The sequence below is a fragment of the Labrus bergylta genome, chromosome 2, assembly GCF_963930695.1.
Source record: "Labrus bergylta chromosome 2, fLabBer1.1, whole genome shotgun sequence".
Classification (NCBI taxonomy): domain Eukaryota; kingdom Metazoa; phylum Chordata; class Actinopteri; order Labriformes; family Labridae; genus Labrus; species Labrus bergylta.
The window spans coordinates 28,075,860-28,135,703 of NC_089196.1; the positions used below are offsets into that span (position 1 = coordinate 28,075,860).

At 39.7% G+C, this 59,844-nt stretch overlaps 2 protein-coding genes across 8 annotated transcripts; both read right to left on the reverse strand.

Moving 5' to 3' along the window:
- Positions 1 to 3,715: 3,715 nt before the first annotated feature.
- Positions 3,716 to 14,468, reverse strand: LOC110004507 (GTPase IMAP family member 8-like). Its single transcript, XM_065950782.1, is given in 9 exon segments — positions 3,716 to 5,680; positions 5,683 to 5,834; positions 5,836 to 6,598; positions 6,743 to 7,924; positions 8,705 to 8,752; positions 8,850 to 9,470; positions 9,629 to 9,682; positions 10,362 to 10,417; positions 14,329 to 14,468. Coding segments are annotated over 8 exon segments (3,300 nt in total). The 5' UTR covers positions 10,381 to 10,417; positions 14,329 to 14,468; the 3' UTR covers positions 3,716 to 5,219.
- Positions 14,469 to 21,535: 7,067 nt separating this feature from the next.
- Positions 21,536 to 52,144, reverse strand: LOC109990976 (GTPase IMAP family member 8-like). 7 transcript variants are annotated; one of them, XM_065950708.1, is made up of 10 exons: positions 52,021 to 52,140; positions 51,795 to 51,846; positions 51,466 to 51,513; positions 49,743 to 49,810; positions 47,843 to 47,896; positions 47,060 to 47,671; positions 46,924 to 46,962; positions 45,047 to 45,809; positions 24,022 to 24,449; positions 21,536 to 23,882 (listed from the first exon to the last, which is right to left on the reverse strand). In XM_065950708.1, the coding sequence occupies exons 4-10, from the start codon at positions 49,774 to 49,776 to the stop codon at positions 22,315 to 22,317; spliced, it is 3,498 nt and encodes a 1,165-aa protein (XP_065806780.1). In that variant the 5' UTR covers positions 49,777 to 49,810; positions 51,466 to 51,513; positions 51,795 to 51,846; positions 52,021 to 52,140; the 3' UTR covers positions 21,536 to 22,314. The 7 variants fall into 7 exon arrangements, with proteins under 7 accessions (XP_065806780.1, XP_065806767.1, XP_065806775.1 ...); XM_065950695.1 differs by lacking the exons at positions 45,047 to 45,809; positions 46,924 to 46,962; positions 47,060 to 47,671; positions 47,843 to 47,896 and adding exons at positions 26,604 to 26,645; positions 26,743 to 27,363; positions 27,511 to 27,564 and having other exon boundaries at positions 24,022 to 25,212; positions 52,021 to 52,144; XM_065950703.1 differs by lacking the exon at positions 51,466 to 51,513.
- Positions 52,145 to 59,844: the final 7,700 nt, after the last annotated feature.

Consider the following 59,844-nt stretch of genomic DNA (forward strand, 5'->3'; position numbering starts at 1 on the left):
GGGGGGGGTTTGTGGCCACCTCAGCACTGGTCAGAATTGGCACCTCTCCAGCTACCAGACTGATTTCCAGGTTTGGTCCTCACCGGGACATAAACTGGCGATCCTGTGGTTCCCATCCCAAGTCCCGACTGAGCTTCTGCCGCCCCCACTTTCTAAGAATTTTAAGATTTGAGGAGACCAGTTTCAGTCATTTTTAAAGGGGACTGTTTTACCATTCTTGCTTGATGCATGATTTCGGCTGTTCAGGGTCTCATTAAGTCCTATTTTACATTTCATAGTGCAGCAAGCATTTTCAACAGGTGACAAGACAGGACTGCAGGAAGGCCAGTTTATTACCTGATGATGGCGATATCATCTATAGACATGTCTCTGCTTCCACTCTTAAAGCCCTAGACTCAGTTTATCTCTCTGCTCTTAGATTCATAACTGGAGAACCCTGAAACACTCATCATTGTATTTTGTACAAATATATATGTTGGTCCTCTCTGGCACAGAAACATGATAAACACATCCATATCTATAAATCCTTTACTGGACGTACACCATCTTTTATAACCTCTCTGCTGGACTGGACCACCGGACCCTACCAAACTCCCTCTATTGGCTATTCCTTCAAGTCCTGCAGGTTTCCTCTTAACTTTTTTGTGTATCTCTATATCATAGAGAAACATCAATGATTTTCGAGGCTTAAAGTAAGTCTTTGAATGAAATGAAACTTCGTAGCCATGCTGTTGTAGCATGTGTATAATGTTAGCTTTGTCCCGATGAAAGAAGCGACCTGAAAAAGAAGCACTGCTGGGAAGAAATTCAGAATTGTCATATATATTTCCAAAAACAAGAACATTTCTTTCAACAAGGAGAAGTTCTGGAGCAGCATGGTCAATTCACAAATCTTCAAAGAATGTGCGTCTTTTTGATCCAGTAGATGTCAGTCAGTATGAGACCAAAGCAAACTGCTCTTTGGTGACACCTCCGCCTTACAGAAGCCTCCGCTCTCCTCCAGAGACACACCTCCAACCGCCCTTCACTCGAGTTCGCAGGGAGTAGTTTAACGCAAGCAGCGGACAAAATTATCCTTAGCTCGAGCTGCGATTTCCTGTGTCCTGCATTGTTGTGTTAGCATGCTAATGTTAGCGCTCTTTAGATAGCTTGTAGCTTCACATTGCATGTAAACTGACACAGAATGAGTGTGATCTAAAAACTCTTACTAACATCCAAATAATCAGTGAGTCATGTTCTTCTTCTCTCTAGTTCTTGACTAAAACAGCTTTTATACACAAGGGGAGGAGCGGGCCGTCCCGTCCATGTAAACACGGCTCTGACAACAACACAGCCAGCGGGACTCGAGCTTCTCACTCATTGTAGACAGTCATGACTCAGAGAGACATTTACACAGGATAGACTGGATTACTGATATATTTATGTATAAAATGTTGTACATTCTTCATTTTAATATGGTGCAAACTCACCGGCGTTTCGACACAGCAGGTGTCTTACTCAGAATTGATCTGCTGAATTGATCGTGTACTCCAGAAGTTTTCTGTGATTATCTGACCCTGTTCTGAAACACTGAAGCACGGAGTCCCCTTCTTTGTATGACAACATTTGCTATGATGAATTTTTGCTTTCAAATTCTGTTTTTTTTTGCATCTTACACAATGTCACAACTTTTCTTTAAAAACTAGGGTGCGTTTTTAATATCATTTCATAAACCTGACGTTTGTAGTCACTTTATGTTTAAAATAAACATGCTAATTTATATGAGATGAAACTGGAAAATAACTTATTTTATTTTATATTTTATATAACAATTTGACCAGTAAATAATACTACTGCTAAAATGTTAATGCATCAGAAATACATGAAAAAAGTAATAGGATTATATGACATAGTCCTCATTTGCCATCCATACATCCATTATCTATACCTTTTGCCGATCAGGGTCGCGGGGGGCTGGAGCCGATCCCATCTGTCATTAGGCGAGAGGCGCAGTTACACCCTGGACAGTTCACCAGTCAATCACAAGGCTAACATATAGAGACAGGAAACCAGCCACACTCACATTCAGAGAGTCACCAGTTAACCTAGCGAGCATGTCTTTGGACTGTGGGAGGAAGCCCGGAGTACCCGGAGAGAACCCACACATGCACGGGGAGAACATGCAAACTCCACACAGAGAGGCTCCTGTCAGACGGGGATTCAAACCAGGAACCTCCTCGCTGTGAGGGGACAGAGCCAAGCACTGCACCACCGTGCAGCCCCCAACTCCTCATTGTATAACGTTTAATATTTGATCAACAGTTCTGTAATTTTATTTCAACAATAAAAATGACAGAACCTTAATGCTCTTGTTTTCCATTTGTTGTCCCACTGCAGAATACTGAGGTTCAAGATTTGACTTGAGTAAAGTCAGAGCACCAGTTTGCTCTGGCATGCTGGTTCAGAGCCCTGACCTGTGATCATCGCCCTGAAGCCAGGCAGCGCCGACATTTCCCACATTCCCCGGCCGGTTCAGGCCTGTTCAGGGAGCCGGAGGAGTGTCAGTCTGCCACGCCACACCTTCACACAGAGACTGATTAACATGCCAAACACAATGACCAAAAAAGGTGTGAGTGCAGGAGAAACTTCCTGACAGGATGGGAATCCTCGAAAAATCAAACCACTTCTTTTTCTTTTTATATGAAAATCAACGTGCAGAGACTTGAAACCTGCAGCAGAGAGAGAATCCAACATGTCTGCCTCTGTCTGTGTCTGAGTACAGTTTATAGTTTTATGGTCATTTAAAGGAGAATCTCTCTCACAGAGAAGGGAGACATGCTGACAGACTGATTGAAAGCAGATCTCTACAATTTTCATGGTAATGAGCAGAAACTAAAGGCTGCACAGAAAGAGGGAGTGACTTACTCAGAAATGTAAAACATAATTGTAAATGTCGTGTCTCTAAATAACAGCTTTAGGTTTCTCAGAGTCTTGTTTACAACTTTGCTACCATCGACTGTTATATTTAACTGGACATAAAGAGTAAAACTCAGTATTAAACTTTAGAAACTAAATCATGAAAGGTAGCAGCTGCTGATCTGTTGTGTAATCACTCTGTAGATTAGATAACAATCATGTATCTATTGGTCCATTAAATGTCACAAAACCTTTAACAGCTCAGTAAATACAGAACTGAAGTAAGTATCATCGGTTCAAAGGCATGCATGCGTTGTATTACGACGTTATGCACAAGAGGTAATCATGCTTTTGCACTTGGATTTAACCCAAGCCAAGAAGCAAGACATGTAGGTGTTTTATATGACTAACCCTAAAGTGAGGCCAGGTCAGACTACAGTAACACTCTCCTTTAAGGCCCGACAAAGAAAACAATAAATCAGCTGCAAATCATTCAAAATGCAGACCAGAAGGAGAGCGCACATGACGCTGATTCTAAAATCTTAACACTGGCTGCCTGTTCTTGTTGATTTTACAATTATTGTATTAGTTATAAAGTAATACATGGCCTTGCAGCAGACTACATCTCACAGATGATTGAAGTTAATGAACCATGACGGCCCCTCAGATCCTCTGGCTCTTCTCTTTTACTTTATGAACCAGGACGGTCCTGGAATTGCATTTGATTTGTATTAAAGGTGCTGAGCATATATAAAGCTTGATTGATTGAAATGTCAGATCATATGTAAGAGTCTTACCGTACTTCCCCATGATAAAGGTGATGTCTGAAACTTCTTTTTTGTTGAGATTATTTTTTAATTATCACAGACATAGAACAAAGAAAAACAAAACAAGTTTTACCTCAGGGAATGAAACATTTGTGTTCATAAAATGTAGTAAACTTGAAAAAAATACCAAAATATCTCTGAGAATCCTTGATGATCCTTGATCCTCCATTTTCTCAATGGATTAAATAACTTGAATGAGTACAATCAACTATAGCAAACGTAAAACACAATAAAACAAAACAATATTTGGAGCAATGGCGACCTTGTGTTTGATTTACATATAAACTGAATTGAGAGACAATTCAGTTTATATTGTTTTATACACAGGGCGCCCTCTTGTGGCAGAATCTCTCTTAAAATGTTCTACAGTATATAAAACAGCAAAAGATGACACCATTATAGTTATATTAAATGTCACTAACTGATCTGATCAGTTTTGGTGGCTGATTTCTCGCAGTCAGAACACATCATCAGCACTGTGGCACTCCGACATTTTCCTCAGTGCAGGGACGTCATGGTGCCAGTGTTTGGTTGACCACACAGGTATCATGTGTTTGTTTTATATGACATCACATCCATGAATCTTAGCAAAAATCAAGTTACTACTGGAAGTCTCTTTGTGGCCGTCTTGGACACTGTTGGGCATGTTTCTTTGCAAATTGATGTTTATCAACCCTATGTGGTCCAGCAAAAACATAAAAAAAAACTGTGTTCAATCGGTTAACGTCATAATCCAGAGTTGATGGAACCATCAGAAGATGATACATATAGTACTCAACTGAAAAACAACAACCAAACAAATCAATTAGCACCCGCATGGTGGACCCGGTAAATATCGACATGACAATGTTGCTCACTGAAATGCATAAGGGGACCAAGAACTTCTCCTGAGAAATAAAAGACGTTTTTACAGAAGTTGAGAAAATCCAGAATGAAATCTGAAAACTAAATTTATGCAGAGCTTGGGAAAAGTGCAGGAAAAATCCTAGCATGGCACATCAAAAAGACTGAGGAGGACAGAATAATACATCGTATTAATGGCCCTTATGGAAGCATTACAATGGATCCTCTAGTAATACTACTTTCAGATCATTCTATTAAGAGCTTTACAGGTCTGAAAATACTAGTTCTATAGAAAATATACACTCCTTTTTTAAGAATTCAGATTTTCCTACAATAGCAGAAACAGATAAAATAGAGTTAGATATTTTCGGAAGCTACTGACCAGTTACAAAATGGGAGGTCTCCTGGAAATGATTGTTTGCCCATTGAGTTCTACAGATGCTTTATATCAAAGATTCTGAATCCATTTATGAACATGATTAGGTCTTGTCTTGTCGATTTGGTTCTGTTTGTATGAGAGCATTGCACACACAGAACCACACGAATGGCACTGATCCTCGCTCTACAGACAGGAGACGGACAGAGGGCATGGTCCTCTGTTATCTGTGGTAGAGAGAATACTTTGCAAAACCAGGGAGGATGGAAGGCTCTGTATCACAGCGTGTTGTGTCTAATGCACAATGTAAAAAAAACAAAAAACAAAAATAGATTTCTTTCTCTGCTTTCTGAGAGGTTTTGTAAAAGATTGTACTCTTTGTCACGTCTCTCTTCTGCCTCGTGCAGTTGTCTTTCTTGTCTTTGCTTCAACTCACACATTTCCTCCATGTGTTTCTCTATCAGTGCATTGAAGTCCTTCATGTATTTCTGTCTGAAATCATTGAGTTCTTCAGCTTGTTTTCTGGCCTCCACTTCATACTTATTCTTCATTTCCTTCATGTGTTTCTCATACTTTTCTTCCAATTCTCTTCTCTCCTTCTCCTCCTGTTCTCTTCTGTATTTGTCCTCTTCCTTTCTTTTCTTTTCATTAATCTCTCTTTCTTTTTCATATTCATCTTGGCGCTTTTTGAGTTTTCTTTGTTCGTCCTGTTGTCTCCGTTCATCCTCTTGTGTCCGTTTTTCTCCAAAGCTGAGAGTTTCTGTTCCCATGACTGTTTCTTAATTTCTTCCTCTCGCTCTCTTTTCCTGTTTTCTTCTTCTCTCTTTTGCTGTTCTTTCTTTCTCTCCTCACACTCCTTGTTGATAAGCTCCTGCTTTTCTTGGAGTTGTTTTTCTCAGTTCTCGCTCCATTTCAATTTCTATCCTCTGTTCTTCTATTCTTCTTTCCTTTTCCTTCATTTCTTCCTCGTGTTTCTTTTGAAGCTCCTCCATCTCTCTCTTCATCTCTTCTTCCTTCTCCTTCAAGAGTCTCTCCATTTCTTTTTCTTGCAGCACCTCATTAGTGTAGCAGCTGCCTCCATTAGTGCTCACCATTTCTTCAATCTTGGTTATCAGCTCACTGATTTGAGTTTTGTTTTTGTCATCAAGGTTATCAAACATGTGGTATCTTCCTCCACAGTCAGCAATCAGTTTCTTAAAGGAATCATCACATTTCTTATCAATATATTCTTCAATGGACCTCTTAGCACGCTTTAATGAATCTCCTCCAGTTAGAAGAACGATGGTGAACTTGTCAGCATTCATCCCAAAGCCTTCCTTGATGTGTTGTAATGTCTCCTTGTCCTTTGATGTAAATCGGCCAATGCGTAACACCAACAGGAAGACATGTGGTCCTGGAGCCAGAAGACTGATGCATTTACTCATCTCTTCTTGAACCTCTTCATGAGACAAGCTATTGTCAAACAGACCAGGAGTGTCGACCACAGTGACAGGACGACCATTCACATCACTTTGTGCTTTCTCACAACATTTTGTGACTGATTTTTGGCTTGGTTCGGCTTCAAACTCTTTACATCCTAGAATGGTGTTTCCTGAAGAGCTCTTCCCATTGCCAGTCTGCCCTATCAGCACAATCCTGAGACTTAGCTTCTCATCAACTGTGAAAAAAGAGGGCCTAGAATTACATTCAATGCTGAAAATTGTATAGTACAGTATATATACAGACTTTTAGGTATGATTAACAATGGGTTATTAATTTAAGGTTAGAATAATTTATACATATCAAAATAAATAGTACTTACAGATGATTGGGTCTTTTGTTTTCAGGTTCTTCAGCTCAGCCTGTAGAGTTGTGATCTTTTCTATTTGGGCTTGTGCAAATGTTTGTGTTGTGAAGATGAATGATTTGGATTTATCTTCGTGCATCTTTTCCACAATGTCCAGCAGCTCTGGGATCTGCTGCTTGTCCTTGATGTTTAGAACCAAAGATCTTCCTCCACAGCTCCGAAGAAGCTCCTGGATGGAATTGGTTTTATTTAGAAAGTTAACAACAGTTGGATCTGAGGGATCTGACTCAACAGTGAACAGCAACACAGTGATGTCATTGAATCGACTCCCAAATGTGTTCTTCATGGTCTCTAACTCTCCTTTGTCTTCATCAGTGAGTGGACCCACAGGTAAGACCAGGATGAAGGCATGGACACCCTCAGGATCACTGAGAGAGATACACCTGAATGATTCCTTCATCACCTCCTCCTGAGGTTTTCCATACAAGGCAGGAAGCTCCACCAGGGAAACCCGACGTCCACACACCTCACCCTGATGTTTAACACACTCTGATGAGCTGGAGACTGAATGAAGATCTGTCTGACCTAAAATGGCCTCAGCTGCTGAAGTCTTCCCTGCTCCTCTCCTTCCACACAGAACCAGGCTCAAAGCTGTTTTCATAAGACCAGACTTTGGGGTGACTGAATCCTCAATGACGGTGAGAAAGGTTCCTTTGTTTTCATGAAGAGTTTTCTCAATCTTTTGCATTAATACATCACGGTTGTTGTCAGCCATACTGTAGTGTCGTTCTCCACAGTCTTTAATGAGACTTCTAAAAGAGACATCTGTTTTATCCTCCTTATGTGTGCTGATGACCATTGAGTGTTTGAAAGCATCTTGACCAAACAAACTCAGGATGAACTTCAGTGTTTGTCTGTTCTCTTCAGTGAAATCAGAAGGTTTCACTAACAGCAGCACAACATTTGGTCCAGGAGGACAGAGACTCTTCATGTCTTTTCTCAGCTTCTCCACAGAAACACTGAAAACATCTGGAGTTTTCACAACTGTTAGAGACTTTCCTCTCCATTCTCCACTCTGCACCACTTGTTTGCCTGTAAAAGTATTTTTTAAGACACTTGAGATGTGTTGTTCTTTTCTGGTGATAAAGTCTCCAAGTTTTGTTGTTTTGTCGTCTGTCCCCAGCAGCAGAATTCTGACTGTAATAGAAAAATGAAATAAATGTGTAGAGAGACATTAAGTCATGCCACATGGTTAAACTAAAGCTTACACTCTGTTTTCTATATTTAGCTTTCAGTTGTTTAATGGAAGAGAAAAACTCATAATCTTCATGTTGGCTTCTAACTAGCTTAATCAAGACAGTAGCAGGAAAATGAACTACGAACATTTAATCTATGTCTGTGTGTGTCTGTTTACCTTTATAGTTATGTATAAATATTTATATTACTTAACCTGTTTTCAAGCTGTTAAACCATCATATTAAAACAGGAAGTATACATTACGTGTATACTTTCCCATTGTAAAACTGTTGTTAAGCAGTTTACACATACTATCTTGACACCAACTTTTATATCTACAAATACACCTAGGTTTTTAACTTCTGCTCGACAGTGCTGGATACTGTTAAGATTGAACGTTGCTAACTTCAAACTTCAATTTTTTTTAGGTAATTTTGTAAATTAGCATTAGACCCCCAGCCCTTTGACAAAACTTTAATAACTTTTATTCTCTAAGGTATCTACAGTATAAAGAACTTTGTACTGCCCTCAGATCATATAGCCAAGTCTCTATTGGATTGCTGTTTTGCATTTTTGGATACAATATATATAAAATTATTCGCTGAAGCAGAAAAACTGCTATTCTAACATTAGTTATTATAGTTTATCAACTTTTCTCCAAAGAGTGATGAGTTTAAATAGGCGCCAATATGGTACTGGTCAGTAATAATAAAATGTGTCTATTTATGAAAGTTTACTTACTTTCCCCTGAGGGAGGGGGTGTCACCCTGTTATCATTGGTAAGAAGACCTGTTAAAAGATGACATCATTGACTATCAGCTTCATGTTCTTATAAGATCAATTATGATTGTGAGTTTAAACATTTTGATTACAACAGATCTCTTACCAGCAGAAGTAACAGCATCGCATGTTTTCTTTTTTGGTATTCTTTGTTTTTCACCACTGGCATCCATGAACCCTTCACAGATGACATGCTCTCCATTGTGTTCCTTCACGATTTGAGCCAGACGTGTCAACAGCTCTGGAAGTTCAACGTTTGCCAGCTCCAAATATCTGTATCTACATTCTCTGATCATGTCTTTTAAGGGTTGATTTTGCAAATGTATTTTTACACCACTTGAGCCCTGCTCTCTGGGTGTTGATATCAGTATTAGTGAATTTTCAAATGACTGATCACTGAAGCGTTTAAGAACTCTACAGAATCTCTGTTTGTGTTCCTCTGTGAAGTCATCAGGCTGGAGAACCAACAGGAACACATGAGGTCCAGGATCAGAGAGTCTCACACAGTCTGTCACATGTTCTGTCAGTTTGTCTGCAGAGATGGTGGGATGCAGCAGATCTGGAGTGTTGATAAGAACTATGTCTTTCTCCTTTATATGTCCTCTGACTTTCAAACAGCTGTTTGGTTCTTCCTCAGTGTTGAACATCGTCTTTCCCAGTACGAGGTTCCCCACTGAACTCCTCTCAGACCAGCTGTTCCCCAGAAGAACAACCCTCAACTCAGACACTGTGAAAAACAAAGGTTTAAAAAGATCAACTCACACATACATTAAGGAAGAGTTATATATTTTTTATTTCAGGAGTTTGAATACCTACTTACAGATGTTACCCAAAAATAATGTAAATCCAGGTATTGATGTACAGCTGGATAAAAGTTTCACTTACTGTCAGGTGGCAACCATTGAAAGCTCTTATTGCGCCTCAGAGGATGCAGATCATCTGTGATTTGAAGGACACAGATGAATGTTGTCATGGGTGATCATAGACTTTAATTGCAAATATTAGTGAAGTTACTGACATGAATATAACCGCACTGTGAGACTAAAATGAATAGCCCAGGCTTTGATTTACTTCGTCCATGAAATTGCCGTGCCTTTATTAGAGTCCGTTGTCATTAAAAAAAGGCCTTTAAATATTTTCAATCAAACTTGTTCTCAGCAAAGATGGGAGAGTCTATAAATTTGTAAATGCACCCATATAGAATATAAAGCTTTGTACAAAATGATGATGTCAAGAAATGTTTGAATTACAACTCACTAATGTTAATGATGCAGGACACTCTGAGAAGCATCGTTCACATTTAGTGTAGGCATACACCCATATCTCCACCTAATCTACTAACCTGCTACACATACAAGTTTATTCTGTCTTTCTTGGATAGATGTTGGGCTTTTAATTTAAGATTAACGGTACATCAGACACCTCAGTATTTAGAATGATGAATTAAACATAGTGCTGCACATAATTAGTCTGCTTTCTGATAAAAAACTGTTTATTGACTTCAGATGTTCTAGGCTTTAATCCAAGACTCATTGAACTGTTTGAACAGCTGAGTACAAAACTTTTTTTGTTGCTGACAATGGGTACAAAGTTGTATGGACTAATAAATTCAACTCACCTGCCGCTGCAGTCGCCATGATGTCACTCTTCTGGAAAAACCAGGGACGAATTCGACTGGAAAAGAACAGCTTTGATTGAGAAACTTGAAACACAGTTTTTGTTTACTTTTGTTTAGAAAGGTTTTCAGAGTAGCATGTAGCCTAGTCTGGTTACTGAGAACAAAAGACCTTAATTGGGTGTATGTTTACATTTGTGCAGGACTATAGTTTAGTGTATCACCTTCAATAACTGATGGAGCTCGTCCCCTTAAACATACAGTATGTAAACTCCGCCGCGAGGAGGCTCTCAATCAAACAATAACAAAAAGATGACTTCAAGGCTGGCGGGGAATCATGGGAGATCTCTCCGCTACCCCTCCCCACCCCCATCCCCGATGAAGCTCAGAATGAACCGTAGTCAAGACGACCGGGCGAAACCGACCTGAGGAGGAGAATATGTTTACAGATAAGCTAATGTATCCGAGTGTAATCTACATGACGTTTTTATCACAGCAGCTCATGCAGCAACAGTACGGCAGCTTTCAGGAGCAGCTCACGTTTCTTTATGCAGCGGGCTTTGATGAAACATCCGGTGTTTCAATGACAATGATAAACATGTCGTGTTTTGTCATGGCAGCCCGGTACAACTAATAAAATGAGGATTTCTCTGGCTTTGATAACTGTTGGAAATATTTGAGGTAATGTAAGTACTCAACAAAAAATGTATAACATGGTTTTAGTCAATTTTTAATCAATTTAGAAATTTGAATGTAAACATTGTTATAAAATTCTACATATTATACCTTAAAGTGACACGTTTTCTTCTATTTCTTCTTATTTCAACTTTTCTCCCTCACTCATTTGGGGAGGCAGGGCCTATGGACGGCGACGCCCCTAGCAATTGCCTATACTGCCTATGCCACGGGCTGGCCTTGATTCCTACAACATATCAGCAAGTTCATGTTGAAGGTGAACATCGATAATATTACAAACAATATTTAAAAAACGATGGCATTGTCGGCACTACGCCCTCTTGGTAGCAGCCAACAGTACAGAAGCACTTTGAGAGCAGACAAATGTTGCTGTTGTTAGGAAGAAGTTCACAAGAAAATGACCTTGTTTATATAAAATTATGGATTTCGAACATGTAAATGACTACTTTTTAAACTAACTAAAATAACTGTTTTATCAAAGTGCAAGATCTGAGCACTTTCTCATAGTCTAATACACCGATAAACTGAATCTGTGTTTGAGGGGGAATCAAGATCAACTCTTCAGTTCCCTCAACTTGAAGAAAAGTACAACACTTATGGGATTGTGTGTGACCCCAGCCATCCATTACACAGACTATTCAGCCTCCTGCCATCTGGGAGACAGTACTGGAGCCTCCGAGCCAACTCCAACAGACTAACAATAATGTTTAGAATAATAATAAACACTTTATAACTACTCTTTAGCAACACAGAGTCATCGGTCACTTTAAAATGACAAAAAGACTTTAAAATACATTTGTTCCAATATTCTAGTGCCTTATATTTATTGATAAGCTGATTTCATGTCCATGCACATTTGTTGTTGCTGCAGTTGTTCTTTGAATGCACATCTTTTTGCATATTCTCTTGTAATTTTTCTAATATCTTTTTTATCCTCATATTTGTTATTTTGTATTTTTTTTTTAATCTTTGTATACTTAGCTTGCATCGTGTTTAGGAGCAAAAAGTTTTTTAGATTTTTCTGTATGTCCAGTACGTATGAAAAATTGACAATAAAGATGACTTTGAGAAGAGAAATAGACACTTATTCCGTTTAATAAATATCAATTTCCAAATCTATTGTTGGTATTCAAACTCACAAAATACTGAAAATAGTCACTTTTGATTTACAAATTACCAATTTTAATTGGTAAAAGAATAAAGGGTGTCATTGCCCAAAGTAACCACACGAGGGTGTCAGCGCTCATCTTTGTCAAGTACTGATTTGTTTGTTGTCTCTGACATACTCCATCTGTTGTTTGTTTGTAAATGTATGCATGGTCTGGGTGGACTCTGGAACCGAATTGCCCTCAGGGATAAATAAAGTTTCTAAGTCTAAGACCTTTTGGCTGTAGTTCAATCCAATACTTTCTGACTTCAACATTTCAATTCTATCCGAAAATAATCTGAAGTCATTAGATTAAAGATAGGTTTGTCAGATTCAAAGTCTTTATCCGTCACTGTGTTGTGTGAGTGAACAGCATGCTGTTCGACTAGTTTAGGTCAGATGCTTTGAACTGGATAACACCCCACAAGAGGAACTAATTACATTCTCATCACTGGCAGAAACTATCACCTTACTTAGTTGTTTAATCAGTCCTACTGATCATAAGTTAATCTTTTTTATTTGTTGGTAAATCCTTAGGCTAAGTTTAAATCTGACTGATAGGTCATCACCTCAAGAAGAATAAAAACCATATCAATGGGCTGAACACATGGGGTGCAGGTTACTTCAGGAAAAGTATTCATGGATCACTGTTTTTAGATCAGTTACTGTGATAGGATCTTAACAGCAGACTTACAGGAGGACGTTTTGTGATTTCAGTTAATGTTGACCTAAATGGCCAACTATCTGAATTTTTTATTAAAGTTTGGTCATTAGAGTAGGTGTTGATGAGATTTGACAATAAAATTAATGTAATCTTAGTAATATGTTATCTGATAACCTTTAAACTATACAGCTATTCTATTATTACTTGTTCATACTTGTTTATCTAGTTTTCGTCAAGTTCATTCACCAAATTAATTTCTTGCTGCGACACAAAAAGAATTCAAAGTGAAACGAGAGTGGAGTTGGGGGTCGGGTGGAACATGAGCTCTGTGATTATATGTTTATTTTTATTGGTTAAAAATCTGTAAGTCAGAGTAATTACACTTGATCTCTGTTCCTATTGGCTGTGTCAGCTGATGGCGACTACCAATTGGCTATGGAAAACAAGTCCCTCCCCTTCTTGGTAGCAGCCAACAGGAAGGAGGCACTTTTAGAGCAGAGGACTGTTGCTGTTGTTAGGAAGAAGTTCACAAAATGTTTAACTTGTTGATATAAAATGTTGTAATCCGGACATGTAAATGACTACTTTTTAAACTACTGGTTAAAGTGTTAGTTTAGGTCAGATGCTTTTAACTTGATAACACCCCACAAGAGGAAACAAATTATATTTTCAGCACTGACAGAAACTATCTCACCTCATTTTTGATAACCTTTACAGCATAAATAATTACTGAAACCCTAACAGGGCGCCTCGTTTCAGACCTGATCACACACAATACTTTACATTATTCACATGTTTGTTGGATGTCTTGGAAGTCAAATCACTCATGTCGCAAAAAGATCTGGAGAAACTCATCCACGCTTTTATTTCCTCCAGCCTTGAAGACTGTAATTCATTATACACCTGACTCAGTAAAAAAATAAATCAAACACATTCAAACAATCCAAAACGCAGCAGCCCGGCTTTAACAAGAAAAAACAAATGTGCCCATATCACTCCAATCTTAACATCCCTTCACTGATTTTAAGATTATTTTAATTACTTTCAAACCACAACATGGGCTGGCTCCTACATATATTTTAGAGCTTTTAACCCCTTATGAACCAGGACGCAGTCTGAGATCCTCTGGTAGTTCTCCACTGGCTGTTCCAGGGTCCAGGCTGAAAACTAAAGCGGACATGGCTTTTGCTGTCACAGCCCCCCAGACAGTGGAACAGCCTGCCAGAGATCAGACTTGCAGAGTCTGTCCCTTGTTTTACTTCTGTACTTCAGACATTCTTTTTCATTTTAATATTTTATTCTATCAGTATTCTTTTATTGTCTGTTTGTTTTACTGCCTGTTTGCCTTTATATTTTGGAACATCATGCTGTTTAATGTCATCTCTGTCAACAGTACAAGCGATCTAACATTGCTTTTATGATTTGATAATATTTCGAAATCTAGTTTGGTCGAGTTTACTCACCTGGTGAATTTCTTGTTGTGAAAAAATCAGCAGTAAAAGTTCAAGTGAAGCAGCCACGGCACATCTGACTAAAACATAGTTTAATAAAGATTAACATGTTACAGCGTGTTTGTCGAGTTCAAGGACAACCTGGATTTGCCTGAGGCTTTTTCTCACAATGAGTAATAACAGGTTGTATCAAATGTTAGCACTTCCTCATATTTTAAATCACAGGTAAACCATCTTTGTTTGTGAGGGATCAAGAGAATCAAGATGAACTCTCTAGTTCCCCCTGCTGGCGGAAAAGTATAGTTCTCTAAACACAGCACTACAAGGAGGTTGGTTGAAATCATTAAAAGAAAGTTATTTTGAATGATAAATATTCATCTCTAAATATGTTTTTCATTTCAGTGATAGCTGAGGAAACACTGAAAACAGTCACTATGTATAATATTTTGAAGTAACTCATTAAACACTTGTTTGGTTATTAATAAAAGCCTTTTGGTAGTTTATTGGAACTTATAGAATTTGTAAATTATTAACCTTTTTCTTTCTAAAAAATATAATAAATCAAGTAAGTATGATGAATGATTTTAAATAACAGAGCAGTAAACAACAGGTCTCACTAGAAAAAGGATGAGGTTTAAAACATAGAGATTGGATGGAAACTGTGAGCATCTGGTGGAGAGATCAAGAACAGCAAGCAACCTTTAGAAGTGTAAATGTGACTGGTGAATAAAGTCAGAGATACTGACTGTGACAGAGGCAAGCAAGGGAACTATCTACAAATGCTACCCTGAAGATTTACTCTTTTTGTGATATTTAAGAGGTCTGTTTTGAGTTGTCATACTGTATACTTGTACTGTATATTGCAGATATATAACGTACAGAGGCCAATAGGCACTTTAAGGAAACCATAAAAAAAAAATCCTGTAGTTGTTGCTCTAAACTAAGAGACTTTTTGGGTGAACATTGAGTAACAAGGTGCAAATGAAGCTATGGATATAATAAATCAAAAGTGTATCTTAAAAACACTATTTTAACTGTTAAATAGAAAATAATAAATGACTTAAATAATTGCAAGAAAGTAAAGAATTGTTTAACCATTAGAGACGCTCATTTTAAATGTCCAAATAAGTGATGTTTGGATTTGGTTAACTTCTGAAGGGTTGTCTTTTTTAATGCATGACTGTTAGTACAGTAGGAGTGGGTGTTACGATGCACTGTAACTGCATTGTGTGAGAGATGACAATAGACTTACCTGACAGTCTACCTAAGTAGGAGAAGAAAAACATGGATGTACTTACCCATTAGTAGCCCAGAGTCTAACCCTGTAAGAGAACCAGAGATGGTCTTCCCATCTTGGGCAATCCAAGTCTCCCAGAGCAATAGCATGATTTACCTGCATGTGGTTTGTCTGTGACGACGAGGTGATGTTGCTTCCACTGTGGTCAAATATAGTAAATATGTAGACCTTGTCAGAAAGTTACGAAGCCAGGTTTAACATACAACCAAAACTGAAGAATAAGTGATAAGAGGAATGGGAAAAAGTAAGTATGAGTATGAAAGTATGAATTACATAAACACTCAGGTGAGAAGAAATATTCAACTGTAGCTCCTTAAACAGAAATGAAAAAAAATATCTGGAGAAAAAAGAAAGTTTAAATAGACAGTGCGCCCTCTTGTGGCAGCGCAGGCACTTTATGTGATCATACAACTTCAGAATTTGGTGAAGCAACAGGTCAATCACTTACTGAAGTCTGTCGTTTTTTAAATACACAATATGAATCAAATGTTAACGCTATGTTCATAACTGCTGTGTTATGATTATAACTGAGACCTGGCTTCACCCGCGGATCCCCGACGCTGCAGTACAGCTAGCAGGCCGCACTCTCCACCGCTGGGACAGAAACAAAGACTCCAGTAAGAGCAGAGGAGGGGGTCTTTGCATTTACATACAGAACGACTGGTCCAACAATAGCATAATCATAGATAAATACTGTTCCCCGGACATTGAATTCATGTCAGTTAAATGCAGACCATTTTTCTTACCCAGAGAGCTAACAGTAGTGATAGTTACAGCTGTATATATACCTCCGGATGCTAATGTTAGCACAGCTCTCTCCACCCTGCTAAATACAGTAAACACACAGCTGCGTGCTCACCCCGATGGAGTTCACATTATAGCTGGGGATTTTAATCAGGCAAACCTTAAGACGGTTCTCCCGAAATTCTTTCAGCACGTTAAGTGTCCAACCAGGGGTGCAAACACACTTGATCATGTTTACTCTAACATCAAGCACGCTTACAGAGCCATACCTCTCCCTCACCTAGGCCAGTCAGACCACCTCTCTCTGCTCCTTACCCCGGCATACACCCCTCTCAGGAGGAGAACTACACCCCTTACAAAGACTGATACAACTTGGCCTGAGGATGCACTTTCTCAGCTACAGGACTGCTTTGCTAACACCCAGTGGGATGTATTTGAACATCAGGACCTGGCAGAACACACAGAGACAGTACTGACCTACATCAAGTACTGCATTGAAAATGTCACTGTTGAAAAAAGCATCCGGGTTTTTCCCAACCAGAAACCCTGGATGACCAGCCAGGTCCGAATGCTGCTTAGAAACCGCGACTCTGCCTTCAGGTCAGGTGATAGAGCGCTGAACAGTGCTTCTAGAGCCGACCTGAAGAGAGGAATCAAGGATGCTAAGTCGGCCTACAGGAGGAGGATAGAGGACCACCTCTCTGACAACAACCCACAACAGGTGTGGCAAGACATACAACAAATCACAAACTTCAGGGGCTGCAACATCCCATCTGGGAACTCAGGCGCCTCGCTGGCAGAGGAGCTGAACTGCTTCTTCGCAAGGTTTGAGAAAACTGAGCTCCACACAGCCACACCACCTCAGCCTCCACCAGCACATAGCACCGTCACACTCACTGTACAGGAGCACAAAGTGAGACGGGTGCTAAGAGCAGTAAACCCCAGGAAGGCAGCTGGCCCAGACGGAGTACCAGGGAAGGTGCTCAAAGCCTGTGCAGACCAGCTCTCACAAGTCTTCACCTGCATCTTCAACCTCTCCCTGTCACAAGCCACCATTCCATCCTGCCTGAAATCAGCCACAATCATACCCGTGCCCAAAAAATCATCAACGACTACCGTCCAGTTGCTCTAACACCGGTCATCATGAAGTGCTTTGAGAGGCTGGTTTTACACCACATCAAAGCCAGCCTTCCTCAGACCTTCGACCCACACCAGTTTGCTTATAGAGCAAACAGATCCACAGAGGACGCCATAGCCATAGCTCTCCACACTGCGCTGAGCCACCTGGAACACCAGGGGAGCTATGTAAGGCTACTTTTCATTGACTACAGCTCAGCCTTCAACACAATCATCCCGGACATTCTGGTGAAAAAAACTGTCGGACTTAGGCCTCCACTCACACACCTGTTCATGGTTAAAAGACTTCCTCACAAACCGTCCCCAGACTGTTAAACTTGGCCCCCACGTCTCCTCCACCCGCACACTCAGCACCGGATCTCCACAGGGGTGTGCGCTGAGCCCACTACTGTACTCCCTCTACACATACGACTGTAGCCCAACCCACCCCGGTAACACCATCGTCAAGTTCGCAGACGATACCACTGTGGTTGGACTAATCTCAGGGGGAGGCGAGTCTGCATACAGGGATGAGATCCTGAAGTTGACAACGTGGTGTTCAGTGAACAACCTGGCACTGAACACCACGAAAACAAAGGAAATCATCTTCGACTTCAGGAAGCACCGCGCAGACCCAGCTCCCCTCCACATCAACGGTGTCTGTGTAGAGAGGGTCCAGACCTTCAAGTTCCTGGGCACCCTCATCTCTGCTGACCTCTCCTGGACTCCCAACATCTCTGAGATCACCAAGAAGGCACAGCAGCGCCTGCACTTCCTGAGGGTGCTCAGGAAGAACAACCTGAATGAGAAGCTGCTGGTGAACTTCTACCGCTCTTCCATCGAGAGCCTGCTGCTGTACTGCATCACAGTGTGGTACGCCAGCTGCACTGAAGCAGACAGAAAGGGGCTTCAGAGAGTAATAAACACAGCACAAAAGATCATCGGCTGCACACTCCCCTCACTTAAGGACATTTATACAGAGCAAAAAACATTGTAAAGGACAGCTCATACCCCGGCTTTCATCTGTTCGACATGTTGCCCTCTGGCAGACGTTACAGGTCTGTCAGAGCACGGACAAACAGACTCAAGGACAGCTTCTTCCCCAGAGCCATAACCACACTGAACCTGGACATGCGTTGACCGTCCCACCCTCACCACACATACTGTGCAATATTTATTTAATATTTCTGCTATGTCTTACATTTCATACTGTGCAATATTTATTTTATATTTCTGCAATATCTATTTATATTCTGTTATGCTACCACCTGTAAATAACTCCTACCATACATTGCCCATCTTACATGAATGAGAGTTCCTTTTTTGTTATTTCTTCTTTTGTTGTTTTTGGCTGTGGATGCTTGTATGTGTGTGCACTTTAAGTTGAAGCCAAATAATTTTGTTGTACAATTGTATAATGACAATAAAGACATTCTATTCTATTCTATATCATTTGATTTGTGGTTAAGAGTGTTATATTCAGATTTAAATGACTGCACCATTGCTGTAAATTCTGTGTTGTCAAGATATAAGTGGATCATTTTACATTTAGTTTTTCACAGTTGCTTAAACACTAAATCCCATTCTCTGAACCAAATGGTCACTCATTTATTGAAATCAGAAAAACCTTAAACAACTTTACCTAGTAGGCCTAAGACACAAATTGTGACTCTCATTAACTCTTTTTTGCAAAACTCTAAACACTTCTCGCTTACTACATGATGGTACACCTGTGAAGCATAATGGTAACAGGTGGCAGAAGTTAAACACAAATACAGCACAGTTTTCACAGTTTACACACAAGGACTAAAATCTGAACACGTGTTGCTAATGATGTAATTAAGCCAACATAAGCCATTTCAGAGTGCACACCTTAAATTAATACAATCTGAGAGTTAGATGAGGAAGAGACAATATTGCCTGTGATGTGGATGAAGACCTCCGGCCTGATCAAGCAGAAAGGCACGATGCTGAGGCTGAATGAAAAATCACACATAGGCTATGCAATATGTAAACTGTGACAGAGTTTTGAAAACAATACAAGAAAGACAAAAAGACTCCTGCACAATGTCGTCTGCACTTGCAGATCTTCAACAGGTTGATTCTGATGATTAATCAACCTCTCTCAGAAGTCTGCTGTAAGCGCTTCAGAGACCACACCTCTACTAAATGGAGGTAAGATGGTCCATTGTTTCTTTTTTCTGTAATTTGTCTCCATTACAGCGCAAAAAGTCAAAGTCATCTTTATTGTCAATTTTTCCATACTTGCTGGACACACAGAAAGATCAAAAAAAAGGTTTCTCTCCGAACCACGGTGCAAGCTCAGTATAAAATGATTTTAAAAATCTAATACAAAAATACCAAATATAAGGATTAAAAACAGATATACAAAAGTACAAGAACAACAACAAATGTACATGGACATGAAATTAACATATAAATAAATATAAGTCACTAACTTAGTGAAAGAATTGTAAAAGTTGTGATGTATTACTGAATATTCAGTGAGCTTCCATCAATAGTTTTGATTAATCAACCTGTTGAAGTTCGGAGTACTAAACGTTGTGAAGCAATAAAGTATTCTTTATTCTATTCTATTTATTCTAGTATTCTATTCTTTCACATGAAAAACTGTTTTCATGTGATTGTTTGAGTCTGTCAGAAGAATCAGAGGTTTTGTGAATGTATTTCAAAACTGGGTTTTCTGTTCACAGTTTTGATTAAAGGGAGGAAGGTTTCAAGAAGTGTGTCTTTCTGTAGCAATTGTGAAAAACTGTATTATGCTGTTGATTTTGAGTTTTCCTGTAGGCTTACGGTTACCATTAACTCTGTGAATGTCCTAAAGTAAAGGTGACGACACTGAGACTGTACTCAGCGACGTCATGTCCATGCATTTTTTTTTTCATATCACAAAAACCATCAACAAATCACAAAACAGAGAAGGACATTAACCTCTAACAGAGAAGCCAGGTACCTTCAGGTGAATATGAATCACAAGCTGATTGGATGAACGCACTGTTCATCTTTTTAACTGGAAGGAAATGCTGCTTTCAAGTATTGATTTCAAAACATAGTACCAGTGATTCAAACTTTGTCTCTACTATCATATAACGTTTGTGTCCTGCACCAAAGACATGTGAAGCATGTTCTTGCTTTGGAGACATGTTGACAGACTGATTGAAGGCAGGTCTCTACACGTTAATGTTCATTGTAATGACCAAAAAAGGCTGCACAGAAAGAGGAAGTAACAAAAGGTCTTTGCACACTGAGTCCATTTGGTCGGATGCATTTTTCGAATCCGTAATCTCATAAAATAAAAGTGTCACATTATTTATCGCAAAATATTGCAGTATGAGACAAAATGAAGTCATCAGGTAGTGAAGATGATATTGTGGTCATTTCAGTTGGAAAAAATAAAAACATGTGGTCCATCCCTTGCTGAAAACAAGACAATATCAAGGAGAGTTTCCTCATTAATAAGAGCTGCAGAGTTATCCTGATCACTTCCAGGTGTATTTCAGGTCAGAAGTCAAGTTTGACTGACTGCTGCCTTCTACTGTAACCACACATTAAAATGTAATTGATCCTGAACACTGAGACAAAAAGAGATGGAGGCAGAAACACACAGAAAATCAAACCTGTTCTGAAAAAGAAAATGATGAAAAACTTTCTGGGTCAGTGTGCAAACATGATTTACACAACATGAGATCCTTTTTTTCAAACCAGTGGCAATTTTGGATATAAAAGAAAACAGACTTTGTGTGCAAAAAGCCTTCACTCAGAAACGTAAAACATGTTTGTAAATGTCGTGTCTCTAAAGCTAGAGCTTTATGTTTCTCAGAGACTTGTTTACAACGTGGCTACTATTGACTGATTCATTTTAACCGGACATAAAAAGTACAATTTAGAAGTCAGCTTTAAAACTAAATCATGAAAGGCAGCAGCTGATTTGTGGGATAATCACTCTGTAGATAAGATGATATTCATATATCTTCTATTAAATGTAAGATCACATAGTAAGAATATTACTTCCCCATGATAAAGGCAACAACTGAAAATATATTGTTTTGTTCAGATTTTTTTTATTATCACAGACATAGAAAAAAGAAAAACAAAACAAGTTTTACCTCAGAACATTTCTACAAAAATAAGTAAACTTGAAAAAATTACCAAAATATTTCCTTAAAATCCTTGATGTTAATTTTTTGAATAAATGAAATAACTTGAATGTGTATAATCAACTATAGGAAACGAAAAAACATATTTTACAATAAAAGACAATTTTTTTAAAAATACAAAGATCATAAAACCTGAAATTACTAATTACACAATCTGATTCAGATTGTGTTTGATTTACATCTAAACTGAATTGAGAAGTCAAACAGGAATCACTTCTTAGCAGGAACAGGCCTGTTTTACTGTATACACAGGGCGCCCTCTTGTGGCAGCATCTCTCTTACAATTTTCTACAGTATATAAAACAGCAAAAGATGACACCATTTTAGTTATGTTAAATGTTAGATGAAGTCACCGACTGAGTCAGATCAGCTTGGGTGGCGGATTTCTCCTGGCCAGAACACAGCGTCAGCAACGTCTGCATTTAAACATTTTCCTCCAAGGACGTCATGGTCCCAGTGTTTGGATGAGCACTTGTCCTTTTCATTAGGGCACAGGTATCATGTGTTTGTTTTACATGACATCACATCCATAAACTTTAGCAAGAACTAAGTTACTGTTGGAAGTGTCTTTGTGGCGTTCTTGGACACTGGTCCAGCTAGACACAAAACTAAAACGGACGGTATTCAATCAGCTAATGTCATAAGCCAGAGTTGATGGAACCATCAGAGGATAATACATTTGCTTTCGCATTTTTGTTTCATTTCATTTATTTCTTGTTCGTGCTTTTTCTTCAATTCCTCTCTTTCTTCTTTCAGATGTTTTTCTTTGCTTTCTGAGAGGTTTTGTAAAAGATTGTAATCTTTGTCACGTCTCTCTTCTGCCTTGTGCATTTGTCTTTCTTGTCTTTGCTTCAACTCACACATTTCCTCCATGTGTTTCTCTATCAGTGCATTGAAGTCCTTCATGTATTTCTGTCTGAAATCATTGAGTTCTTCAGCTTGTTTTCTGGTCTCCACGTCATACTTATTCTTCATTTCCTTCATTTGTCTCTTGTAGTTTTCTTCCAATTCTCTTCTCTCCTTCTCCTCCTGTTCTCTTCTGTCTTTGTCCTCTTCCTTTCTTTTCTTTTCATTAATCTCTCTTTCTTTTTCATATTCATCTTGGAGCTTTTTAAGTTTTGCTCGTTCCTCCTGTTGTCTCTGTTCATCTTCTTGTGCCCGTTTTGTCCACCATTCTCTTCTTTCTTTCTCCCAAGTCTCTTGTTGCTTTCTCATCTCTTCTCTAGTCTCCTCCAGCTTTTTGTCAATGGTTTCCTTTGATTCTGATTCTGATTTTATCTGTTTCTCCAAAGCTGAGAGTTTCTGTTCCCATGACTGTTTCTTAATTTCTTCCTCTTGCTCTCTTTTCCTGTTTTCTTCTTCTCTCTTTTGCTGTTCTTTCTTTCTCTCCTCACACTCCTTGTTGATCCTCTCCTGCTTTTCTTGGAGTTGTTTCTCTCTCAGTTTTCGCTCCTTTTCAATTTCTATTCTCTGTTCTTCCATTCTTCTTTCCTTTTCTTTCATTTCTTCCTCGTGTTTCCTTTGAAGCTCATCCATCTCTCTCTTCATCTCTTCTTCTTTCTCCTGCATGAGTCTCTTCATTTCTTTCATTATAGCGGCTTCAGCTTCTTGCAGCATCTCATTGGTGTAGCAGCTGCCTCCATTTAGTGTCACAATTGTTTCAATCTTTGTTATCAGCTCACTGATTTGTGTTCTTTTTTCTTCCTCGTAGTTATCAAACACGTGGTATCTTCCTCCACAGTCAGCAAGGAGTTTCTTAAAGGAATCATCACATTTCTTATCAATGTATTTTTCAATGGACATGTTATCACGCTTTAATGAATCTCCTCCAGTTAGAAGAACGATGGTGAACTTTTCAGCATTCCTCCCAAAGACTTCCTTTATGAGTTTTAATGTCTCCTTCTCCTCTGATGTAAATCTGCCGATTTGTAACACCAACAGGAAGACATGTGGTCCTGGAGCCAGAAGACTGATGCATTTAATCATCTCTTCTTGAACCTCTTCATGAGACAAAGTTGTGTCAAACAGACCAGGAGTGTCGACCACAGTGACAGGACGACCATTCACATCACTTTGTGCTTTCTGACAACATTTTGTGACTGAAATTTGGGATGATTCGGCTTCAAATGTCTTCCCTCCTAGAATGGTGTTTCCTGAAGAACTCTTCCCATTGCCAGTCTTCCCTATCAGCACAATCCTGAGACTCTCTTGACTCAGCTTATCATCATCACCTGTCAAAAAAGAAGACCTAGAGTTACCTTTAATGCTGACAAATTTATAGAGTACAGTTTATGGACTTTTGGTATGATTAACAATGGGATGTTTATTTTAAAAATGTTGTATTTATAAATTAAAATAAATAATACTTACAGATGACTGGGTCTTTTGTTTTCAGGTTCTTCAGCTCAGCCTGTAGAGTTGTGATCTTTTCTATTTGGGCATGTGCAAATGTTTGTGTTGTGAAGATGAATGATTTGGATTTATCTTTGTGCATCTTTTCCACGATGTCCAGCAGCTCTGGGATCTGCTGCTTGTCCTTGATGTTTAGAACCAAAGATCTTCCTCCACAGCTCTGAAGAAGCTCCTGGATGGACTTAGTTTCATTTAGAAAGTTAACAACAGCTGGATCTGAGGGATCTGATTCAACAGTGAACAGCAACACAGTGATGTCATTGAATCGACTCCCAAATGTGTTCTTGATGGTCTCCAACTCTCCTTTGTCTTCATCAGTGAGTGGACCCACAGGTAGAACCAGGATGAAGGCATGGACGCCCTCAGGATCACAGAGAGAGACACACCTGAATGATTCCTTCATCACCTCCTCCTGAGGTTTTCCATACAGGGCAGGAAGCTCCACCAGGGAAACCCAATGTCCACACACCTCACCCTGATGTTTAACACACTCTGATGAGCTGGAGGCTGAATGAAGATCTGTCTGACCTAAAATGGCCTCAGCTGCTGAAGTCTTCTCTGCTCCTCTCCTTCCACACAGAACCAGGCTCAAAGCTGTTTTCATAAGACCAGACTTTGGGGCGACTGAATCCTCAATGACAGTGAGAAAGGTTCCTTTGTTTTCATGAACAGTTTTCTCAGTCTTTTGCATTAATACATCACGGTTGTTGTCAGCCATACTGTAGTGTTGTTCTCCACAGTCTTTAATGAGACTTCTAAAAGAGACATCTGTTTTATCCTCCTTATGTGTGCTGATGACCACTGAGTGTTTAAAAGCATCTTGACCAAACAAACTCAGGATCAACTTCAGTGTTTGTCTGTTCTCTTCAGTGAAATCAGAAGGTTTCACTAACAGCAGCACAACATTTGGTCCAGGAGGACAGAGACTCACAGCCTTCTTCATCTCTTCTCTCAGCTTCTCCACAGAAACTCTGAAAACATCTGGAGTTTTCACAACTGTAAGAGGCTTTCCTCTCCATTCTCCACTCTGCACCACTTGTTTGTTTGCAAAAGGCATTGATATGAAGCCTGAGCTGTGTTGTTCTTTTCCGGTGATAAAGTCTCCAAGTTTTGTTGTTTTGTCGTCTGTCCCCAGCAGCAGAATTCTGACTGTAATAGAAAAATAAAATGTAACGTGTAGAGAGACATTAAGTCATGCCACATGGTTAAACTAAAGCTTACATTCTGTTTTCCATATTTAGCTTTCAATGGTTTAATGAAAGAAAAACTCATAATCTTCATGTTAGCTTCTAATTAGCTTAATCAAGACAGTAGCAGGAAAAAAAACTATGAACCATTAAATCAATATCTGTCTGTGTGTGTCTGTTCATACCTACATAATCATTATATATATTTATATTCCTCAACCTGTTTACAAACTGTTAAACCGTCACATTAAATCAGGAAGTATACAGTAATTTACATGTATGCTTCCTCATTTAATGTGTCCATAACTTTTACTTTATTACAGCGTAACTTTTGCTAAGCAGTTTACACAAATACATACAAATACACTTTATTACTTATTTAACTTCTGCGCTTTACAGTGCTGGACCTTGCATATATAAACTTACAGTGATTTTCTGTAATTTTACATACATTTTAACCCCCCAGCCATGGCCACGCCCTTTAACAAAACTTAAGCTTTTAATACATTTTATTCTCCAAGGTATCTACGGTACCAAGACCAAATTGGGTTGGATTGGATAAAGCCTTCAAGAGGACTGATTTTGAATATGCACCCTGAAACTCATTTGTTCCTGCTGCCATCATCTTTTTAAACCACCAACTGTGTTGCCTCTGTTTCTTATCTATTATTTACTGTCCTTTCTATGTTGTTTGCTCATTTCGGGCTGTATGTATGTGTGTGTTTTACTGCTGACTGCAAAACAAATTGCCCTCTAGCAGGGATAATAAAGACAACCTTGAACCTTGAACCTTGTTCATGGCTTAAATAGGCATTATTTTAATTATACAACTCACTCTTTTGGTGAGTCTGGTGATGCTCCAGATTCCTTCCTGTTAAAAGGCAGTTTTTCCCTGCCACTGTAACTTTACTGTGCTCATGGTAGATTAATGTTGGGTCTTTGTAAATAATATAAAAGAGTATGGTCTAGATCTACTATCTACTATTTTTGTGTCTAAAGACAAGATTTGTTATGAATTGGCACTATACAAATAAAGATTGATTGATTGAATCAATACAAAATGGCTCACCACCTTTTGCATTATGGGCATGGGCCCAAGTTGTTTTTTAGTGCGGGAGCTGAACTTTGTACTGCTCTCAGATAATGTAGTCAAGTCTCTATTGGATTCCGGTTTCACATTTTTGGATACAATATATTTATAATAATAATAACAAAAAAAAAAAAGTGATTATAATTTCCCAAGTTTTCTCTAAAGGGAGATGAGTTTTTGGGGGATAAGGGTCAACCACAGTGGCGCCAATATGGTACTGGTCAGTAATAATAAAATGTGTCTATTTATGAAAGTTTACTTACTTTCCCCTGAGGGAGGGGGTGTCACCCTGTTATCGCTAAGACCTGTAAAAAGATGACATCATTGACTATCAGCTTCATATTCTCATGAGATCAGTAATGATTTTGAGTTTAAACATTTTGATTAGAACAGATCTCTTACCAGCAGATCTAACAGCATCGCATGTTTCCTTTTGTTGTATTCTTTGTATATCATCAGGGGCATCCATGAACACATCACAGATGACATGCTCTCCATTGTGTTCTTTCACAATTTGACCCAAACGTGTCAACAGCTCTGGAAGTTCAAGGTTTGCCTCTTCCAAATTTCTGTGTCTACATTCTCTGATCATCTCTTTTAAGGGTTGATTTTGTAAATATATCTTAACACCACTTGAGCCCTGCTCTCTGGGTGTTGATATCAGTATTAGTGAATGATCAAATGATTGATCACTGAAGCGTTTAAGAACTCTACAGAATCTCTGTTTGTGTTCCTCAGTGAAGTCATCAGGCTGTAGAACCAACAGGAACACATGAGGTCCAGGATCAGAGAGTCTCACACATTCTGTCAGATGTTCTGTCAGTTTGTCTGCAGATCTGGTGGGATGAAGCAGATCTGGAGTGTTGATAAGAACTATGTCTTTCTCCTTTATTTGTCTCCTGACTTGCTCACATTGGTTTGCTTCTTTTCCAGTGTTGAACACAGTCTCTCTCATTATGTCGTTCCCCACTGAACTCCTCTCAGACCATGAGTTCCCCAGCAGAACAACCCTCAACTCAGACACTGTAAAAAGAAACATTTTAACAGACTAACTGGCTATTTTTTTTAAATCCAGTTTTCTTGGTTTATTTTGGGATTTGATTACCTACTGTTTTTACAGATGTGACCAAAACAGATATTCTTATACAAATGGATAGAAGTTTTACTCACTGTGAGGTGGCAACCATTCCATACTGTTACAGCGCCTCAGAGGATGCAGATCATCTATGATTGAAACAAGTACATTTTGTCATAGGTGTGCACAGTCTTTCATGACATTTTACACATAAATAAAGTAGAAGTCTACGGAGCCTGGGAGGTGACATGAACTAACACATTTTATAAAGCGTGCAAGTTATAACTTTAATAGCGGTAATTAAACAAACTAACTGGTGACAGTGTGAGATAATATGATGTATGTGGTATAAAACTCTATAGAAACCTTATAAACACGTAAAAAAACGGAGACGGACCGGACACGCATCTGGTGGAAGTTGGCCGTGAGTCATCTCCACTGTCAGGACCGGACATGATGTAGGCCTAGTTTGTTGTAGAAACGCTTGGAGACAACGGTAGATGACTATCTTTATCATCCAAAACAGCGGTAATAAGATTTAAGATTTACTTTTATTGATCCCCACAAGGGGAAATTTCAGTTTTTACACTCTGTAGTTCATGCAACACACACACAGGCTGAAATATACACACACATGCACAAACAGGATCCTATGGACATGCACTAATGGAGAGATGTCAGAGTGACGGAGCTGCCCACAGCAGGCGCTCCTGAGCTGGTGGTGGGGAGAGGGTTTGGTGCCTTGCTCAAGGGCACCTCGGCAGTGCTCAGGAAGTGATCTGACACCTCTCCAGCTACCAGACCAACTTCCATATTTGGTCCACAACGGGACTTGAACCGGCGACCCTCCGGTTCCCAACCCAAGTCCCTACAGACTGAGCGCTAAGCGTCTGCTAAGTGAATTGTAACATTGTAAATAAACCCACACAACTATCAAACATTCACATTCAGCTGGAAGTCCACAGCTAAAATGTCTTTCTATTTAAAGGTAAGTCTGTGTGTGTGTGCCTACATGTGTGTGTATTATTTATTGTTAGTCACTGCGTTTTTTGCTTGATTTGTTTACCTCCGTGCTCTGAGCTTATGATGGTGAAATGTTCCTGTTTAATTATAATTCTTCATGTTCTGACAATAAAGAATAATTAAACCATAATTAACCATCTGGTTTCTTCATCTTTCACTCAGGAACAAAAATCAGCTTTTAAATGAATTATTATTTATATATCGATTGATATGAAATTTTTCATCTACCTGCCACCTTGGCCGGTGAGTCAAAAAGTTAATTTCGGACCCTGCCTACACACCCTCTTGGTCCCCCCGTTCTGCCTCCTCCATGCTCCTCACCACACCTCCTTTCCGCCTATCATCAATGGGATCTCGAGCATTTAGCCGTACGGCCCCCCGTCTCTGGAACTCTCTCTCTCACAAACCATCCATGACATTAACTATCTCCCCACCTTCAGATCACAGCTCACAGCTGCTGTTTTTGTGTTTTTGTTTTTAAGTAGTTGATAGTGTTCGTGTTTTTAACTCTACTGCTGTGTCTGTAAGGTGACCATGAGTGACATGAAAGGCACCCTTAAATAAAATGCATTATTATTATTATTATTATTATTATTATTATAGGTAAAAAAGTTTTGAACATGTTTTTAGATTTCTTTGTTTAAGGTCAAGATTTGGCCTGACGTAATAATCGCTTGTTTTTATTATTAAAGCTAAAAATGCCTCTCCTTTTTAAGGCAGAGCCTCTGTAGGGTGACAGTTGGCTTTAAAAAGAAGTGGAGACGAGAAGTGGGAGGATTTTATACTTTTACAGGGTTTGTCCTGGCTCAGTATTACCTTATTTGACAGAAATCTGTGCATTTCCTGTTATTTCTGACCATTTTATAAATAATATTATCATTATGCTTAAGTTACTGAAACCCCAATTCAATCTGGTAAAGATTTTCTTTAATTGCAACAATGAAACATGGGAGGAGAGGGATTTTGAGGGAGAGGGGTGTAATGAGATTGGGAGAGGCGAGGTCACATCCTGCCAAAAGTACATTTATTTGAATTACTAAGGTATTATGTCAAATAATCACAGATTTAAGTCACAGATAATTTGGATCATTTGATCAGATCAGGAAATTGAGAAATAATAAAAATATATTTGCTGGCTCTAACGCAGCGCTGGTTGACAGTCTGTGTGGAGAAGTTCACAGACTACAGCTGGCTGACGTTACAGTCGTTAAGATATTGATTGTTGATAAAAGCAGACACGTTGGAATTGAACAGAGAAAAGTTGAACGTGCGTTCCCGACTCGGTCCATACGGATAGCGGATCAACCGGGTTCCGTTTCACTACAAGTCAACAGGTGTGTGCGGTGGTTGGTGTTCCGGTGTGTGTGTGCGCGTTTGCAGCCATGTATGTTGGTGTGTCTCGTCTCGGCGTGCCCCCCCCGATGACCCGTCTGCAGACAGCAGAGGAGCAGGGACAAGTAGCCGCAGCTATACGTCATACGCGGTTTAGTATAGTTTTAACATGACTGTTGGGATAAATATTTACCGCCATGAAGAGCATTGCTCTTTGAAATTAACTCCAAATGGAAAATCAACCTGAATTTAGCGCTTGTGGGTGTCAGCGGAGCGGACGGAACCAATCAAAAGAAACGAACAGTCAATCAGCTGGCTATCCAGCGCGAGCCACATGCGTAAACGGATGAGAGGGGAGATGACTGCTAGAAGTCAGAGACGTCGTATTTAAGTTTATGTTCTGCTTGTTCAACAGTCGTTTGATGTATTGATACTTTTAACATTCAGGGAGGATTTGATTTGCAATTTGCATCGTCTTTTTTTTCTTTTGGCGCTCTGGATTTTCCTTTGGCGCTGGGTAAAACCTCTTTGGGGGGCGCCAAAGAATTGTTTATGCAGGAAAAACCCTGTTTTATGCTTCTTACCCAAAATAACTTTGTATCAGTTTTTGTTTGTGTGTTTTCCCTCTTTAATAATTCACTTTGAGAACACACAGAGATGAGTTTGAACACATACTGGAGTTCATGTATTTTGAACACAGTTAGGTGGTCCAACGGCACAAGGTAAGAAAATAGCCCAATAACAGAAATAGAGCAAAATATTGAATGATGGAGGATTAAAAATATCTAATTAAAATGCACAAGGTAAGCTAAAACTATGATGACAAATAAAAGTTAAACTTTATTCAGAGATTTCAGACAATAATGCCGTACAGTCTGAGAGTGAAATGATCACTTTATGAAGGAGTGCAGGAAAACTTCCTGTTGTGAAATATGTCAACAGAATGAAACATGAAAAATAGGCCTATTATATATATTAGGATGTCAAACCATCGTGAAGAGAGTTACTTAAGAGAAAGAGAAACTTACAAATACTAACTATGTCTGTCTTACATATATGCAAACATTGCTTTCATTATTTATTGACATTAATCTCTTTTAGTTTTGGAATGCAGGTAGACATAGAAACTTATTTTGTCCTAAAATATGAAAGAAGGCTAATTGCACTTATATGCTGCACTGTGATATTTAAAGAGGGAATTTTGAAATGTCATATGTTTTTCTGAGAAGAAAGCCTTTACTACAGACTCAATCACCATTATATTTCTCTGCATTTAATTCACTATAGGGCTGCACGATATATTGTTACAGCATCGTCATCGCGATGTGAAGAAAAAAATACATATCCATCTGGAGCCGAAAAATATATTTCAGCCTTTCAATTAAGTTTATGTAGCCTGTCTAAGCCCATTCACATTACTATTATATCTAAATGAGCATACATTTCTATATTTCACCACATTACATGAGATGAGATGAGATGAGATTCAACTTTATTGTCATTACACATATACAGGTATAGAGTAACGAAATGAGGTTTGGCATCTCACCAGAAGTGCAAATAAGCAGAAAGTGCAAGAGTCTGTGCTATGTACAGTAATTGAGTGCAAGAGTCTGTGCTATGTACAGTAATTCTGTGCTATGTACAGTGATTCTGTGCTATGTACAGTAATTGCAAAATTTACAGATGTAGCCAAAAAAAAAGTGAATTATGAGGTATATCTGGATGGCTGGCTTAATGGGATGCAATAAAAATAAATAAATGCTATAAATAAGTAATGCTACAAAATAAGTGTGTTCTTAGGATTATAATATACAGATTAAGATGCAGTGAGCATCTATACTAATAATATACAGATTAAGATGCAGTGAGCATGCTATACTAATAATGTACAGATTAAGATGCAGTGAGCATGCTATACTAATAATGTACAGATTAAGATGCAGTGAGCATGCTATACTAATAATATACAGAATAAGATGCAGTGAGCATGCTATACTAATAATTTACAGATTAAGATGCAGTGAGCATGTTATACAGTTTACAGATAATTTACAGAATATGAACGTACTATAATACAATAATACAGATGGATGAGAGATGTGTGTGTGTGACCAGGAGGAGAGGTGGGGGGATGATGGGTGTGAGGTGATATGGAGGGGAAAGGGGGGTCAGCAGGGTGCGGAGAGAGAGAGGGAGAGAGAGAGAGAGAGACAGAATACAGAGTTCGAATACAGGGAGAGAGAGAGACAGAATACAGAGTTCGGGGAGTGAGGTGATATGGAGGGGAAAGGGGGGTCAGCAGGGTGCGGAGAGAGAGAGGGAGAGAGAGAGAGAGACAGAGTTCAGAGTTCGGGGGGTAGAGTTCAGTAGAGAAACAGCTCTGGGGAAAAAGCTGTTTCTCAGTCTGTTGGTTCTGGTCCGGAGGCTTCTGAAGCGCCTGCCGGAGGGCAGGAGGGTAAACAGTCTGTGGGCAGGGTGGGAGGAGTCTTTAAGAATGCCGTGAGCTCGCCGCAGACAGCGTGTTCTTTGGACATCCTCAATGGCCGGAAGTGGACACCTTGTGATGCGCTGGGCGGTTTTTACCACCCGCTGTAGCGCCTTACGGTCTGCGACAGAGCAGTTTCCGTACCAGACTGAGACACTGCTGGTCAGGATGCTCTCGATCACACAGCGGTAGAAGTTCATCAGTACAGCTGAAGACAGGTGGTGTCTCTTCAGTGTCCTCAGGAAAAAGAGGCGTTGATGAGCCTTCTTAACCAGACTGGAGGTGTTAGTGGACCAGGAGAGGTCCTCTGTGATGTGGGTTCCCAGGAACTTGAAGCTGGAGACACGTTCAACAGCCATCCCGTTGATGTGAATGGGGTTGTGCGTGCTTCCTCTTTCTCTCCTGAAGTCCACGATGATCTCCTTCGTCTTGCTGGTGTTGAGGAGCAGGTTGTTGTCAGCACACCAGGCGGCCAGATGCTGTACCTCCTCCCTGTAGGCCGTGTCATCGTTGTTGCTGATGAGGCCAATCACCGCTGTATCGTCTGCAAACTTGATGATGGTGTTGGATCCATGTACAGGTCTGCAGTCGTGGGTGAAGAGGGAGTAGAGGAATGGACTCAGCACACAGCCCTGTGGTACGCCTGTGTTGAGTGTGATGGTGGTGGAGCAGGTGTGTCCTGACCTAACATACTGGGGTCTGTTGGTCAGAAAGTCCATTATCCAGTGACGGAGGGAGGTGTTGAAGCCCAGGTCTCCGAGTTTAGTGTTCAACTTGGAGGGGATGACAGAGTTGAATGCTGAGCTAAAATCAACAAACAGCATTCGTGCGTATGTGTTGTTATTGTCCAGATGAGTGAGCACAGAGTGCAGCGCAGTGGAGACTGCATCCTCTGTACTCCTATTGCTGCGGTAGGCAAACTGGAATGGGTCCAGTGTGGGTGGGAGGCAGTTTTTCAGGTGTGCTAGGACCAGTCGCTCAAAGCACTTCATTATGATGGGTGTGAGTGCCACAGGGCGGTAGTCGTTCAGGCCTGTCGGGCTGGAGTGTTTCGGCACTGGGACAATGGAGGTGGCTTTGAAGCATGCTGGCACAGCTGCTTGGGCGAGGGACAGGTTGAAGATGTCCGTGAAAACCCCAGTGAGCTGCTCCGCACATGCTCTAAGCACACGCCCGGGGGTGCCGTCTGGACCAGCAGCCTTTCGAGCGTTGATCCGGCTCAGTGCAGCGTGGACGTCTGTAGAGGTGAGTGAGAGGGGCTGGTTGTCTGCAGGAAGTCTGGTCGTGGTCTGTGTCTCTCTGTTGTCTCTATCGAAACGAGCATAAAAGTGATTTAGCTCGTTCAGGAAGGAGACATCTGTGGTTATCGGGGTGGAGTTTCTGGGTTTATAGTCACTGATGGCCTGGATGCCCTGCCACATGCGTCTGGGGTCGGAGTTGGAGAAGTGTTCCTCTACCTTCAGCTTGTAGCAGTGCTTGGCCTTGATGATGCCCCTCCTCAGGTTTGCCCTGGATACGCTGTAGGCCATTGCATCATCTGATCTGTAGGCGGTGTTGCGGGCCTTCAGCAGGAGACGCACCTCCTTGTTCATCCATGGCTTCTGATTTGGGTACGTGGTGATCTGCTTCCATGTTGTAACACTGTCGATGGTGGTGTTGATATAATCCAGCACAGAAGAAGTGTAGGTGTCAATGTCTGTGTGAGAGCCCAAGGTAGCCTGAGAAGCAAACATACTCCAGTCTGTGTGATGGAACTTGTCCTGAAGTACAGAGTCTGTCCCTGCTGGCCACACTTTAATCGTTGTCACTGATGGCTTCACACGTTGGATGAGTGGGGAGTACTTGGGGATGAGGAACAAAGAAAGATGGTCTGACTGTCCCAGGTGGGGGAGGGGGGTCGTGGTGTAGGCTCCTGCGATGTTTGTGTAAACATGGTCCAGAGTTTTGTTTCCTCTTGTATTGCAGGAAACATGCTGGTGAAATTTAGGGAGCACTGTCTTTAAGTTTGAGTGATTAAAATCACCTGCAACTATAAATGCAGCCTCCGGGTGAGCAGTCTGTTGTTTACTGATAGCGGTGTAAAGTTCCTTCATGGCAGCTTTAGCATCGGCATCAGGGGGGATGTAGGCTGCAGTTACAATAGTGGAGCTGAGCTCCCTTGGCTGATAGAAAGGTCTACATTTAACCATGAGAAACTCAATGTTAGCTGAGCAGTGTCTCCCAATAATGACAGAGTCTGTACACCAAGCTTTGTTAATATAAATGCACAGCCCTCCTCCTCTGGTCTTACCGGAGTCCTCTGCTATTCTGTCTGCTCGGTGTGTGTGGCGACCGGCTAGCTTGATAGCATCGTCCGGTACTCCGTTGTTTAGCCATGTTTCCGTGAATATCATGACATTACAGTCCATAATTCTCTTGCTGTGGATGATGCGAAGTCGTAACTCGTCCATTTTGTTCACCAAAGACCGCACATTAGCGAGGAAAATGCTGGGTAACGGGAGACGGTGCGGTGTTAGCTTTAGCTTAGCCCTTATACCTCCGCGCTTCCCCCGCCTTTGTTTACGGTCTCGACGCCGCCTGCGAGCACTTCCGCCCGGCCGGGTAGAGTGCGTAGCCTCGGGTGTTTTGGCGATCTCAGGGATGAGTCGAAGATCGTTGATTAAATCGTCAGGGAGGTGTATTCCGATATCCAAAAGTTCCTGTCGGGTGTAGGATGTTAAGGCGAGGCTGTTCCGTGCGAACAGACCCGAAATTAACAATAAAATTACTGCAAAATTGCAAATCTGAGCAACACCTCGCACAGTTAGAGCACCTTCTCAGCGCTCTGTCATCTAACCTGCTCAGGGTCGGGCAGAGCGAGAGGGAGCGGTGATGTGAGCGGAGAGGAGCAGGGACTTTGACAATCTGACAGTTTGATAACTATGTGCTAACGCAAGGGGAGAGTGGTTGGCCAAACAGCAGTTGATTTTGGTTTCATGCTGATGCTCAAGGACGACATCTACTGGATCAAAAAAGGTGCACATTCATCCTTTATAAAGTTAAGGACATACACCAGACCCCTCTGTGTTTAGAATGATATATTGTATGTAGTGATGCATAAAATATATCTGCTCAAGAAAATAAAAAGTGTTAAGGCTGTTACTATTTCTTAAATCCAAGACTCACTGACCTGCTTAAATGTCTCAGTATCTCTTTTGGAGTCTTTAAACATGTAGACAGAGGATAAAACAGAGTCTGACTGGACTCACCTGCTGCTGCAGTCGCCATGATGTCATCAGAGACTAATTCCAATGGAAAGAACATCTCTGTTTGAGAACCTAGAGAAAGGATTTAAAATATTTAAAAGGGTAACATGTACAGTAGCACATTACTCATTAGTAAATAAATCAATGAGTGCAGACATCATTCATAGCAATTCCTGTAATATCACTGAATTCATATACTTGTAAAGTAGTTTAGCTCAAGTGATTAGGAAGGTGGTAGGAAGGCATTTCAGCAGACTTCATTTAAGTTAATAAAAACAAAAGTTCAAAGGAAAAAAGGTAAATTACCTCAAAACTAAATCAAACTAAGGCATAGGGCTGGACGATATGGACCAAAACTCATATCTTGATATTGTTTAGCTGAATGGCGATACTCGATATATATCAATATGTATTTTATTAACAATGAAAACACATGAAAAATAAACTATCTGTTTGTGAATTTAAAAATTAATATTATAAAATAAAAATGTTCCTTAAATACAATAAAAGAGAGAGAGAGGTGAGATGAGAAAAAGATGACCTGGCACCTCTATCACATTATTTTAATGTAACATAAACTATATCAATATTTACGATATTCTCTTACCCTATATCTTGTTTGAAAATATATCGATATACCTTAAAAACTCAATATATTTCCCAGCCCTACTAAGGCATGTGTCAAAGGCCTCACCTCTCTTTCAGCAATAGCAAACTTTTCCTGGCTTTATAGACTGCCACAATAACAAATTAGCTGCAGCTTGGTGTAACATAACTCAAAGGGTGGGTGTACACTTTTCTCTGAAACCAAAGAAATCAACATGAACCCTAAAATGAACCTTAGCTCATTAACCCAACCCAATTAACTTTAAACATTAAATTATAAATTATCAGTAAAGAATACAGTCTCTCATGTTCATATCAGTTATGTTGGTTATCTCTGTACATTGGAGTAAGGTTGCAGTGTTGTGTTTAATAACTCGCATATAATGGATTTTTCATTATGTCCTTTATTTTTATGATTACGGAAAACCACACAAATATTTTCCTGTCTGAATAATAAATGCAGCACAGTGTGTGAATCTGAAGATTAATCCATCTCAGGTGTATTTTTACTGAAGCCCCATAGCGAATACACCAGCAAACTGTAAGTGGTAGTTCAGCAAATCTCACCTACTGATTTTTACAACATCGAACTGCCGCCATGAAAGCTGCCTGAATGATTGTTACAAACGTCTCAATAAATCACCTCAGCTCAGAGAATTTTTTTGAAAAATGTATTAAAAACTCAAACCAAAATACCACACAAATCTTTTTTCAAAATGTTGTTTGTAATATAATAAATTCACTTTCAATATGAGCTTGCTGACTTGTAGGAGGAATAGAGCAGAAACAGCAGAAACAGCAGAAAAGTTTTCATGGATCTCCTACTAAGAATTGACAATAAAATGTATATAATCTTAGTAAAACGTTATCTGATAACCTTTAAACTATACAGGTAACATCAGGCTACTTGTTCATTTTTGAGTATCTAGTTTTCTGGTAACTCACCCGATGAATTTCTTGCTGTGACACAAAAAATAATTGAAAGTGAAACGAGAGTGGAGTTGAGGGTGGAACATGAGCTCGTGATTATTTGTATAATGTAATTGGTTAAAAATGTGTCAGTCAGAGTAACTAAACTCGGACTCTGTTCTTATTGGCTGTGTCAGTTATGTCGACTACCGATTGGCTATGGAAAACAAGTCCCACCCCTTCCTGGTAGCAGCCAACAGGAAAGAGGCACTTTTACAGCAGCCGGCTGTTGCTGTCGACAGGAAGAAGTTCACACACAAAATGACTTGTTTATATAAATTATGTATTCCAAACATGTAAATGACTACTTTTGAAACTGAGGTATAACTGGTTTTATTAAAGTGCAAGATCTGAGCACTTTATCTTAGTCTAACACACTGATGAACTGAATCTGTTTGTGAGGGGGAATCAAGATCAACTCTTCAGTTCCCTTAACTTGAAGAAAAGTACAACACTTATGGGATCTTATATAGTGGCTGAAAGCACACGTATAACTCCAGCAAGACATTTAGTTATAGTGATAACTCTGGACACCATGGGCCACCATTTATGCCACATGGGAAGAATTCACATCACAGAGACTAAATATCTTCATCCACAGCCATGAAGTTACAAAGACTCAGAAGAGAAGTAAACACTTTAAGAATACATTAAGAATAAAGGGTGTCATTGCCCAAAGAGACCACAAGAAAGCATTGATATTATCTACAGACTCAATATGTCAGCTAACATTGAGCAAAGCGTATGGTACTCTGATATATAATGCTTTTAGTACCAAATAATAAAAAAGGACATACAAAAGATCATTGTTGGACATTAAATGTTTCTTATCAAATTCACGATAATGTTTGTTATCAGATAAGGTTTAGTAGAGAATACATTTGCCTAGTTTCTCTAGTCCTGAAGGTTAAACTAAGCGTCTTTGAGTATTTAGAAAAGCGCTATATAATCTAATTTATTATTATTATTATTATTATTATTATTAAACTGAAGTTAATTAAATAAAGTTATACAAGTTTGGAGGTATAAAACCACAACAACATAAAAAGAGAGCTTCTATACCAACCACCAGGAAAGTAGTACTAAATAAATTAATAAATAAAACAACTTACCAAACAGCACACACGTTTTTCATCTTTCTTCCTCGGCCGTCTCTTTCTGCAAAAGTTATTCCTCCATGTAGTCTGGTTCATAAAGGTTTCCTTTAGTCTCCAACGTTATCGACACTTTGATGATCCTTCATGATTTGAGTTTCCTTCATTAATTGTCTTTTCTTAAAGCTGCCTAAGATGTCAGGTCGTTTACCTTAAAGTCTCTGTAGATGTGTTTCATGGTCTTCTTGTAGGACCCCTACCTGTTATATGAATCACTCATGAAACTGCTTTCCCCTTACAGTAGAGAACAGGTTTAGTGGTTATGGGGGTTGCTTCCGTTTACCGCATTTAGCATGTTTACACAGCGGTAATTCATTTTTGCGGTTATAGCGACAGCCCTCGTTACAACATATTTTTAATAGTAATTTTTACATATCTTTAACTTTACTTCTTTGAAGGTTATTGTAAAGTTGAAGGCTTTCTGATTATATTCATTCTACAATTCCTGAATACATTTATATAATACACGTCTAAAATAAAAGGACCAGATATTTGGGATTAAAAAAACACTAAAGTAGTTATAAAGAGCAAATTGTCAACCTACCTCCATCTGTTTTTAGCCGGTCAGCGGCGCCATCTTGTGGAGCCCCTGCAGAGTTGACTCAGTCAACCCAGAATTTGAATCCAGTCTCCCGTTAACTGTCGATCTATCACAAATTTATTCACATTTACTTTTTGTAAAAGACTCAGTGATCATATCGATTGTGTTAAATATGATTAAGTCAAGCAGTATCTCACACGAGACATTCTGCTGCAGCTCGGATTTAAAACTCATCATGCCATCAATACAGACATGCTTCCAGAAGAAATTCTCCGGGATAACTCAGTCAGCCAAGACAACTCCACACAAAAATAACAAGGTAACCAGGAGGGGAAAGAGAAAGGGAGGAATCAGAGCCAGGCTTAAACGGGAGACATGTAAACAACGGCCGCTTCCATCTATCATCCTGGCTAACGTTCGCTCCCTCCGTAATAAAACGGACGAGTTACAGGCCAACATTAACCACATGCATGAGTACAGGACTGCCTCTGTTCTTGCTTTTACTGAGACGTGGTTAAATAAGAACAACGATGATAACACGCTGCACGTTGATGGTTTCCGCCTCTTTAAGACTTGATCGAGACAGTGAGCTCACTGGGAAACAACATGGCGGCGGCGTGTGTCTTTATGTAAACACACGCTGGTGCTCGACGATCGTCATGAGGGAGAAACTGTGCACCTCGGACATTGAGCTTCTGGCTGTCTCCCTTCGCCCTTTCTATCTCCCCAGAGAATTTCCACAGCTTTTTCTCATCCTGGTTTACATCCACCCCAGAGCTAACGCAGCCACAGCCACTGAACACGTCACAAACTTAATTAAATAAACTGGAACTCATATCACCGGACTCTCCCAAATTCATCTTGGGCGATTTCAACCATTGCTCTCCTGAAAAAGCACTAAAAGGCTACCAGCAGTACATTACATGCAGCACCCGCCTGGGGAAGACACTGGATAAATGCTATGGTTCAGTTCCTAACGCATACAGATCTGTTGCTCTCCCCCCTCTTGGCTCTGCTGACCACCATGCCATCCTGCTTGCTCCAGCATATACTCCTGTAATAAAGAGGGTTAAGAAAGTTGTTAAGAACATCAAGCAGTGGACCAACGAAAGCATTCTTACACTACAAGGATGCTTTGAATCCACTGACTGGGATAACCTCTTTGCCCCCTCCAACAACATTAATGAGCATGTGGACACTGTTTCATCGTACATCTCCTTCTGTGTGGACAACATCATCCCCTCCAAAACAGTCACAATCTTTCCCAACAATAAACCTTGGATCACCAAAGAGCTCAAGGAGGTCCTCAACAAGAAGAAAAGGGTCTTCTTCACCGGCTCCGAAATGGAGAAAAAGAAGGTAAACAGAGAAGTCAAGCACGCCATAAAAACTGCCAAACTCAAGTACAAGAACAAAGTGGAGGAAAAATTCACACAGGGGAACCTCCACTCAGCTTGGCAGGGCCTCAAAAACATGGCTACTGTGAACACTGCTGCTACCAACATCAAAACCATCGAGGTTTCAGGCAGCAGCTCTACTTCTCTCCTCAACGATCTCAACTCATTCTACACCAGATTCCAGAAGGACAACACCACACAGCTGGAAGGAACAGTGTCCATGCTCAAGCCCAGTGACTCTGCACTCACTTTCAGCAGAGAGGATGTGGTGAGAGCCCTCAGGAGGACAAGGGAGAGCAGCTCACCTGGTCCAGACAACATCAGTGGCCGCATCCTGAAGCACTGTGCCGAGCAGCTAGGGGGCGTGTTTCAGACCCTGTTCCAGAGCTCTATGGACAGCAGCACAGTCCCCCAGCTGTGGAAACACTCCACAGTTATCCCCATCCCCAAGAAAAGCCCCACCAAATCACTGAATGACCTCAGGCCTGTGGCCCTCACGTCTCTGGTGATGAAGGCCATGGAGAGGATCGTAAAGCAACACATCATCAGAGAAACCGACTCCCAGATGGACCCGCTACAATTTGCTTATCGTGCAGGCAGAGGTGTCGATGATGCAAAAACATTCAGAATAGACACTGTTCACAAACACCTGGAGCACCCCAACACCTCAGCCAGACTCCTGTTTGCAGACTTCTCCTCTGCATTCATCACCCTGCAGCCTCACATCCTGGCTGACAAACTTTCAACCTGCTTCCATCTGAACAACCAGCTTATCCTGTAGATATTGGACTTTCTGACCAACAGATCACAGAGAGATCTGGTCGACAACACCTTCTCCAACCTCCAACACACCTCAACTGGCTCCCCTCAGGGCTGCGTGCTCTCACCTCTGCTCTTCATCCTCTACACCGATGACTGCAGAACCACACAGCCAAACTGTCACCTGGTGAAGTACGCAGACAACACAGTTCTTCTGTCTCTGCTGTCAGGCCCCTCTCAGCACCATGGACCAGTTCTTCAGGAGTTTGTGGAGTGGTGTGACAGCTCCTGCCTCGAACTGAACGTGAGCAAGACCAAAGACATGGTGGTGACCTTCTCCAACAAGTAGAGGGAACTGGCTGCGTGCTGCAATCACCACAACCCATGGGAATCCTGTCGAACTAGTAGAGGAGTATAAGTACCTGGGTACCGTCTTCGACAGCCTGCTGAAATTCACCTCCAACACCGAGGAGATTCTCAGGAAATGTCAGCAGTGAAAATACCTCCTAAGGAAGCTCAATTCCTTTGGAGTCAGTAAGAACATTCTTCTGACCTTATACTACTCCTTCATTGAGAGCATTATTACATTTTCTATAACCTGCTGGTTCCACTCCACAACCCTCCAGAACAGAAACCGCCTGCAGAGCACGGTCACAGTCTGCTCTAAGATCACTGGACTACCTGTAAGGACTTTGACATCGATCTATGAGCAACAGACAATCAGGCTAGCAGGTCGGATGATGCAGGACCCCTCACACGCTCTCTTCCCAGCGTTTGAGTGGCTCCCCTTTGTTCCCAGGGCTGTCCAGCTCCTCAACTCCTAACCCCCCCCTCCCCTCCCCCAACAGACACCAACACCTCTCACCCAATGCAGACTCTCAGCTGTGAACTTTCCTGTTTTTACTTCCTTCCATTTGCCGTGTACCTTAACTGCCTCTGCTTTATCTGGTCTCATGCACTACATCACTTTATTCTATCCTTTCTATTTCAGTATTCATACAGTTCTGGTTAATTTATTCCTGTTGTTTCTTATCCATCATTGCACTACGCTCACTTTGTTTATCTCATCTTTACCTTTACAGTTATATTGTTTATATTAGTTCTGTTGTTCCATTATTCACCATGCACCTTATTAACTTACCATTTAGTATTTGCCAACTTGCACATAGCTCTGTATATATATATTTATTTCTCATTTACTGCACATAGTTCTGTTTACATCTGGTCACTACTGAAAAAAAGAAACAATGGACCATCTTACCTCCATTTAGTAGAGGTGTGGTCTCTGAAGCGCTTACAGCAGACTTGTGAGAGAGGCTCAGCGCAGTGTGGAGAGCTATGGCTATGGCGTCCTCTGTGGATCTGTTCGCTCTATAAGCAAACTGGTGTGGGTCGAAGGTCTGAGGAAGGCTGGCTTTGATGTGGTGTAAAACCAGCCTCTCAAAGCACTTCATGATGACCGGTGTTAGAGCAGCTGGACGGTAGTCGTTGAGGCTGTCCGTGGTTGATTTCTTGGGCACGGGTATGATTGTGGCTGATTTCAGGCAGGATGGAATGGTGGCTTGTGACAGGGAGAGGTTGAAGATGCAGGTGAAGACTTGTGAGAGCTGGTCTGCACAGGCTTTGAGCACCTTCCCTGGTACTCCGTCTGGGCCAGCTGCCTTCCTGGGATTTACTGCTCTTAGCACCCGTCTCACTTTGTGCTCCTGTACAGTGAGTGTGACGGTGCTATGTGCTGGTGGAGGCTGAGGTGGTGTGGCTGTGTGGAGTTCAGTGTTCTCAAATTCAGCTGAGGCTGAATGAAAAATCACACATAGGCTATGCAATATGTAAACTGTGACTGAGTTTTGAAAACAATACAAGAAAGACAAAAAGACTCCTGCACAATGTCGTCTGCACTTGCAGATCTTCAACAGGTTGATTCTGATGATGAATCAACCTCTCACAAGTCTGCTGTAAGCGCTTCAGAGACCACACCTCTACTAAATGGAGGTAAGATGGTCCATTGTTTCTTTTTTCTGTAATTTGTCTCCATTACAGCGCAAAAAGTCAAAGTCATCTTTATTGTCAATTTTTCCATACGTGCTGGACACACAGAAAGATCAAAAAAAAAGGTTTCTCTCCGAACCACGGTGCAAGCTCAGTATAAAATGATTTTAAAAATCTAATACAAAAATACCAAATATAAGGATTAAAAACAATATACAAAAGTACAAGAACAACAACAAATGTGCATGGACATGAAATTAACATATAAATAAATATAAGTCACTAACTTAGTGAAAGAATTGTAAAAGTTGTGATGTATTACTGAATATTCAGTGAGCTTCCATCCATAGTTTTGATTAATCAACCTGTTGAAGTTCGGAGTACTAAACGTTGTGAAGCAATAAAGTATTTTTTATTTTGTTTGTCGACATCTCTCCTATGCACCTGTCCAGGTGTGCAAAAGGTTTTCTTTATCAATATTTCTCTTGGAAAACTGAACTGCAATTTCAGTAATTGTATCATTTATTTTTATTAATGTTTCTTACTTGCTTCCTAAATAATTAAAAAATAATAATTCTGGAGCGATCCCTAACCACCAGGTTTGTTTTTGGATGTAATGTGTGACGTCTGCTCTGTGGTGTTTTTATTTTGACTGCTGTGTGTATGATGTGAAAACAGTGTGTGATTGTGGCACAGAAAAAACTGTTTTCATGTGATTGTTTGAGTCTGTCAGAAGAATCAGAGGTTTTGTGAATGTATTTCAAAACTGGGTTTTCTGTTCACAGTTTTGATTAAAGGGAGGAAGGTTTCAAGAAGTGTGTCTTTCTGTAGCAATTGTGAAAAACTGTATTGTGCTGTTGATTTTGAGTTTTCCTGTAGGCTTACGGTTACCATTAACTCTGTGAATGTCCTCAAGTAAAGGTGACGACACTGAGACTGTACTCAGCGACGTCATGGCCATGCATTTTTTTTTTTAAATCGGAGGATTTTTTTTTGTATCACAAAAACCATCAACAAATCACAAAACAAAGAAGGACATTAACCTCTAACAGGAAAGCCAGGTACCTTCAGGTGACATGAATCGTTGCTGATTGGATGAACGCACTGTTCTCATCAGGTAGTGAAGATGATATTGTGGTCATTTCAGTTGGAAAAAATAAAAACATGTGGTCCATCCCTTGCTGAAAACAAGACAATATCAAGGAGAGTTTCCTCATTAATAAGAGCTGCAGAGTTATCCTGATCACTTCCAGGTGTATTTCAGGTCAGAAGTCGAGTTAGACAGACTGCTGCCTTCTACTGTAACCACACATTAAAATGCAATTGATCCTGAACACTGAGACAAAAAGAGATGGAGGCAGAAACACACAGAAAATCAAACCTGTTCTGAAAAAAATAATGATGGAAAAGTTTCTGGGTCAGTGTGCAAACATGATTTACACAACATGAGATCCTTTTTTTCAAACCAGTGGCAATTTTGGATGTAAAAGAAAACAGACTTTGTGTGCAAAAAGCCTTCACTCAGAAACGTAAAACATGTTTGTAAATGTCGTGTCTCTAAAGCTAGAGCTTTATGTTTCTCAGAGACTTGTTTACAACGTGGCTACTATTGACTGATTCATTTTAACCGGACATAAAAAGTACAATTTAGAAGTCAGCTTTAAAACTAAATCATGAAAGGCAGCAGCTGATTTGTGGGATAATCACTCTGTAGATTAGATGATATTCATATATCTTCTATTAAATGTAAGATCACATAGTAAGAATATTACTTCCCCATGATAAAAGCAACAACTGAAAATATATTATTTTGTTCAGATATTTTTAATTATCACAGACATAGAAAAAAGAAAAACAAAACAAGTTTTACCTCAGAACATTTCTACAAAAATAAGTAAACTTGAAAAAAATACCAAAATATTTCCTTAAAATCCTTGATGTTAATTTTTTGAATAAATGAAATAACTTGAATGTGTATAATCAACTATAGGAAACGAAAAAACATATTTTACAATAAAAGACAATTTTTTTTAAAATACAAAGATCATGAAACCTGAAATTACTAATTACACAATCTGATTCAGATTGCCTGATTCACACGCCCTCAGGATCACAGAGAGAGACACACCTGAGTGATTCCCTCATCACCTCCTCCTGAGGTTTTCCATACAGGGCAGGAAGCTCCACCAGGGAAACCCGACGTCCGCTCACCTCTCCCTGATATTTAACACACTCTGATGAGCTGGAGACTGAATGAAGATCTGTCTGACCTAAAATGGCCTCAGCTGCTGAAGTCTTCCCTGCTCCTCTCCTTCCACACAGAACCAGGCTCAAAGCTGTTTTCATAAGACCAGACTTTGGGGTGACTGAATCCTCGATGACAGTGAGAAAGGTTCCTTTGTTGTCATGAACAGTTTTCTCAATCTTTTGCATTAATACATCACGGTTGTTGTCAGCCATACTGTAGTGTTGTTCTCCACAGTCTTTAATGAGACTTTTAAAAGAGACACCTGTTTTATCCTCCTCATGTGTGCTGATGACCATTGAGTGTTTAAAAGCATCTTGACCAAACAAACTCAGGATGAACTTCAGTGTTTTTCTTTTCTTCTTAGTGAAATCAGAAGGTTTCACTAACAGCAGCACAACATTTGGTCCAGGAGGACAGAGACTCACAGCCTTCTTCATCTCTTCTCTCCGCTTCTCCAAAGAAACACTGAAAACATCTGGAGTTTTCACAACTGTTAGAGGCTTTCCTCTCCATTCTCCACTCTGCACCACTTGTTTGGCTGAGGAAAGCTTTGTTTTAATGGTTGACCTGTGTTGTTCTTTTCCAGTGATAAAGTCTCCAAGTTTTGTTGTTTTGTCGTCTGTCCTCAGCAGCAGAATTCTGACTGTAAGATATACATATAAAAAAAGAATGGGTTCATGTTGGCTTCTAACTAGTTTAATCAAGACAGTAGCAGGAAGAAAAGAATTATTCTCTGTAGCCGAAAACATGCTGTTCTAGCATTTGTGATTATAATTTATCAACTTTTCTCTAAAGGGAGATGAGTTGTTGGGGGATGGGGTCAACAACATTGGCGCAAATATGATACTGCTCAGTAATAATGTTAATGTGTCATCAAACAGGTTTCCAACAGCTTAGGTCACTTGTCCAGCTACATCAGGCACAATGCCAGGAACCTTGGTTTTATTTTCGACTCTGGCTTTACATTTGATCGCCAGTTAAATGCAGTAATCAAATCCAGCTTCTTTCAACTCCATACAATTTCAAAGTTAAAACCAATCATCTCATTCAGTGACTTACAGACAGTTATCCATGCGTTAATTTCCTCTCGACTTGACTACTGCAATACTGGTAAAGCCAGTCGTCCCTGTCCCATTTGCAGCTGGTCCAATATGCTGCAGCAAGGCTGCTGACTGGATCCAAGAAGAGGGAGCACATCAGTCCTCTTTTAGCGTCCCTCCACTGGCTCCCAATACGATTCAGAATCGATTTTAAGATTGTTTTGTTTGTTTTTAAAGCCCTGAATGGCCTGGTCCCCCTATACATCACTGACCTCCTCAGGCTGTAAACCTCATCTAGGCCCCTGAGATCATCAGCTATGGGCCTGCTGGCTGTCCCCTGCTCATGACTCAAGCTAAAAGGAGATCGTGCTCTTTCAGTTAAAGCCCCTAAACTGTGGAACAGCCTCCGTCTTCCCATCAGGTCTGCATCCTCTACTGACTCTTTTAAGTCCTTTCTAAAGACACATTTTTATAGGTTAACATTTGAGTCTTCTGGTCCTGAATAGACGTTCTTTCAGATTCAAGTTATTGCTTTCACTATCTCTCCTATTTATTCTATCGTATTTTATTTTGTGTTTTTTGTATATGTTTTAATCCCCTGTAAACTGTTTCTTTGATGCATTGTACAGCACTTTGTTCAGCTGTTGCTGTTTTTAAATATGCTTTATAAATAAATGTGACTTGACTTGACTTGACTATTTGTGAAAGTTTACTTACTTTCTCCTGAGGGAGGGGGTGTCACCATGTTATGAAGACCTGTAAAAAGATGACATAATTGACTTACAGCTTCAGGTTCTGATGAGATCAATTATGATTGTGAGTTTAAACATTTTGATTAGAACAGATCTCTTACCAGCAGAAATACTTTTTCCCTTTTGTTGTATTCTTTGTAGGTCATCAGGGGCATCCATGAACCCTTCACAGCTGACATGCTCTCCATTGTGTTCCTTCACGATTTGAGCCAGACGTGTCAACAGCTTTGGAAGTTCAAGGTTTGCCTCCTCCAAATATCTGTATCTACATTCTCTGATCATCTCTTTTAAGGGTTGATTTTGTAAATATATCTTAACACTACTTGAGCCCTGCTCTCTGGGTGTTGATATGAATATTAGTGAATTTTCAAATGACTGATCACTGAAGCGTTTAAGAACTCTACAGAATCTCTGTTTATATTCCTCAGTGAAGTCATCAGGCTGGAGAACCAACAGGAACACATGAGGTCCAGGATCAGAGAGTCTCAAACATTCTGTCAGATGTTCTGTCAGTTTGTCTGCAGAGATGGTGGGATGCAGCAGATCTGGAGTGTTGATAAGAACTATGTCTTTCTCCTTTATTTGTCTCCTGACTTGCTCACATTGGTCTGCTTCTTTTCCAGTGTTGAACACAGTCTCTCTCGTTATGAAGTTCCCCACTGAACTCCTCTCAGACCATGAGTTCCCCAGCAGAACAACCCTCAACTCAGACACTGTGAAAAACAGAGGTTTAAAAACATCAACTCACATTTGCATTTATGCTCCACGATAGAAAGGGTTATATATTTTTTCTCTCCAGGGGTTTGAATACCTACTGACAGATGTTACCCAAAAATAATGTAAATCCAGGTATTGATGTACAGCTGGATAAAAGTTTCACTTACTGTCAGGTGGGAACAATTGAAAGCTACTTCTACACCTCAGAGGATGCAGATCATCTGTGATTTGAAGGACACAGATGAATGTTGTCATGGGTGATCATAGACTTTAATTGCAAATATTAGTGAAGTTACTGACATACCCGTGAAACTAAAATGAATAGCCCGGGCTTTGATTTACTTCAGTCCATTTAATTACATTTTCATTGTTGATACAAAACAGGCCTTTAATTGTTTTCAATCAAACTTGTTCTCAGCAAAGATGGGAAAATCTATAAAATTGTAAATGCACCTATAAACAATATAAAGCTTTGTACAAAATTATGATGTAAAGAAATGTTTGAATTACAACTCACTAATGTTAATGAAGCAGGACACTGAGATGCATCACGCTAACCCGTGTGCACCAAGAGGAACACTCCTCAACCCAATGGGGATTTTCCCCACTATCTAAACATAAACCCAGCTACCTAAACTCGACCCTATTGCAGCTGCAGTTGTGGGTATTTATGCACTAGTGACCCCTGGCTCAGTTGGGCAACAACCTTCCTGAAACCACGGACATGCTACCAAGCAAAAGGTTCACCCACGTTCACCACATTCCTAATTTAACTTACCCTGCAATGTTATCACAAATAGGCCGTCCTTTCCCACAAACAAACTCCTGCTCATACATGAGCCAACAAAAGTTTTTCCGTGAACAGGTAAACCACAGAACAATAGACTCCTTCACACGCAGCGAGCGCTCCAACTTTACGAACACAAAATCCTCAAAAGTTTGAAGCACAAAACTCATCAAATTCTAGCAAAACTTGCTTAAAAGTAGGCTACAATCAATTCTAACGTTTTAACATTCAATTGACCCAAAAATGCTCAAAAAACAACCAACTAAACCGTTTCACTAGTTAACAATTACCAAACAAATTAAAATCAAACTTTCTTACCTCGAAGTCACGGCACAAAAGAGAAAAAGGTGGACGAGACCCCAATTTGTCATAACCTGGCTCCAGAGCCATGACAAATACGAGAAAGAACACAACTTATCTTGAGATAACAATGATTTAATAGCACAACGCAAACTAATGACCATAGCACAAACAAACATGGAGTGAATGTGGATGTGTGTGTGGCAAGAGAGAGAGCGAGCTCCACCCTGGTTTCAGGCTTTTATGCCCTCAGAGCTACCAGCCCAGGTGCTCTATATTGGACCAGTCCTAGTACACTAGGAATCAGACACAGAATCAATTAGCCAATTTATGGACTAAGGCAGTGACCGTCAGACATTTCAACTCAAAACTACTGACTTGTTTCTCTGAACAGCTCATTTTTTTCTGGACAGTATTTAACAATGTTTGTCGTTTGATGTGAATGATGTCGATTAATGTCTTTTTATGGCTGCAGTATGGGTGAAGGACTTCGTGAGAAATTGAAGTAAATCTTGAATCTTAGAGCCTTAATGTTGGCAGACAACTGTAACAGTCATATTAAGTAATTGTAAATGGTCTTGAGCTTGTATAGCACTTTTCTAGTCATCTGACTACTCAAAGCACTTCAACACCACAGGTCACACCTACACATTCACACACATTCACAAACTGAATGCGGAGGTTTCTATGTCAACAGTCCATCAGTATTAATTAATCCATTTATAAAAATTCACACAACGCCAACGAAGCAGCGAGAGCAACTTGGGGTAAAGTGTGCCCAAGGATACATCGGACATGTTGCTGCAGGAGCTGGAGATTGAACCCTGACCTTCCAGTTGACAGACAACCGACTCTACCATCACCCCATTTTATAAACTTTGGTTATCAAACAAATACTAAACACATCAGGACCTCGTGGTTCTGACCAACCGTCAATTTAGTAAGAATGTATTTATTCAGATTTGGTCAGTTTCACTCACCTGCTGGGTTTGCTTTGACATTTTTTTTCATCATGGTTGCTTTTCTTTAAAAGGCAGTTACAGAGCACCTAAAATTAAACAAGAAATAGATGTAGAATCAGAGTAAGTGTGTTCATATTCATAGAGATGAAAACTAAGTTGTGAAAAAGTTGAATCACCGAAAGTCTAACAAAAACATACAGAGGTACAATATTTAGATCTCAGATATGTTGTGTTATTATTAATTCAGTTTTCTTAAAAAAAATTAAAAAAAATCAAGTTACCTTCACAATCTTCCCTGAATAAAACTGTATTATAGGATAGCGTATATACTTTTTATTGCACTAGTTATAGTGGTCATATAAAGTTAATATGTAACCAATGACCCTTTACGCTGAACTTTAGACTATGGTGTTAGAAACTTAAGATCTGTACTTAATAAAATAAAAACACATCAAGAGTTCCTTTTCAGCATATAAGACAATGTGTCAAGTTTAAGCATCTTGATTTGTTTACCTTAATGTTGGCAAACAACTGTAACAGTCACAAATCAAACAGAGTCTTTTACTTCACTTTCACATAAATAAAGAGGAAAAGACACAAAACACCCTAACCGCCAATTTCATAGTCTAATAATTCTCTCCTTGTAAATGTTCTTGAACTGAAATATCTGAACACAGCTCTTCAAATCATTATTTAAAGAATTCTACAATTTAATTCCTACAACGGAAATACACATCTGTTTTTAAGTTGTCCGTGCAAACTAATGCTTAAAATTAAAATTCCTTCTTCTGAACTAAAAACAAACATCTTTTGTAAACTCTCTGGTAATACTTTACTCTGAACATAACCACAAGTGTCTGTAACTCAACTTAACCTTTCAGTTTCAACCTACCTGACCTTATAAACAGCCTGTTGTTGTTCTCTCTATAGTTGACTTTATGAATGATTCTTATCACCCTGTTCTTTAAAATAAATAATGGATTCATGTTAGAAGCGTATATGTTACCCCACACTTCAACACAATAACTGAGATAAGGCAAAATAAGTGAAAAATACAAAATCCTCAGCACCTTATAATCCAAAAGAAACTTTGCTTTGTTTTTAAACAAATATATTCTTGGACACCTTTTTTTAACATGAGCTATATGGGTTTTCCACATTATATTATAATAATAACTTTATTTATATAGCACCTTTAAAAAGAAATGTTTACAAAGTGCTGTGACAGACAGAGCAAATACAGGAACACAACAACAGAACAGAGATCAACAGACGGGCCAAACAGAGAGGGCAAACATAATATAAATGCAAATAACAGGAATAGGGTAGATACAACAAGCAGGTATGAAGAGGCAGTTCAATTTAATGAAGGAAAATTAGTTTAAAATCAACTGGGAGAGAACAACATTAAAATTGAGGGAGAGTGGGACGACATCACATCACAGGCTGTAAACACAGAATGAAGATAAAAAGAAGGGATAAACGAGGGATGGTTAGATGAATAAAGCAACAGAGGGCTGAAGAGTTTAACGTTAAAAGGAGTAGGAATTAAAAAAGACTAAGAGGAGTAAAATTAATACTGAAAGGGATAAATTTAAAGGCTAAAACGTTTACAAAATAGATGTATAAAAAGGTTAAAAGCAATACAATTAATAAAAGAAGGGATAGATTGATATAAATCTTTAAAGGAGCAATCATATAAAAGTGAGTTTTAAGAAGTGATTTAAAAGATGCCACTGACTCTGTCCACCTTATCTCCTCAGGCAGGTCGTTCCAAAGTCGAGGGGCTCTGATTATGGGATATCTTATATTATTCTTCTTTATTGCACTAGTTATAGTGGTCATAGTTAATATGTAACCAATAAACCTTTACGCTGAACTTTAGACTATGGTGCTAGAAACTTAAGAGTCTTATCCGTACTTAAAAATACGTAAATAAAAACACATCAACAGTTCCTTTTCAACATATAAGACACCATGTCAAGTTTACAGCATCTTCATTTGTTTCCTAATTTAAAGTTAAAAACAAAACAACTTAATCTGACAATCAACCTCTGAGTCATTACTTACCTGAGGTGGGTGTTGCTGTTGTCTTAGGTTGTCGGGCTCACCTCATGGATTTCTGAAAAATATACCACTTTTTTAGTTTATACAATAACTTTGAACTTCTGAATAATCAACGTTTACCTAAAGGGTTAGAAACAATCACTATTTACTCTGCAATCCACAACAGTGCTTTTCTAAACTGAATGCACATTTGTTTGTCAGAATTTATATTTCTGTTGTGTTTACTCACCAGAAGAGATTGTCTTTGTCACCAGATACCGCTCTGAAATAACAGACTCCCCTGAGACAACCTTTCCTTTCAGCAGAGCGGGCAGATGATATCTGTTATGACTGATCAGATTTGATATCACTTTAACATCTTAGTTAATATTTAATTTGCCCTTCAGTTTTATATCACAGAGAACTGGAAAGCCGGATACGGATCCTGTTCAGCACTTTAGATTGTTCTTAAGCATAAAGTACTTTACTTCACCTCCAACTTACCAAATACATAAATCTATATTTGTAATTAAAATATATATGTTATGATAACTTCATCCACAAATAAATGGATGGTTTTAATCATGTTGTATTAAGTTCTTATCAACAGCAGGTTTATAACATAAAGTAAAAGGCAGACAGCCCTGCCCCTATTTGAATCCCGACTAAAGTACAGACACAAACTGAGTGTATGCTACATCACATTGCAGTCTAACCGCCCTTTTCTGAACCATTCAAGTTGCCTGCTTCTAAGGCTGCACACAGCATCAGATCAGCAGCTGTGGCCAAATAAAGGTTCACTTTTCATTTCAAATAAGACTTTGCTTTCAAAATAAAGACTGTCATGGTTATCATATATATTACACTGTGTTCCCTTTAAATAATAAAGGCCTCAGTTAGCTATGGCTAGCTGTATTGTATAAACATAAGCACGTTACATCACTGAGACTGAGTAACTGAGTAAGTAAAAAGGGAAAAAAAAACTTACCAAACAAACATGGAAGCTTACCCTCTCTTTTCGTGGGGTCGTCTTCGTCTGAAGAAAATGTCCTCCGTGTATAAAGGCTCCTCAAAGTTTTCACCTGTCTCCAACATTACCATCATGTTCTTGATTCATCTTTATAGTATTTTCACAGACATACAGAGAGATGCTGAGGAAGGCTATGTTAAACCTTTGAATACACCTTTTGATGTGCAATCTTTCCTGTTTAATATAAATCTTGTGTCACTGTTTTAAAACTTGTAAAAGTTTGGATGCCGTTATTTTTTGACCGTTTTGTAACGTTGTTGACGAGAAGCTTCCTCAACACGCGATTCACATAGGCCTACTGTGAAAGGTGATTCACGTGCAAAAATATAAACTTTTTTCACAAACAAAACCTTGATGAAGAGAGGCAAACTGAGAGAGCAGCGAAATACCTGATCTGGTCTACCCTGTGTACGTGTACGTGTGTGTGTGTGTGTGTGTGTGTGTGTGTGTGTGTGTGTGTGTGTGTGTGTGTGTGTGTGTGTGTGTGTGTGTGTGTGTGTCAGCCTCCTTCGGTCAGGTGGGGTCCCCCTCTCTAGGCGTGTACCAGATGCAGATGGGCACTCTGACCCTCGAGGTATCGTCTGGAGACATCACCAAGGAGACGTGTGATGTCATCATCAACGCCTCCAATCAAACATTTAACCTTCAATCAGGTGACTGGTTTTTCTCCTCTACATCTTTTTTTCTTGGTTTGATTATCAGAACACAAGTATTTTACTAAACATCACGTCTGCTTACGTCGAGGAATGATTTGGGGAATTGTAATGCTTGCAATATTATTTTCACCTACTCTTGTTATCAAACGTAACCTTGAAGCTTAGGTTGTGTATATAGGTAACAATTCAGTCCACTCACAATACGATCAGGTTGACGATACTGGGTTCAAGATAAGATTCTCTAACGAACTAAATTATCTACTGGCAGATCGTTTCTGTTTCAGACTCAGATTCAGAAGGGTCAATTCATTCGGAGAATCTGTTCCCCAGCTGAGAACCACTTTGTTGCAGTTTGTTTAAATAAAATGCATTACTGTTCATGTTAAAGCTTCATTATAATACCTTTGTTCTCTTATTAAATCTCAGGAGTGTCCAAGGCGATCTTAGACAGCGCTGGAATGAGTGTTCAGATGGAGTGCACATGAATAGGTATGTAGCTGGAGATCTTAACTGATCTCAGAGTGTCCTAAAGATATCAACATACTATCTGTGCACCTGACCACACCTTATTTTAAGACCAACACACCCATGAGTGCTAACATGGTCTAAAGTTCAATTGCTATAGAGGGCTGCAGGGATGACGTATTTTTGTTGGCCAACCCAGAAGTTAGCATTGCCCTGTTCACTTGTGACTTTTATTACTGTTGATGAGTATCAGTGACCTGTTTATATTCTTGTTGACTCAGCACTTTATTCTGTCTGTACTGGAGTGTGTGTGTGTGTGTGTGTGTGTGTGTGTGTGTGTGTGTGTGTGTGTGTGTGTGTGTGTGTGTGTGTCCTTCTTCAATCCTTCTCATTATATTGATATTTGAGATGAATTGCGATTAGTTAATTACAAAGCCTGTAATTAATTAGATTCATTGTTTTAATGGGCAGCACTAAAGTTTTTACTTAAGCTGTAATGGTGATCTAAATTTTTCTAAAAAGTAACTATTGTAAAGATCTCAGAGATGATTGGTTTCTAATAAAGACTGTTATGGTGTTGTAATGACAGTTCACTGTATTTCATTTACTAATAGGCTTAATTAGCTATTGCTAGCTGCACTAAATAAAAACACTCAACTAGCAACACTGCAATGACTACAGGGTTAGCAGTGATAATGTTTCTGAATGAAATGGATGTGGACACAAAACTCGACATGGCTCTCTTAGACCTTAGAAGTTACCGTATTTTCCGCACTATAAGGCGCACTTAAAAGCCTTTAATTTTCTCAAAAAACGACAGTGCGCCTTATAATCCGGAGCGCCTTATATATGGATCAATTGGTTAATTGGTTGATCCATACTGGTTGTACACGGCGCTCAGCGACACTGACTCGGATAATGACGAGAGGGAGCCGGGCATGTTGGATGCCGTACTCGCCCAACTGTTCAATTCGGACACTGAAGAAGAAGAATTCGAGGGATTCGTGGACGGGGAATGAACTGAAAAAGTGAGCTTTACGTGTTATACGTAACTGAACAATGTTGAGTTATGCACTAACGCAGGGGTGCCCAACCTTTTTTGAACCAAGATCTACTTTTAAAGTTACCAGTCTGCCGAGATCTACCAGTCCACATAGTGAGCCATAGCCTTTACCAACAGCCTACAAACACATTTAATACTCACACAACAAACAGAAAATAATAAATGAGAGTTCTGTAAAAAATAATGCAGACTACAGACTACAGCAGGCTGCTGTGAGATGATTTTGCTTTTGTTAAATTAGCTGCAGACACGGTGAGAGTGAACGGAGTAAAGTCCAACCGACTGTTTGACCGGTTCACGTGTGTTCACGCCTCGGTCCGTACGGATCACGGATCAACTGTGTGCTGTAGCACTAAAAGTAAAAAGTAAAAAGGTTCGCGTGGTGGCTGGCGCTCCAGTGCAAGTGTGTGTGTGTGTGTGTGTGTGTGTGTGTGTGTGTGTGCGTGTGCGTGTGCGTGTGCGTGTGCGTGTGCGTTTGCGCTGTTTGTTGGTGTGTCTCGTCCCCCGCGATGCTCACAGTCATGACAGCAGAGTGGAGCAGAGAAAAGTAGCTGCAGCTTCATCAAATGCGCTTAATACTCGTAGCATAGTTTCTATATATGACTTTTTGGTAAAACATTTACCCCACCCCCCCCCCACCCCCGGTTTTACCTGCACGTCCTTGCGCATGCCTGCACTCTCTCTTGCGCGCGCTCTCTCTCTCTCTCGCTCCCCCGCTCGCTCTCTCGCTCGCTCTCTCATGCACGCAGCAATTTCATGAATAAATGAAAAATTAAATACACACAGGTCGGAAGTATACTTGGGCTCCCAACACAGGTATCGTGTGTGGGAAACAGTGCAATGAGATGAAATTGAAATCACTTTTCTATTTTACAATTGTATTTTATATTGACAAAACATCTCGCGATCGACTGAGAATCAGTCAGCGATCTACCTGTCGATCGCGATCGACTGTTTGGGCACCCCTGCACTAACGTTTGAATTAGCGGTATCAGACTGTGTTTCTTTTACGTGTTTACAACTGAACAAGGCTGGGAGATATTGTGAATATGCACATTAACGTTTGAACAACGTTGAGTTATTGTGAATGCACTACGTATAAAACTACGTTTTGAGAGTTAAGAGAAACGACAAAGAAATAATTTATTATTTGGGGAAATCGTCTTATGTACTTTTGTTTTTGTAGTTTTATACGTTACGTTTTATACGTATTTATATTTATATATTCACAATATCTCCCAACCTTGTTCAGTTGTAAACACGTTCTATTCTATGCGCCTTATAATCCGGTGCGCCCTATATATGAAAACAGTTCTAAAATAGGCCATTCATTGAAGGTGCGCCTTATAATCCGGTGCGCCTTATAGTGCGGAAAATACGGTAATTAAATAAAGTTACATGAAGTTGAAGGTATAAAACCATCCCTAGAAAAAAAAGAGAGCTGCCATACCAACCACCAGGAAAGTAGTACTAAATAAATAAAACAACTTACCAAACACCACACACGTTTTTCATCTTTCTTCCTCGGCCGTCTCTTTCTGCAAAAGTTATTCCTCCATGTAGTCTGGTTCATAAAGGTTTCCTTTAGTCTCCAACGTTATCGACACTTTGATGATCCTTCATGATTTGAGTTTCCTTCATTAATTGTCTTTTCTTAAAGCTGCCTAAGATGTCAGGTCGTTTACCTTAAAGTCTCTGTAGATGTGTTTCATGGTCTTCTTGTAGGACCCCTACCTGTTATATGAATCACTCATGAAACTGCTTTCCCCTTACAGTAGAGAAAAGGTTTAGTGGTTATGGGGGTTGCATCCGTTTACCGCATTTAACATGTTTACACAGCGGTAATTCATTTTTGCGGTTATAGTGACAGCCCTCGTTACAACATATTTTTAATAGTAATTTTTACAAATCTTTAACTTTACTTCTTTGAAGGTTATTGTAAAGTTGAAGGCTTTCTGATTATATTCATTCTACAATTCCTGAATACATTTATATAATACACGTCTAAAAAAAGGTCCAGATATTTGGGATTAAAAAAACACTAAAGTAGTGATGAAGAGCAAATTGTCAACCTACCTCCATCTGTTTTTAGCCGGTCGGCGGCGCCATCTTGTGGAGCCCCTGCAGAGTTGACTCAGTGACCCCAGAATTTGAATCCAGTCTCCCGTTAACTGTCGATCTATCACAAATTAAAACACACAAATAAGTAAAATTGTGGCTTTTACGTTATTAGTATGTTGTGTAAGCTTTAAAATATTCACATTTATTTTTGTAGAAGACTCAGTGATCATATCGATCGTGTTTAATATGATTTAGAGTGATCAGTCAAGCTGTATCTCACATTATTTTTGACTCATCGTACCTAGCTTGATTTTCTTCCATGACTCACGTCGCTTCAGAACAAATCTCCGAGGAGTATCTTCAAGTTAACTTGTAAACAGAAGTTGACTAAATATTTCTTCTGTAGTTTTTATTTAGTTTGTGCCGCTGAAATGACGTTTAAATTCCCTCTTCTGTTGTAATCAAGAAAGTTCAGAGGAGTCGGTTGGCTAGCTGGATCAAATGTGCCGGTCTACGGAGTTGGTCGCATAGCAACCGGCAGAGATTTCGGGAGGGGGCTGTTGGACAGAATGGACACTTGACTTTCTGAAATGTGTCTGCTTGTTGTTTGAATAATGTACATTATTAATGGTTAAACATTATAATAATCGCATATGGATGAGAGCAGTCTATATATTATACCTATTCTGCGAGGCAGGTGGACAGAGTGGTACCGACCGTCCTCACCTCCCCCCCCCCCCCCTTCAGGTGGATCCGTCCATGAAGCGTCGAGATCAAGCGGGAAATAAAGTCATTATATTAAAAGAGACAGAGAGTTGAATGCCTTCACAATTTTAATAGATAATAAAGAACAAGAAGATAGCAAAGGTGGAGAGAGAAAGTAAGAGAGAGAATTGAGAAAAATCTTGAGCCTGGTGACACAAAATCTCCTAACATTATGTTGTTATTCTAAAATGTAATGTTAATTATGCCAGTGAAGGGAAATATCCAGCAAGCTTTAGAAGTGATAACAGATACAGTCCACCTACAATGACATGAAAGAGGAGTAGAAAAGGTTTTTTAACTGACAGATACATAACAGCTGATTCCCCTGAAAAACTGGACTGTACAGGGAGCACCAGGTAAATTAAAGCCAATTAGAGCTTAGTGTATATCATTTGATTTGTGGTTAAGAGTGTTATATTCAGATTTAAATGACTGCACCATTGCTGTAAATTCTGTGTTGTCAAGATATAAGTGGATCATTTTACATTTAGTTTTTCACAGTTGCTTAAACACTAAATCCCATTCTCTGAACCAAATGGTCACTCATTTATTGAAATCACTCTTTCAGAAAAACCTTAAACAACTTCACCTAGTAGGCCGATTTAAATTGGGAATCTCATTCACTCTTTTTTGCAAAACTCTAAACACTTCTAATTTACTACATGATGTTGTTGCTAATGATGTAATTAAGCCAACATAAGCCATTTCAAAGTGCACAACTTAAATTAATACAATCTGAGAGTTAGAGGAGGAAGAGACAATATTGCCCGTGATGTGGATGAAGACCTCCGGCCTGATCAAGCAGAAAGGCCCGATGCTGAGGCTGAATGAAAAATCACACATAGGCTATGCAATATGTAAACTGTGATGGAGTTGTGAATAATTATTCTGAAAAACAAAACAAATAAAAGCAAGAAAGACAAAAAGACTCCTGCACACTGTCGTCTGCACTTGCAGATCTTCAACAGGTTGATTCTGATGATTTTCATGTGATTGTTTGAGTCTGTCAGAAGAATCAGAGGTTTTGTGAATGTATTTCAAAACTGGGTTTTCTGTTCACCGTTTTGATTAAAGGGAGGAAGGTTTCAAGAAGTGTGTCTTTCTGTAGCAATTGTGAGAAACTGTATTGTGCTGTTGATTTTGAGTTTTCCTGTAGGCTTACGGTTACCATTAACTCTGTGAATGTCCTAAAGTAAAGGTGACGACACTGAGACTGTACTCAGCGACGTCATGTCCATGCATTTTTTTTTAAATCGGAGGATTTTTTTTTCATATCACAAAAAACATCAACAAATCACAAAACAGAGAAGGACATTAACCTCTAACAGGAAAGCCAGGTACCTTCAGGTGACATGAATCGTTGCTGATTGGATGAATGCACTGTTCATCTTTTTAGCTGGAAGGAAATGCTGCTTTCAAGTATTGAATTTCAAAACATAGTAGCCTACCAGTGATTCAAACTTTGTCTCTACTATATGATAATTTTTGTGTCCTGCACCAAAGACATGTGAAGCATGTTCTTGCTTTGGAGACATGTTGACAGACTGATTGAAGGCAGGTCTCTACACGTTAATGTTCATTGTAATGACCAAAAAAGGCTGCACAGAAAGAGGAAGTAACAAAAGGTCTTTGCACACTGAGTCCATTTGGTCGGATGCGTTTTTCGAATCCGTAATCCGATAAAATAAAAGTGTCACATTATTTATCGCAAAAATTTGCAGCATGACACAAAATGAAGTCATCAGGTAGTGAAGATGATATTGTGGTCATCTCAGTTGGAAAAAATAAAAACATGTGGTCCATCCCTTTCTGAAAACAATACAATAGCAAGGAGAGTTTCCTCATTAATAAGAGCTGCAGAGTTATCCTGATCACTTCCAGGTGTATTTCAGGATGTCAGAAGTCGAGTTAGACAGACTGCTGCCTTCTACTGTAACCACACATTAAAACATAATTGATCCTGAACACTGAGACAAAAAGAGATGGAGGCAGAAACACACAGAAAATAAAACCTGTTCTGAAAAAATGAATGGA

Excerpts from the sequence above, each read along its gene's own strand:
- LOC109990976 (XM_065950683.1), bottom strand. The coding sequence starts at position 35,561 with ATGTTCTTTCCATTGGAATTAGTCTCTGATGACATCATGGCGACTGCA. Across the intron at positions 27,364-27,510 it reads GGAATGGTTGCCACCTCACA|TGTCTGAGTTGAGGGTTGTT; the intron begins GTGAGTAAAACT and ends TTCTTTTTACAG. Across the intron at positions 26,646-26,742 it reads CGATGCTGTTAGATCTGCTG|GTCTTAGCGATAACAGGGTG; the intron begins GTAAGAGATCTG and ends ATCTTTTTACAG.